The sequence below is a fragment of the Odocoileus virginianus genome, chromosome 5, assembly GCF_023699985.2.
Source record: "Odocoileus virginianus isolate 20LAN1187 ecotype Illinois chromosome 5, Ovbor_1.2, whole genome shotgun sequence".
In the NCBI taxonomy this organism is placed as follows: Eukaryota; Metazoa; Chordata; class Mammalia; order Artiodactyla; family Cervidae; genus Odocoileus; species Odocoileus virginianus.
In genome coordinates this window covers 11,180,304-11,247,537 of record NC_069678.1, presented here as the reverse complement: position 1 = coordinate 11,247,537, position 67,234 = coordinate 11,180,304, and the positions used below count along the sequence as shown (strand labels likewise).

Genomic DNA, 67,234 nt, shown 5'->3' with positions numbered 1-67,234 from the left:
ATTTCTATATACTTTGCTGCCACAGTTTTTTGTTGTTTTTTTTCCCCAACTACTGGAGTTGGTATATTTAAATAAATAGGAATAAAAGAAATGTTGATACATGTACCAAAAGGTAAATACGGATATGCCTACTCTGTTCTGGGGATGGAAGTGTCCTTTTCTTAAGTATATATCAAAAGAGCCTTTATTCTTGGCTGCTCAAAGTCTCCCTGTTTGCTGAATAGTTACTCGTTCATTGACCTCTGCCACAGGGTGGGGAGTGTGGACAGATAATTTACAGGGCCAGCCAGATGTTTTTGAGATAGGTGGGAAAATAGTCCATACTTTTTAATTGGGTCATTTTAACTATGTAATTACTCTATTAATGGCCACTGTTAGTAAATCTTAACACTTAATTCAGAAGAACAGCTGAGCATTTGAGACATTCTTCAGTTGCTTTTTAAATGAGAGTATTTTTTCTAGTCTATTAAAATGTCCTTTTTTAGTCAAAGGTTAATGGCTCATTTTTCCTTCAGTCTAGGGGGTATATTTCATTTCCCTTCTCTCCTGATCCTTTTAATACAATATTTAGCAGAGTTTATTTGATACCTTTCTCACAGATGGATGTCTTTTATTCATTAGTTGTCTCTTTCTTATTTCCCATAACCAGCACTATCTTGACCTTGTGATCTATGTAAAATCACTCTTCTTTATTGTCTGCTCCAATTTTTGTACCCGGTTAACTTGGAGAAACTTGGCCGGCAGTGAACCTTAATTTTTCCTACCTTAATTTCTGACCCTATAGGAAGGAAATGATGGTGTGTTACTGCCATCTAATGGAGAGAGGGAAAACTGCAGCGGGAAAACAAAGCGCATTTAGAGCAGGGTTTTCTGAAGGATTTCTGATACGGTCCTTAGCAGGAAAATGATGACACAGCAGTTGCCATCTTGAAATCTGCCCTTTCCACTGGAAAGGTGAGGTGACTTGCAACCTAATACAGCCATCGTCAGGAGGCCCCTGGACTATGGCTGGATCATGTCGTTTAGAATCTGAATGAATATGCTGGCAAAAGATCATGGAGACAGGCATCTCATTTTTGTCACGTTCTTAACCATTCAGTTACTTTTTTGGGGGCCTTAACATTTTAAGCATCAACTAATACATAATGTTAAGTTTTGAAAATATTTGAAGATTGTATGTAATACAGGTGCCTATCTATAGTACTTTAGTAATTTATAGTATATCAGAAGGATTTTATTAAAATTTCTGAATGTATTGCAGTAGCCAACATAAGCTGCATGCCCTCCTGAAGATGGTTTACTCTGAAATGTAACTTTAAATAAACATTATTCCAAGAAAGTCTGTTTCTGCTTGAGTCAATTAGTTTTGAGAATCACCTCCCTTCTTAAAAAAAAAAAAAAAAAAAAAAAAACACTTTTCTGCCATAGCAGGGAGGGTCAGCAGTTTCATTTGCAGTCATTATTGATGAAATGCCTAAACCACAGGTAAACATAACTAGCAGATGTGACCTTAATTTTTTTTCTTCCCCCAGTTCAGCATGAGAGCTCTGTTTTCCTTCCCAAATAAAACAGTAACACTTGTTTTTGAAGCTTTCCTCTTCCATCTCCTCAGTCTTCTTCTTCCTGAGTAGGCAGTTGTTACATTTGTCCTTGTCCCTGATTAGGTATCTGAGTTGTGGCTTTACTTTTGTTTTTTTGTCTTTGTTGTTCACACGCATGCCCCCAGCCCATCTGTGGGACGTGAAGCTATAGTCTGTTGTGAATCTGTTTTTCACCCTCTCCCAGGTGATTTCCATACCCAGCCATGGCTGAGAGCTGCCATTGGAAGCAACTCTTTGAAACACAAATTCATTTGAGATTCTAGAAGAAGGTTATCAAAGTCTGCATTTCCATTGAACATTTCTATAAATTGCCACCAGGTGGTATAAGTGCTCATTGTTTTTTCCCCATCTGTGTTAACAGAAAAGGAAGTTGGCATTGAGAAATATTCACCTCACCAGAGCAATTGAGTACTTGTTTTCAGAAATCAAGTTGAACACATTGTTTCCAACAGCCCAGGGTTTGGTCTGTTGAGTTTGGATGCTGACGGTGTGAAAGGCAAAGGTGTAAGTAATGAGAATAAGCTCGTGCTGTATACCAGGTGTGCTCCTGGACAAATGCTTACCATGCTGTCTTATTCCGCTCCAATCCTCCACAAGGCAGTGGGCCAGGTCGTAGCCTCGTTTTTCAGATAAACACTGGCTCAGTCATGTAGTAAGTGATAGCCTGTACTATCACTTAATATCATGAAGAATTGATGCTTTTGAACTGTGGTGTTGGAGAAGACTCTTTGAGAGTCCCTTGGACTGCAAGGAGATCCAACCTGTCCATCCTAAAGGAAATCAGTCCTGGGTGTTCATTGGAAGGACTGATGTTGAAGCTAAAACTCCAATACTTTGGCCACCTGATGTGAAGAGCTGACTCCTTTGAAAAGACCCTGATGCTGGGAGGGATTGCGGGCAGGAAGAAAAGGGGACGACAGAGGATGAGATGGTTGGATGGTATGACTGACCAATGAAAATGAGTTTAGGTAAACTCCGGGAGTTGGTGATGGAAAGGGAGGCTTGGTGTGCTGCGGTTCATGGGGTCGCAAAGAGTTGGACATGACTGAGCGACTGAACTGATTCTGCAGTCCAGGTCTAATTCTGGAGTGGTTCTTAATTGCTCTACCTAGACAGACATATTACTGTGCTTCTCAAATACTGCGATCTTTACAAGCCAAAGGTTTATGGCAGTCTTGGTGCTATTTTTTCTGACAGCATCCTCTCAATTCCTGTCTCTGTGTCACATTTTGGTGGTTTTCACAGTACTTCAAAGCTGTTCATTATATTTGTTGTGATGACAAGTAGTGTTGGACTTTACAATTGTGATTGTTTGCCAGTGCCATGAGCCATGCCTATATAAGACAGTGAACTTAATAAATATTGGACTTTCCTGGTGAGAAGTTGTTAAGAATCTGCCTGCCAAAGCAGGAGACATGGGTTTGACCCCTGGTCCAGGAAAATTCCACATGCCATAGGTCAACTAAGCCCATGAACCACGATTACTGAAGCCTGAGCACCTGGAGCCTATGCTCCGCAGCAAGGGAAACCACCGCAGTGAGAAGCCTGCTCACCACAACCAGAGAGAAGCCCCCGCTCACGAAACAAGCTAGAGCCTTCATGCAGCAACCAAGACCCAGTGCAGCCAAAGGTTCCTTTTTTACATTTTTTTAAAATAAATATGGTGTATTCTGGGCCTTCTCTGGTGGCTGAGATGGCAAAGAATCTGCCTGCAGTGTGGGAGACCTGGGTTCAATCCCTGGGTTGGGAAGATCCCCTGGAGAAGGGAATGGCTACCCACTCCAGTATTCTTGTCTGGTGAATTCCATGGACAGCATGCTATAGTCCATAGGGTCCCAAAGAGTCAGACATGACTGAGCAACTAACACTGTGACTTCATTGTGTGTTCTGACTGCTCCACTGGCTAGCCATTCCCCCCATCACCCGCTCAGACCTCACAATTCCCCTAAATACAGCAATGTTGAAATTAGGCCTAATAGTAACCTTACAATGAACTCTTAAGAGTTCAAGTGAAAGGAAGAGTCTCTCACTTTAAGTCAAGAGCTAGAAATGATTAAGCTTAGTGAGGAAGGCACACCTAAAGCTGAGACAGGCCAAAAGCTAGGCCTCTTGCACCAGTTAGCCAAGCTGTGAATGCAAAGGAAAAGTTCTTGAAAGAAAGTGTTACTCCAGTGAACAAACAAATGATAAAATTAAACAGGCCTATTGTTGATACAGAGAAAGCTTGAGTGGTCTGGATAAAAGACCACACCAGCCACCACATCCTCTTAAGTGAAAGCCTCATCCAGAGCTGTCTTCAGTTCTCTGAAGGCTGAGAGAAGTGATGAAGCTGCAGAAAGCAGAAGAAAAATTTGAAACTAGCAGATTGGCTTATGGGGTTTAAGAAGAGAAGCTATCTCTAGCACATCAAAGTACAAGATGAAGTAGCGCGTGCTGATGTAGAAGCTACAGAAAGTTTTCCAGAGATCTAGCTAAGGTCCAATGAAGGTGGCTACACTATAAACAACAAGTTTTCAGTGTAGATAAAACAACCTTCCTTTGGAAGAAAATGCCATCTAGAACTTCCATAGCTAGAGAGGAGAAGTCAATGCCTGGATTAAGATCTTTGAAGGACATGCTGACTCTTGTCGGGGTTAATGCAGCTGGTAACTTGAAGCTGACGCTCATTTACCATTCCAAAAACCCTAAGGGCCTTAAAAATTATGCTAAATCCACTCCGCCCGTCCTCTATAAATGGAACAACAAAGCCTGGATGACTTTGAAGTCATCTGTTTACAACATTGTTTACTGAATATTTTAAACACACTGTTGAGATCTGCCCAGGAAAAAAGATACCTTTCAAAAGATTACTGCTCATTGACAATGCACCTGGTCACCCAAGAGCTCTGATCAAGATGTGCAGTGAGATTAGTGTTGTTTTTATGCCTGAGAGCACCACACCCATTCTGCAGCCCATGGTTCAAGGAGTGATCTCAACTTTCAAGGCTTTGTCTTTAAGAAATCCATTTCATAAGATTCTAGCTGTCATAGATAGTGATTCCTCTGATGGATCTGGGCAAAGGAAATTGGAAACCTTTTAAATAGGATTCACCAGTCTTGTTGCCAGTAAGAACATTCATGGTTTGTGGGAAGAGGTCAAAATATCAACACTAACAAGAGTTTGGAAGAAGTGAATTCAGACCCTCATGGATGACTTTGAAGGGCTCAAGACAGGGGAGGAAGTAACTGCAAATGTGGTAGAAATAGCAAGAGAACTAGAATTAGAAGCGGGGTCTGAATGTATGACTGAGTTGCTACAATCTTATGATAAAACTTTGATAAAACTTTTTTTTTAAACTTTGATGGATGAGGAGATGCTTCTTATGAATGAGCAGAGAAGTTAGTTTCTTCAGGTGTAGATGTTTTTTCTACTCCTGGCAAGGAAGCTGCGATGATTGTTGAAATGACAGCAAAGGATTTATGATATTACATAAACTTAGTTGATAAGCCAATAGCAGGATTCGAAAGGACTGACTCCAATTTTGAAAGAAAGGTCTACTGTGGGTAAAAAGCTATCAAACAACATTGCATGCTACAGAGAAATCTTTCATGAAAGGATGAGTCAATGTGGCAAACTTCATTGTTGTCTCATTTTAGGAAACTGCCACAACCACTCCAACCTTCAGCAACCACCACCCTAATCAGGTAGCACCATCAACATCAAGCCAAGACCCTCCACTAGCAAAGACTGTACAACTCACTGAAGGTTCAGATAATGGTTAGCATTTTTCAGCAATAAAGTGTTTTTTAATTAATGTATGTACATTTTTAGGCATAATGCTATTGCACACTTAAAAGACTACAGTATAGTATAAACATAAGTTTTATATGCACTGGTCAACCAAAAATACACATGACTTGCTTTTCTGTGATATTTGCTTTATTTTAATGGTCTAGATCCAAACCTGCAATATCCCCAAGTTATGTATGTACTTCCCTTCCCTTTCAGAGAGTATACCTGGAATTCCTCACCTTTGACTAATGAGGCAAAGAGTAACAAAGTAGCCAACTGGTGTTACTTGGCAAGTGAAAAATAAAGTTTAAAAAAAAAGGCCACAAAAGCCAAGAAGAGGAAGCAACACAAACGTCCACGGGTGGATGAGTGGATAAACAAAATGCAGTGTATATATGTACAATGAAATATTACTGAGCCTGAAAAAGGAAGGAAATTTCAACACATGCTACAATATGAATGAACCTAGAGGACATTATGCTAAGCTAGACACAAGAAGAAAAATACAGTGTGACTCCAATTATATGAGGTACCTAGCACTGAAGAATTGATGCTTTTGAACTGTGGTGTTGGAGAAGACTCTTGAGAGTCCCTTGGACTGCAAGGAGATCCAACCAGTCCATCCTAAAGGAGATCAGTCCTGGGTGTTCATTGGAAGGACTGATGTTGAAGCTGAAACTCTAATACTTTGCCACCTGATGCGAAGAGCTGACTTATTTGAAAAGACACTGATGCTGGGAAAGATTGAAGGCAGGAAGAGAAGGGGATGACAGAGGATGAGATGGTTGGATGGCATCAGCGACTCAATGGACATGAATTTGAGTAAACTCCGGGAGCTGGCGATAGACAGGGAGGCCTGGCGTGCCGCAGTCCATGGGGTCACAAAGAGTCGGACACGACTAAGCGACTGAACTAAACTGAACTGAAAGTAGTCAAATTCATGGAGACAAAAAATAGAATGGTGATTGCCAAGGCCTGAGGGGGAGGGGAGATGTGGAAGCTGTTGTTTAACGTTATGAATTCTCAGTTTTGCAAGATTCTAGAGGTTGTTTACACAACAATATGAATGTACTTAACACAAATTTTATGTCTTTTGCATGCATGCTAAGTTGCCTCGGTGGTGTCTGACTCTTTTCAACCTCATGGACTCTAGCCCACCCAGCTTCTCTGTCCATGGGATTCTCTAAGCAAGAATACTGGAGTGGGTTGCCATGCCCCCCTCTTTATATCTTTTACCTCAGTTTAAAAAAAATTCCAGTCTTTATTATCTTACAGTGAAAACGCTCCTAGCAGACTGGACATCCAGGTTGTCACAGGTGATCAGTGAGTTCTCTCCCCACAGATGAACCACATGGACACAGGTGGGAGAAATGGGGATTAGGTCCACCTCCTGGACCACCCTGTGCTGGGTCTGACGGATCACGTCCTGGGCTTGGGCATTCTTTGCCTGCTTGAGAGAGGCTCTACCTATGGATCTGGTAGCCTGAAGTCCTCCAGGACGATTTAAGCTCTGATAATGAACATGTATTTATAAATTAAGGAGACTCAGTCTGAGCCATGGGGATCATCATCCCCAGAATCCACAAGTAGCACCAGGATGACTTCCCCCATGTCGTGAATCATTCGTTGTGAGTCACTGTTTCCATCTCAATTCAAACTTAAAACACTTCCTACATGACATTTTTTTCAATGATTCCTATTGGCTTCTTTAAGCCATTCTGAGTTTATTTTTGTGTATGGTGTGAAGGTGTGTCCTGACTTCATTGATTTACATTGTTCCCACTGCTTTCTGATTTGTGTGTATAAATAAACAAGATTACCAGTTTGGATGAACTAAGGAAAAGAGATATTACCTGTGCACATAGAAGCCAATGGGGGGAGTAGAGGGGTAAATTAAGAGTTTAGGATGTTAATATCTATCTTACGTATAATAGTCATACACATTGCTATATATAAAAGAGATAAACAATAAGGACCTATATATAGCACAGAGCATTATATTCAATCTTATAATAAATAACCTCTAATGGAAAAGAAAAAATATATATATATATATAAAACTGAGTCACTTTGCTGAATATCTGAAACTAACACAACATTGTAAATCAACTATACTTCAATTAAAAAAAAAAAAACTGAAGCCAAGTAGTTAGTCAAAGTATCAACCAGTATACTGTGAACAAGTGAGAATTGTGGTTTACATTAAAAGATAGTTAAGGAAGATGTGTTTGTATTCTTTTTTTGTTGTTGTATTCATTTTTTATTTATTTATTTTTTTTTTTGGTTGCTCTGGGTCTTTGTTGTTGCATGCACTAGGGTTTTCTCTAATTGCAGTGAGGTGGGGCTTCTCTTACTGCTAAGCACAGGCTCTAGGCATACCAGCTTCAGTAGTTGTGGAGCGTGGGGGCCTCATTAGTTTCGGCTTGCTAGCTCTAGAATGGGTGCTCAGTAGTTGTGGCACACAGGCTTAGTTGCTCTGAGGCATGTGGAATCTTCCCTGACCAGGGATCGAACCCATGTCCCCTCCATTGGCAGGTGGACTCTTATCCACTGCACCAGCAGGGAAGTCCCTATTTGCATTATTTTAAATGGTATGTCTGCAAGTGAAGCATTACCCCTAAAATCCTTGCACATTTAAAATGGAGAATGTCAACGCTTTTAAAAGATTCATATAATGAACCATTCTGTACCTTTACTCAACTTTAACAGTTACTGTCTCATAGTCAGTTTTACTTTATCTATGATCCCCACCTACTTCTTGCACTTTTTAATTAACAATTTTTTATAGGTAGTCCAAACTGGTTGCACTATTCCAAAATAGAGGGATTATAATGGTTTAGTGAAAAGCTTTCTAACTGTAAAAACATACAGGCTCAAGAAAAAAGTTTTAATATGCATAAAAGAAAAAGAAGGAGCAAACCTTCCTAATGCTTCCTAATGCTCTTAGAATGTCGAAAAATTGCTCTCCACATTGCATGTCCAAGGCAGGTCTCACCCCAGGCCCTGCACTGTCAGCCTCCCTGGGCCACCCCTTCCACCTGGAACCCTCCTCTGTTTTCACTTTCCCTGTCCCTTACTTTCCCGATTGCCTAGACCAGATTAGTCACTTGGCTCCCGAAGACGGCAAGAGCATTTGCTCCCTAATTGCCTGGCTCAGTGAGTGAACTGACAGCATCTTTGGGAAGGGATTGGCTCCTCTCGCACCCTGGCATGGTGATGGAGTAAGCATCCCCTGAAGAACTCAGCCCAGAGAGAACCACCTCCTCCAGTGTGGTGATCGCTCACCCTTTCTCAGAGGACATAGTAAAGTTCCCATGCCATAAACAAAGCACAGTTTGGGGGTTTCAAGGAAGTTCATTCAAGTATTGGTGGCACAGCAGTAAAGAATCTGCCAGCCAATGCAGGAGATGCAAGAGAAGAGGGTTTGATCCCTGGATCCGGAAGATCCCTGGAGAAGCAAATGGCAACCCATTCCAGTATTCTTGCCTGGGAAATCCCATGGACAGAGGAGCCTGGTGGGCTAGAGTCCAGGGGATCTTAAAGAGTTAGTCATGACTTAGCGACGAAACAACAAACAACATTAAAATATACACCAAGGAAGCAACAGAACACCAGATCAATCACTCAGAGTTCAGAGGAATAGATACGGGACTGATACAGAAGGAGGGGAAGTGGTTTGGTTTCTGATGAAGGATCACTAAGCGTAAGGAGCTATTTGCTGCCCCCGCCTCTTCGGCCCACCTTCTCTGTGAATCCTATTTTGCGAGCATCGCTGAGGTCTCGTGGCCTCAGGACACACCTTCATAGCTCAGACTCCCAGGGTCTCGGCTTCCGCACTGATACGTGTGATAAACCAAATGAAGACTCCAGGTCCATCTCCCCATGAGGGTGAGTGGGCCAGGCCCCCACCGAGCACGGGGGCAGAGCACCTAGCCTGGGAAAAGGGGTGGAAATGTAGGCCCATCCTGGTTGTCACCAGGGGCTAAGGGACCACACAGCAAGGGGAAAAAGCACTGGCTTGGGGTCAAGCAGACCCAGGTTTAGGGTCTAGTTCAGCCTCTTACCCAGCTCAGGGGTCTTAGACCACTATGCTCACTGATAGGAGCCTCTGTAGTTGCATCTGTAAACAGGTGGAAACATTAACCTCTCATTAGGATGAGAAAGAATATCCTATTTGTGAAGCACATGGGGAGGGTCCATAAACGGCTGTCATTATTAGCTAATCTTAATATGCCATCTCGACCAAAAAGGGACGGTGACCTTCTGGATAACCAGCAGGGCCAGTGGTGTAGCTCTTTGCTGTCCACAGGTTTTGTTGCCTGCTTCGGCCCCCAGTAACGTGAGGCCATAGAACCTCACCTCCCACGCTGCAGTCTCCCTCACAGAGACCCTCGGAGCTGGCGGCATGGCAGGAGAAACTGAGCACCTTACACTCATGAAAACAGATACCCACTTTTGTGATCTGGAGGGTCCGGGGTTGAAGCCTGGGCTTCTTGTAATTCCTGGACCCATCCACAGACATGATCGACTGAAATCTGAGGCCCCAGGGCACCCGCCTCCTCATAGAAACAATCAGGGCCCACCGTCACCCTCGGGGTCCATCACCGCCTTCCTCAGGCTGATCTGGAATCCCTGCTGGTTGTGGTGACTCCAGGATACACCTTGTGGACACGTGCTCTGAAGGGCAGTGAACACGCTGTCCACGCGGGCAGGTGCTGCTGACACAGTCCTCCTCTACCTGTCCCCTCCCCCATCAATCACTGGGGACAGACCCTAGAATGTCCCAGTTACACTGAGTGGGGCATTTCATCATTTCAGAACCCTCATTGTTCAGCACATGCATTTAAAAACCAAAATAGGGGACTCCCCTGTTACCCCTGTGGTTAAGACTGTGTGCTGCTGCCCATGTAGGGTTCAATCCCTGTCGGGGCCCTAAGATCTTACATGTCGCACAGCATGGCCCCCAAAATTAATTAAATAAAAAACAAAATAGAATTCAACTGTCCTCCCGATAAATTTCATTCTTTAAAAAAATCATAATGAAATATTAAAATGGACTTGTGGTTGCCAAAGGGGAAGGTTGTGGGGGAAGTTGGAATAAGCATCTTAGTTCCCCAACCTGGGTCTTCCACAGTGGAATCAGAGTCCTAACCACGGGACCATCAGGGAATTCCCAGAAGCAAACTATTATTAATATATATATAGAATGGATAAACAACAAGGTCCTACTGTACAGCACAGGGAACTATATTCAATATTCTGTCATAAACCGTAATGGGAAAGAAAATGAAAAAGAATGTGTATATATATAACTGAACCACTTTGCTGTACAGTAAAAATTAATACATAGTTGCAAATCAACTATACTTCAAAAAACCAAATTTTTCAAAAAAACATAAAATGCAGCTTCTCATCACACGATAAGTTATTTTCTTTGTGGACATTCGGTAGCCTTACTGAGCATTTTGAAGTTACCTGAGAAAAAGCAGCAGCCTAATTGAATATTGCATATTCCCATAGTGCAAGTGTTCGGATCTTACTGAAAAATCTCATTGTATTCATGTTTTGGATAGTCACTGAAAATTGCTGGTGTGAAATAAGATGTGGCTAAGGTTGTTCTAAGGTTGTTTTAAGTAACACACCAGCAAGAAGATCAGAAGTTTTGCAGAGACCAGGGGGCGGTCAGTATTTCAAGGATCGTGTAGCGCTGGCTCCCCTGCTCAGGACCACTTACATCACGGCCACTCAGTCAGCTCACCCAGCCAGTCCACCTGGCCACCACTCTGCCTGAGAGGCTGCCAGGCCCAGCCCAGCCCTTGGACACTGCTCGGACCAGTTTAAGGCCTTTCAACAGCACACTTCTGCTATGCAGGAAGGCACCACGTTTCCTGCCTCTGGCCTGTGCTTCTCACAGACATGGGGGAAGGTTTGGTGTCCGTCTGCATCAAAAAATAAGGAACGCGCTTTCCTTAGTGGTCGTTCCAGTAACTGAATGTTCCTTGCCATCCTCTACAGGATCCCCCATCTGCTCTCTCATTCCTCTCTTCCAGAAAGAGCATCGTAGCCTTACCATCCTAACAGTGATGCGGTGAAGGGGGGGGGGGGGGGGGCACCTCTTCCATTTCCTGCTCCTTACACTCACTCCCACACCCCTCTATGGGGCCCAAACAGCCAAGCCACTATGGGACATCTGTTTCCTGTGTCACTTTCTGCAAGACAGGGACCAACCTCGCAAGAAACTGTGGCATCCTTAAGGAGCCGATGGGCCCCATAGGTGTGGTCGGTCGTGTGGCTTTCTTCTAATTCCCTGGGGGCGGAGGGGGGGTGGGGTGGGGGGGCACCGCGCAGCGGGGCCTGGCACTTCAGCTTTCAGTCTGAGTTACACAATTTCCAGGTTTCCATGCAGTTTCCTCCTCCCCAGCCCTGAACTGTTTACACAGCAACTCTTATCCACAGAGCATCCATGTGAAGGCTTTCCTCTGTTTGGAAGATGTGGGATGGCAGTGTCCCAAGGTTTCCTATGGAGGATCCTTTTCAACAGGGGACAGATGCAGCCTGATGATGGAGAGGTTCAGGGTTGACTTGTGATTCCGTTAACAACCCCTGTTCAATAAACACTCTTCTGATGAATAATGGCCCTCCCTTTTCCTTCCCCCCAGGTCCATCACCTGATAATGATGTAAAAAAGGCCGAAGCACGTACGCCCTTTCCAGAAACCCCAGGGTTCATTTGGGGAAATAACTTTCAAAATGAAAGTCTTTGAGAAATTGCAACTTATTTCTTAAACCCACCTGATTTTTTTCCAGAGGTAATTTAATCCTGCATTAAGGAAAAGCTCACCCCCAAATGGTTCTCCTTGACTTTAAATCCAAGTTTTCTCACCCCTTTCCCAGAGTAACCATGTAAGTCTTTCCTTGAAAGGACCCAGGCGTCAAAGCATCATTATCTCCCAGGCATATTTTTTAGAACTTATTTATTTCAAACATTTACAATTTTCATTTTAAATGCAAAATAGCTGGTAAAAAGAAAAAACACTGAAAAAAATTATACTGACCCTTTGCCCCATATACAGACATCACCAGCCTTTGGTATTTGATTTCAGATAATTAGGTAAAAAAAAAAACCAAAACTTAAAACTATTATTTCTCTCCAGAAAAAAATAAAGTTGAGGTATTCTATTTAACAGATGTGTGCTCTCCATCCAAATACGGTTTCTCTATTAATTAACAGCCTCGCTACACGCTGTTCCAGTCCTTTGCTTCTGAAGTAGATCTGCATTTGAGCATATGTTCATACATCTGACAATGTTCCTTAATCATCATTAAGGTTGCCATAGAAACTTGCTAGTGCTAGAGCCAGGCTACACGGAGGACGTGATGCTAGAAGGACCTTTAGGGGATGCTCGGGAGTGTCTGGCACAGAAGTGGAGCCAGCTTGGCAAAAGCCCCGCTGCCAACTGCTGCATGGGAGGCTGGGATCCAGGCTCATGCTCCCAGGGACCACCAGTTGCCACTGCTTCTCCAAATTAAGGTAAATTTCTTACCAACTCAATCTGGAGCTGGGTGTCAGACTCCTCCCCAGCTGGGGCAATCTTAAGTGTCTTTGATGAAGCGATATAGCCCAGGACCAAAGCAGCCAGGCAAGACATTCCTGAACATTCTACAGAAAATCCACAAACCATGACCACCCCCAGTCTGCCCCCACTGAGCTCTGCTGAGCCAAGCTCTGCACCCCACCAGGTAGGCTCCCAATCCATTCCAGGAGCAGATTCCACCCCTTGTGATAGTGTTTCCTTCCCTCAGGGACAGCAGACAAATGACAGAGACTGGGGTGAGCCCAGAGCCTGGCAAACAAACTGCCAAGGGCAACGCTCCATCAGGGCAAAGAGCTTTCAGAGTTACCGAAGGCTTTGCAGAAACAGTCAATGCTACTTCCTCGACACTTACAAACAAATTTTTTTTTTCATTAATGCTACAAGAATTAATGACCACTTTAACTGAAACCCTGAACTAGCATATTTTCCATGTTTCCCACCCAGCAGGATAAGCTGTCCATCTGTAATAAAAAATTGTCGCTGGACTAATATTTCCTTCTGGCTGTGTAGCAGATTGCTACAGGTATTAGGTGAATAGCATCACACGTGTGCTGCAGAAACACAGGTAAGAATGACCTGTGAATTGAAACACACATTCACTGACCATAGATTCAAAGACAAAGAGAGCTTAGGGTGTATACCTATGTACACCAAGCAAGAGAAGACAAACATTTTTCCTTCATCTATACTAGCTTATAAAAAAATAAAGGGAAAGGAAAAAAACCTCTTACATTAAAAAAAAAAAAAGGCAGTTCCGTTCAAATAATAATGAAAGCAATAACAATTTGGAGATCAAAGCTGCCTAGCTCTCAGCAGTCATGAGCTATCTGGATTTCACATCTTCCACCAGCACCGCTGCCTGGCTCTGCTAATATTACACGTGGGTAAAACTTTGTCAAGAGTTAACTGTGGGCAGAGAATCATCCTATCTCATGCAGATTCTCATTTTCTATATTTCCCTTTAACAGCATTTTTGCTGGTCTCAGTCAAGAAAACTTGAGAGAAAAACAAAACAAAACCACCTGCCTCACTTTTGTCAACTTCAGATTAGTTGCCAAAGGCAGCAACAGAGTCTGAAATTTACAGCCAAAGCCAGCAATGAAAGTCACCATGTAGCCCAATGTCATAACAGTTTGAGCCTGGCAAACAGTAAAAAAACATGATCATTTCTGTCCTTTTTCCACCTGTCGGGTGCTGGTGGCTGGTCTTCTAAAATGGGAGACTGCTAGAAAAGTGTTGTGGTCTGGTAAATTTTTAGTGGTGGGTTATACAACTGATTTTAATCACAGCTTCTTTCTGGGACTTCCCAGGATACTTGAGGGCGCTTGTCTGGGTAACCACTAACTTCACTGAATTTTTCAAAGCCTAGACAGAAAAGCGCACTGCGGCGGTTGGTGCAGTGTCACGGCTAGACAGTCGGTGCTTCAATACTAGCTGAACTGAATCACATTCAGGGAACTAACTCAAAGAGGAAGGCATCAAGGTTAGGTTGTTTTTTTTTTTTTTTTTTTTTAATGAACCTTGTCTGATACGGGAGGATGCGTGGCTTTCAGTGGTGGGGATTTTCAGCTGACCTGCTGAGTAATGGTGGGAGGCTGGCTTCCCAGCACTGCGACCTGGGAGCTGGACACCATTTCCTTCTCGACCGCCTGGGGGAGTAGTAACAAGCTGCCTTTTCCGCTAAATTAGAAAAGGGGCAGAGTTGTTTTTTCTCCTTTTTTTTTTTTTCACTTTTTAAGGCAAAAACAAAATTTAGAATGAAAACAGAATCTCTTCTCTTATAGGGGAAAACCTTTTCTCCTCCTTTGTCACTTGATTGAGTTTTGCGCTAAACAAAATCATTGTGCCTTTCCCCTGTCATTTATCTGCTGACTCTCGACTAATACTGGATGCTCTACCTTCTGAAGATAAAAGAGTCAGCAGTTGTTTAAAAACCAAATTAAAACCCATTCTTGCCAGGTTCTTTTGTCTTTTTGCATAAATATTATCTTCCCTGGTTACGCAGGCTCAGTTGAAAACAAAATAAACAAAGCTGGAGCAAGGCAATGTTGATTTCACAACTGGCAGAAGCCTCCCTGATGCCAGTTCTCCTTCTGGGGAGCCAGGGAAGTGGGGGGGACGGTGTGCAGAGGCCTCTGTCCCCCTCAGCAATGCTACTACAGATAAGCTTAGAGACCCTGCCCCACTCCCCTCCTTCCTCTCGGCTTCTCTCCTGAAGTCCTGGGATCCAAAAAGGGAGATCGAGCCAGTGCACTCGTTTCTGGATTCAGCAAGTGCCTAGGACGACCATTCACATTCAGAAAATGCTGATGAGGAACTAATTACAATTCCATTTCAAACCATCAGGCCCTGAGATACTATCTGCCCCCACCTCAGCTGCGGGGAAAGTAAAGCAGAAGAGAGCTTCCCCCCATACTCAGGCCTAGAAAAAACAGAATTTCGAAGGCACTTGGGTTTCAGGAGTTTGAGCTAGAAGAGAAAACCGTGCGGTGGGTCAAGACATAAGCGACTCGGGGAGTCTTTGGCTGGAAATCCATCCCACCCGTCTGAGGTCGCAGCTCCTGGTGGTGGGCGGGGGTGCGCGGGTGGCCAGCGGCTCGTCCACACCAAGCCTGGGCGGCAGTCCCAAGCCTCCCCAGTCACCCAGCTCTGCCCACCTGAGTGGCCAGGAGAGTCTTGACACCCGTATCTTGTATCTTCACGGGGGCCTGAGTTCACTCTCACCACGTAATCAGCGCACTGGGGTCAGGGTGATTCAAAACTCAACCAACACAGCAAATCTTTTTTTTCACCCAGCGTAGAATTTTCTGTGAGGCGCTTCTGAAAAGGTGAAGCCAGAAGCCCCAAGTACCTGAGATAAGCTGGCATGGCAGTGATGAGCGATTTGTGCTAAGCCAGTCTGTTTCAGCATCCACACGGACTAGGGGCCTGACACCCCAGGCTGCTAGGCCTACCCATTATCTGGGGAAGAAGTAGTCTCTGTTACTGACGTCATAAGGGCTCCCAGGGCCCTTTGCATCCGGCTGGCTGTTCCTCGACGTGTGGTCAGATTCAAGGCTGCTGGGGGACACCGGTGGGGAGATGAGAGGGACCAGCGCTGGGGTGGGCTTGGGCCTCTCAGGGACCAGCTGGCCCAAAGAATACGGTGGGTGTGCACTCGTCTTGCCTTCTTTCAGAGCCTGCAGTTTCCCCGTCTTCTTGAACCTTCACACAGACACACAAAGACAAACCACGCAAATGTTGAGTTCCTGCTGTGATAAACCCAAGAGAAAAACACCAACAGCTGGCTGCCCTGGTGGGCCGGCACTCTTGGGTCTCAGCTCCAAGGACTGATAACTATTTATTCATTGGCTGCTTCTTGTCACCAGGAACTACATAATCCTCTGAAGAGCTATCAAAAATACCCCAAGGGAATAGGTATGCATGGTGGATCCAATTTACCAATGGGGAAACTGAGGTTCTGAGTGCCTCTTTATAGCACCTGAGAACCTAATTTGTTCTTTGTTCTGCCCCACTCAGATGGTAAAGAATCCATCTACAATGCAGGAGACCTGGATTCGATTCCTGGGTAGGTAAGACTCCCCTGAAGAAGGGAATGGCAACCCACACCAGTATTATTGCCTGGAGAATCCCATGGACAGAGGAGCCTGGCAGACTACAGCCCATGGGGTCGCAAAGAGTTAGACATGGACATGACTGAAAGACTAACAACCATAAAGGCAGCCCAGCGAGACACCTTCTCAGTCCCAAATCCACCTACTTAAAAAAAAGGAGAGACAGTATTCTTTCAGTAGGGAAGGAAAAGGACTGTCCTGCTCCCTCAACAGCCCTCCTTCGCTTCTGGCTTCCAATATGCTCGCAGTCCCCAATTTTCCCTACACCTCTGGGTCCCCTCCCACCACACTGGCACATTCACACAGACTCGGCCATGGGCACCACTCGGGCACGAGTGACTCATTTGACAGGAAAGTCGGTGTTAAACAGGAAGGAGATAGACATCTCTCTGATCACAGCTCCGCTCACCCTGCTCCACTCTGGGCCCAAAGCCAGCGCTCAGTGACTGAGAAGAGTCACTTGACAGCCCAAAGGAAGATGAGATGGTGATAGCTGTCTTCAAAGGTACAGTCAGGTCTCCTCCCTGAGAGGCCCTCAGGCGAGCGGGGCAGCCCATCTTCCCCCCGCTTCCCACTTTGACACGGGCTAACTTACTGCCCACTGACCCCAAAGTGGGAGCAAGGTGGTCTCTCTCAATTCGACCAGACGTCAGCTACTTCAGGAAGGGCTGGGAGGGGAGAGGGGAAACCAACATCAAAAACAAGGTTTGGGGATTTTCCTTAGGTTTCTTTTTATATCGACAGACTATTCCTGTCCTTGTTATGATAAATAATTGATAGTTGGCTCCAAATATGCCATTGGCTCTTAGCCTGTTATCCAAATGGAATAAACAATCTGCAGAATGTGGCTTAGGCTTTGCCATTCAGGCACTGCCCAGGAGGAGAACACAGCAGGGGCGCTTACTGGAGCTATGCTGGGTTCTTGGCTGGAATCCTCCACTGTCATGACAGAACTGAAGACAGAGTCATTACACTCTGGATTTCAAAATATTCAGACCCTCTGATCCAAGAATTCCACTTCTGGGAATATACCCTCAGGAAAGCACACAGCTATGGAAAAAATTGTATGCACAAAGATGTTCAACACAGTCTTGTTTATAAAAGCAAAACAACAGTCCAAATGCCCAATAATAGGAGGTTGGTTAAGTGATCTTGAGTATATACAAGAAAGTGATGAAAGTGAGGTTTACCAAAACTTTTAATAATAAGAAGTGCTTATGTTATATAACTAATGCTACATTTAAAAGGCAGGATTCAGAGTTATGGATATAGAATAATCATGGCTCTGAAAAACAAACCCTGGTGGTCCAGTGGTTAAGACTCCCTGCTTCTTATGCAGGGGGTACAGGTTCAACCCCTGATTGGGGAACCATCATGCCACACAGCCAAAACAAACAAACAAACAAACAAGAAACTATGCAGAGGAAAAAGACTTGGAGAAAATTCATCTAAATATAAAGTGCTTTTGATCTGGGTGTCAACTGCATGGGTGTCTTTGTGGAAATGCATGGCACTGTACACTTATGACATCTGCACTTTCCTGTATGTTTGTCAGACTTTTACATTTTAAAAATTAACAGTAGCTGTCTTTGCTTAAAGGCGTGATTTTTCTCCCTTCTTGCTTTATTGTTGTTCAGTCCCCAGGTCGTGTCCGACTCTTCACAACCCCATGGACTGCAGTACACCAGGCTTCCCTGTCCCTCACCATCTCCTGGAATTTGCTCTAGTTCATGTCCATTGAATCAGGGATGCCATCCAACCATCTCATCCTCTGTCACTCTCTTCTCCTGCCCTCAATCTTTCCCAGCATCAGGGTCTTTTTGAATGAGTCAGCTCTTTGCATCAGGTGGACAAAGTACTGGATCTTCAGCATCAGTCCTTCTTTGCTATTTGTCAGTATTCAGCAAACTCCCGATATTTAGGAAATAATCATGTGTCACAAGTTTTTTTTAAGTTTCTATTGATGTTACTTAACCCATATGGAAAGCAGTCTCTGTCCTCAGATTTTTTCAAAACAACTGGATGGGTAACTGAGAAAGGTGAGCTTTTCTTCTTTTGAAATATTTTGGGGAGTGAATGAGACTTTTTCAGCAAATCACTAAGCTCAAAGGGGACTTTGAAACCTCTAGGCCTGTGATCCGTCCAAACCTGGCACTGTCCTGCCCTCAGCAGGGCTCTGAGCACAGCTTGGAGGCTGGAGAGGGTGCAGGGCAGGTAGAAGAAACCAAAAGATGAGCTGCCAGACTTCACCTGCACCTCACCTCCACCTTTTACCTGTTTTACATATTTGGACTTCATATCATTTAGTTTGGGGCTTCCCAGGTGACTCAGTGGGTAAAGACCCGCCTGCCAATGCAGGACACATAAGAGATGTGGGTTTGATCCCTGGATTGGGAAGATACCCTGGAGGACGGCATGGCAACTCACTCCAGTATTCTTGCCTGGAAAATGTCATGGACAGAGGAACCTGGTGGGCTACAGTCCATGGCGTCACAAAGAGTCGAACACGACTGAAACAACTGAACACGTATACGTGCAATAGTTTAAGAAAAGGTTCTGTAACTAAAAGAAATTTTTAAAAAAATTTTAAAAACACTTATAATTAACCATGAAGATGGGAGAGTGTGATTTTAAAATACTGAAATGAGACAATACATTCAATACAAAATGATTTAAATCATAAGCATATGCATAGGAAGTCCTCAACTAATAGTGTTAGCCATTCTAAATAAATGTGCAGAAAAGTAACTCTCTGCTCTGAAAATCCTATTTTCCCAGTGCCTGATGGCATAAAATAGATATAAATGGGGACACACTGGGGCACAGGAAGTACAGTGGGGAGAATGGCCCTTTGAAGTTACAACATCCATCTAAAAAGATAGTATACCTTTTTCAACAGCACACTTAAATTTTTAAAAATTGTCACTGATATTGATGGAAAAATACTTAGAAAAATACTGTGCTTTGCTTGAGACACAAAATAAATGTACTAAAAATAAAAAGATGGTGACCGGTTGGTGGGCTTTACTGCCTCCATCTGCCTCTCATTCTATCCACTGTAATAATCTGGTCACCTCAATGGTCATGGCGGCCCAACCACTTTGGCACCCCAGGCTCCCACAGCATCTCTTGATGCTCATTTTTTCTTCAGCCGCACTGGGTCTTCGTTGCTGCGCGTGGGCTTTTCTCTAGTTGCAGGGAGCAGGGGCTACTCTTCATTGCAGTACACAGGCTTCTTACTGCGTGCTTCTCTTGTTGCAGAACACAGATCTAGGGTTCGTAGGCTTCAGTAGTTGTGGCACCTGGGCTCAATAGTTGCGGTTCCCGGGCTCTAGAGCACGGGCTCAACAGTCGTGGTACACAGGCTTAGTTGCTCTGTGGCATGTAGGATCTTCCTGGACCAGGGATCGAACCCGTATCTCCTGCATTGGCAGGGGGATTCTTTACCACTGAACCACCAAGGAAACACCTACTGATACTCTTCTCTTGACATGGGGGACTTTTGGAAATAGTGTGATTTTTCATTGTTTGAAATTAACTGGCCTCTTTCCAAATAAATTAGCCTTATATGGGAGGATGGAAACTCATCAGGCTAGGAAATAAATAACTGCTATGTTCTCTGCACAGAGCACTGTGCCTTCAGGGACTCTGGTTGTGTAGCAACCAGCCAGTGTACAAGCACCATGAGCACATTAGCAAATTAGGTCTGTGATGAGCACTGTGGCCGATTCCCAGCCTAACACTTCTCTCCTAGTAGTTAACAGCACAGCAAGATGGCACCGCTTGCTGGGGGGCCACCGGCCAACAGTGGACTTATAGGACGGGGCCCACCTCTTAGCTGACCTCAGGCTGGCACAGTGGGCAGGCACTCTCGGGACACCAGTCCTTGTCCTGTCTCTGCTATTAACGAAGTATGCGTTCCTGGGCAAGTCAGCTTACCTCTCATTGCTGTTGTTCAGAGTTTGACTAAATGACCCCTAAGGCCCTATCCAAGAAGCATAAGCTGTGGGTTTGAACCTTAGCCTCACCCTTATTAGCTGCAATCACTCTACTTTCTTTCAGCTTTAATTTCCTCATCTGTCAAGTGGAAATCATGATGACATTTACTCTACAGGACCTGCAGTGAGTTATGAGAAAGACCTTTTGAAGCCCTAATGATATAGAAATAAAAAGAGAACACAGAAGTACATGTCTGAGGTAAGGCAAGGAATCCCTTAGAACAGGGGTCTCCAACCTCTGTGATCTAATGCCTGATGATCTGAGGTCCAGTTGATGTAATAGTAATAGAAATAGAGTGCACATAAATGTAATGCACTTGAGTCATCCTGAAACCACCCCCTATCCTCTGGTCCATGACTGTCTTCCACAAAACTGGTCCCTGGTGCCAAAAAGGTAGAGGATCACTGCTCTATAGGGTCTCTGGTGGATCATAAGAAAGTCCATCTGAAACCCAGGTGATATAGATACAGAAAGAAGAGGTGTCTGAGGTGAGGCAAAGAATCCCTTAGAAGGGAGTAGGAAGACCTCTGAAAGCTGGCAGGGCCCCTCTCTGGCCCAAAGGTATAAAAGACAGTGAGTTCTCGGCTCCTCTAGGGAGTTGCTCTTTAAGAACCTTATCTTCTGCACACCCTTAGAACAGCTTACTTGCTATGTCATTGAAAAATCAAAGCAAAAACAACCTCGAACACAGTTTGAGTTGTTATCTTCCTCATCTTCCAACCCAGACCACTTTGGTGGCTGAGCTATTCCGGGGTCACTGTGAGACTGTGAGTCTCCAATCCACTGTGAGACTCCAAAGCTGTCTGCCAAAGTCTTACCCCTCCTTCCCAAACACCTCAAAGACCACCTCTCACAATCACCGGGTAGAATCCTTGCAAGTTACAAACAAGGAAAAAGACAGGAAAAATAGAAAAAAGTAGGATGGAATTTCTCCTCTCCTTATATTATCATTGGAATTAACCACCATCCAAAGCCAGATCCCAGCCTCATCTCCTTTAGGGCGTCAGCATATGCAAAATTGCCAGTTCCTGCAGTAAAATCGTGAACACTGGAAGTTTTCTTTGTTGCCCAGTCATTGGGAGCACTGTTAGGTGACTTCTCTGCAAGCTTGGGAATGAATGGCAATACCAATGACTGCGTGGAAAGAGACTGGGATGATTTCGCATGGCACTACAGTGATCAGAGCACCAACAAAGCCCTCACGATGACTGAAGAAGGGCGCTAGGATAGGACATTTAAAGGTGACCCACTAGGTCTGCTTATTTTCAAATATAGAATATCCCCAAGGAGGTAGTCTAGCCAGGCACTTCGGAGTTACCATGCACTTCTGTTGTGGTGCTTCTCAAGTGGTACTTTACTCATTTTAGTCTGTGGCTCTTAGGAGAGGAAGGGTATGTTCATATTCCAATCCCAAAGCCTAAGGTGTTTCTTCACTGTCTAACACACACTTTCACAACCAGGCTTTCCTGCCTCTTCTTCTCCCTCTCAGGCCACTCCTTCTCAGTCCCTTTCTCAGCTCCTCCTCTTCACAATATTCCGGTTGTACTCCACAGATGACATTCTTGGCCCCATCTTCTCCCATGGCCCCAACTACCATCTGCCTGGTGGCAGTGATCTGAATGGCCTCCCAAACTTGCCCACTTGGGGTTTCCCCAGTGGTACCAACATGTAAGCATTGTTTTTCTACTTGGTTGTCCTGCTGAAGCCAGAAACTTGAGAGTCAGACTTGATTCCTTCCTCTCCTTCATCCTTCCCATCTAAGCTGTCATCAGATCTTGTCCATTCTATCTCTAAAATATATCTGGAATCAACCCATGGCCACCATCCTAGTGCTGGTAAAGCTAGATTTGAAACCTGATAATGCTGCAGGGCCACCCCAGGTCCCTTCTTACCTCAGGATGATGCCAATGCAAAGGAGGGTCCCGAAGGCCAGGCTTCCTCCAGCCACCAGGAACGTGGGCAGCGGTACCACGGTAGAATCTTGCACTAGAAAAAAAAAAAAAGTAAGAGGGAGAGAAAGAAGAGGAGGAAGAGGAGCAGAGGAAAGAAGGGGAAAAAAAAACAAACCACTCAGCAGGTGCTGTCAAAACCTCAAAAGAACCTCACCCCTGGAGGAGGAAACAGCTCTGCCTGACAAACTTGCCAGTGTTCTGGCCAAAGCCAACTCTAGAAGGTCTCCCCCAGCACAGTCTGACAGACCCCAGGATGCCACCACGTAGCAAGAGACACACCTCCAGCTCAGAGCTTCTGAGCCTGCGGCCAGCCACAGACTCCCACTCACTTTCAGAGCGGCTTTTCTAGCGGCACTCAGCCGGCCCCACAAGGCACAGGGGCATGCAAGAGGCAGAGCCTTAGGGGACCTCATTGAAGCAGCTCCTGGAGGCTCAGATGCTTTAAATCAAGTGTTTGGGTGCAGCTGTCCCCACTGGATCATCACTTCTCACCTGTCTCCCCAGTTGGTACGCAAGCCCCAGCCACCTGAATTTCAGTCCATCTTTCTCACGCATGTTCCCTCTCCTGTGCATGCGTTCTCTTCTCCCCGAGAATGCGCGTCCACCTGCGCTGTATCCCTTTCCCTTTGCTGGCCAGTCCCCCTCCTTGGCCTTTGAATCTCACATGAGATGATGGCACTCGCTTTGAGAAGTGATCCTGCTCACTGGCCCACCTTACACTCCCCCAGCTCCACCTCCAGCCTAAACTCCCTGAAAGCAGGGACCATGTGTGTCTTTTTCACTTTTAACATTCCAGCTCCTCACGTGGTGCCTTGCACAAAGCAGGCCCACCAAAATATTTCATTGAATGAATGCAAAACAAACTAGCTTCACAAACAACCATGTCCTTCCAGAGAAAGCTCCTTCCCATGGCTGCCAGAGACAGCGCCAGGACTAGACAGAGTAATCTGAACAAAATCAGCATTCCCTTCCACTGAAAATGCAGATACTGGCAGTCTCATGGACTTGGGAGTCAGGCTCCTCCACCCTAAATGGTACCCACTGCTGATAAAGATGTAATGCCAGACATCACTCAAGGTGTCTAGCAGATGCAGGCTTTGCCTTGAGCCCAAACTGTAGTAGGCACTGACCAGGACAGGCATCTCCCAGCGTGTCCTAGGTCTCTTGGCAGAGACAGCCATTTCGTGTATGCTTGGCTTACTCTTTCACTAATACTTCATCATCTTTTGTATTTGTTCCTTCCTTCATTCAACAAATATTTATTGAGTGTCTGTCATGTGCCAGGCTTTGTGCTAAGCCTCAGGGATACAGGTAATTGGATGACAGAAAGACTCCTGGCTTCCTGGATCTTACATTCTAATCAAGGGAGACAGATAAACAAATACCTACCTAATAAGATGTCAGCACTGACAAAGGCAATGATGGAAAACAAAGCATAGGAAGCAGAGCGTGCCAGTAGCGGGTTCTGTCAAATTGGGTGATCGGGAAGGGCCTCCCCAGGCGGGGAGCATTTGAGCAGAGGCCTGGATGTATGAAAGGGCTGTCCCAGGGGAGGTCGGGAGAAGAGCATCCAAGCAGAGCAAGCAGTGGGTGCCAAGGCCATGAGGTGAGCACGTGTGGACATGAGGAAGGCAGAGCGGATGAGAGAGAGAAAGGAGGAGGTGAGACCTAAAGATCAGGGCCTGACTTCATGGAGACTGGGGCCTTTGTTAGGTCCTCGGCTTTTACTCTGGGAGACAAGATGATGTTGAGCCAAGAAGAGCTTAAATTTGTGTTTTAAGAGTCATTCTGGCTTTTTGCTGGAAAAGAGTCAGTTGGGGCTTAAGACAAAAGCCAGGACAGACACCCAGTGGGTTAGTGGCTGACTCCATGCTCCCAGTACAGGGAGTCCGAGTTCAAGCCCTGGGCAGGGAACTAAATTCCACATGCCACAACTAAAAAGAACCCAGGTGCCACAGCTAAGACCTAGCATAGCCAGATAAATAAATAAATAAATAAATAAAAATAAATATTAAAACAAAAGACTAAAAGCCAAGAGACCAGCAGGCAGACCCTAAAGTCCTACTGGAGAAAAGATAGCAATGGCTGGGCCAGGTGTTGGCAGTGGAGGGGGTGAGAAGTGGTCAGCTCCTGGACAAACTTCAGGATACAACTGACAGGACCTGCTGAAGGACTGGACATGGGATGAGGCTTAGAAGAGGAAGCCTGTCTTTCCTCCCAGCCCCAGCAACCCAGAGGATGTGCTGTCTTTACTGAAATGAGGAAGAAGGATGAGAACAGATTTGGGTTGAAGAGGCGGGGAGGCATCAAGCATTCTCTTTCAGACACATTAAGTCAGAGTTTTAGTAGGTATCAGGTGGACACGTCACCTAGGTAGTTGGATACACCAGTCTGGCTGAATCTTCTTGGGAAGGTCAGAGACAGGGCTATACATCTGGGAGCCATCAGCCCACAGACGGTCTTTAAAGACACAGGGCTGGATTAGACAGATCATCGGTGAGCATCGGTAGAGAAGACTCAAGGGTTCTTCTTCACAGTATGCCCTGAACTGCTTGCTGCCCCAGCCGCCTGCTGTCCCACCCACATCATTCAAGGGTCATTCAGATGGCGCCTCCTCTGTGAACGTTCTGTGATTCCCACTTTGCTTTCCCTCTGGCTCCCTTTTGGCCACATTCCACTCTCTGCAGCTTACTGCTTTACTCTTTGCCAGAGCCTGCCTGCTGGACGGTAGACTCCGGGAGAGCAGGGATGGGTTCGACTCCAAGCTCCCAGCTGTGCAAGCAGAGCTTAGCCCCAGGTGTCTGGCAGGTCCCCCTAAGTGCACTGCACTAGGTAGGGCTTTGCAATAGGATGACAGGGCACGGGCAGCCAGGTGCGGCAGGAATCTGCCCAGTTAAAGGTATGGAGGCCAAGGACGCCCTCAGAAAGCCCAAGAGCTACCAGGTGAATGTGTTCAGCTACTGAGCCTCCAGAGCCTGGACTCCATGAGTCCCATCCATATATTAATAGTAAAGCAAACACAGGACCTGGGATCTTTTCCTTTTCTTTTTTTTTTGGCTGTGCTAGGTCTTGGTTGCTGTGTGAGCTTCTCTCCAGTGTGGCAAGTGGGGGCTACTCTCTAGTGCGGTGCGCCGGCTTCTCGTGGCAGCAGCTTCTCTGGCTGTGGAGCGCGGGCTCTAGGGCACTTGGGCTTCAGGAGTTGCAGCTCCCAGACACTCAAGCACAGACTCAATAGTTGTGGTGTACAGGTTCAGTTGCTCTGCGGCACGTGGGTTCCTCTAGGATCAGGGATCAAACTCGTGTCTCCCCAGTGGATCATGCATTGGCAGGGGGACGCTTTACCACTGAGCCACCAGGGAAGCCCTGGTTGGGATCTTTCTTGATGCAAATGTTACTAAGTTTCCCTAGTCTTACAGGTACAAGGAATCAGAAGCATTGGAATGAAGGGCTTCCCAAAGATTTATTTCATTCCTCAAAGTGTATTCTGGGCCAAAAGTGACACAGTTTACTGATCTTACTCTTCTTATGGTCCCTTTACTATATCTTAGCTAATGATATCAAACTTGGAAGTATAAAGTAATCAAAGACTATTTCTGCCATCGATCCTTTTCATTAAGCAGACCAGCCCTCTGCCAACACTTCCAAAAAGAAAGGACTTTCTGCAGAGACAAGTTCTTCTGTGCCCCATAAGCAATAGAAACACAAAAATATCCAGTCCTTACCTGGGAGACTGGTTGTTTTTGAAGAGTCTTTGGAGAAAATACTTGAATTATCTTCAGTAGTAGTAGATGCCTAAAAGAAACATTCCTCACTGTGAGCCTCTTTCTGCAGATTCCACCATCGTTCAGGACCCAGCTTGGGCACTATCTCCTCCTTCACCTCCTGCCTGATCCACCCATGGCATTCCTTTCTCTAGCTCATGGATCTCTCCTTGTCTGACCTGTCACTCTCAACTTACTTATATCTATAGCTTGCCTACTCGGGATGGGGATTTCTTTCCACATGGCTCTCCACCAGGAGCTTAAGGGCACACCCCTTCCACAGAGGAGATACTCAATAAATAACCTGAAACAGCAGATGTATTATGGGTCTGGTGCCAGGGCGTGGGTACTACCACTTACTGGGAAAAGCTCAAGCTAGAATCTTGGATCCACCTCTTACTAGTTATGGAATGCAGGGAAAATTTCTTAATCCACGTGGGCATCACTTTTCCTCCCTTGTAGGCATGACCATGGGCTTCCCAGGTGGTGCCAGTGATAAAGAACCCGCCTGCCAATGCAGGATACATAAGAGATGTGGGTTAAACCCCTGGATTGGGAAGATCCCCTGGAGGAGGGCATGGCAACCCACTCCAGTATTCTTGCCTGGAAAATCCCATGGACAGAGGAGCCCAGTGGGCTATAGTCCTTGGGGTCGCAAAGAGTCAGACATGACTGATCAGCACAGGCATGATCACTCGGGCACCCAAATCTTGGTGATGATAAGGATCAAATGAGGAAGGAGATGCCAGGCTTAGAGCCTAGTGAGGCGTGGCAAGTTCTCAGCATCAGTTCCCTCCACCCTCCAGCCCCGTGAGTGTGGGCTTCACCCTGGAACTGTTTTCGCTGGTGCCTGGACAGTCCTACATCCAATATGGCCAAGATGCAAGACCCTGGCTCCTTCCCCATGCTGCCCAGCTCCAGGGGTGGCTGAGCCTCCCCGCTTAGCATTGAGGGAATTAAGGACCAGGAGAGGAGATGTAGTTGAATGGGAAATTGGATTACACAAGGATTTGTTAAGCAGCTTCAGAGGTAATCCTCTTTTCAGAAAATTATGACACCAGGAGTCCATAGGGGAAGAGCACAGATACACAAGCTAAGCTACTGGTGATGCCCAGAGGTACAGAGATGAAACAGCAGCCACCAGACACACAGAACTCAGTGAGCCTGGCCAGAACCGATCCACATGTTACGCAGCCCACGTCTCTGGGACGAGAGAACCGCACATCCCCTGCTTTACATAGGTGTGCGTTTAGGCTAGTTGCTCACAGCCATGTTTCTGGTAAGTGGTAGAGGTGCAATTGGGGTCAACTTCTGCCTGATGCCAGCCCACAGCCCTTAACTCTAGGTGCTGTTGCCATGACCCTTTTCTAAGAACATGAGCTCACCTGCATGGAGGTGGGCAGCTTGGTCGTAGCAGAACTCCTGGACTCTGTGGATAGAAAAGTCATTATTAATGAGTCATGAAACCTGAAGTCCTGACTGATGGGATAAAATTAATCACAATGAATCTTACGCTGAAAACAAGCAAGTATCCACCCCAAAGGACTAGCCATATAAATTCTGATATAATCATACATTGCAATAGTCTTTAAAAATATTTTAGAAAATATAAGTTATATGAAAAATGTAAGACAAGAAAAAGCCTGTATAGTGTGATCCAAAGTTTTGCATTCGGTGTCCTAAGTTGCTTCAGTCATGTCCAACTCTTTGCGACCTCATGGACTGTAGCCTGCCAGGTTCCTCTGACCATGGGATTATCCAGGCAAGAATACTGGAGTGAGTTGCCATTTCCTTCTCCACAGGGATCTTCCTGACCCAAGGATCGAACCCAAGTCTCCTGCGACTCCTGCATTGCAGGCAGACTCTTCACCACAGAGGCACCTGGGAAGCCCATGTTATATGATATACTATAATATATATTCTGAATACTCATTCTTCACTAAGGGTGAAGCTGAAGCTCCAATAATTTGGACACCTGATGCAAACAGCGAACTCATTGGAAAAGACTGTGATGCTGGGAAAGACTGAAGGCAGAAGGAGAAGAGGGTGACAGAGAATGAGATGGTTGAATGGCATCACCAATTCAATGGGCATGATCTTGGGCAAACTCTGAGAGATAGTGAGGGACAGCAAAGTCTGTCATGCTGCAGTCCATGGGGTTGCAAAGAGTCAGACTTGACTTGGCAACAGAACAACAACAACAAATATATATTCATACACAGAAAGAAAAAAAAAAGGAAGGGTATACAGCGCCAGATATAAGCACCATTAACATTTTAATCTCCTTTATGCTCCTTTTTGCAATAAAAATATTTATCTAAACAACAGATTCTCTAGGACTTTGCTGGTGGTCCAGTAGCTAAAACTCCACACTTCCAATGCAGGGGGCTCAGGTTCGATCCCTGGTCAGGGAACTGGATCTCCTATGCTGCAACTAAGACCGGGCTCAGCCAAATAAATAAATACATTTTTTAAAATTATGTAACAACAGACTCTCACTGCCTGGCTAGATTTAATATACTGTGCCCAAGAGAGTGGACTGGGCACCCTCCCGGGCCCCTCCCCTTCCATGGGAACCACATTGCTGCAGAAACCCCCAAGGCTACAGAAGGGCAAGTATCAAAGCGAGAACGCTGACACGAGGCCTGACTCAGCCGCAAACATGGGCCCGAGGGACCAGGCACTGAATGCTCTGGAGTTTAAAATATTTTCTTTTCAGTTCATCATTTTTCCATCAAGAAATTAAAAATACCACAGAACCAGTTTATACAAAGATGTCGAGCCTCCCTGAGTCGGGAGTAGAAAGACTAGCAAGGGGCTGGAGGAGAGGGTGACCCTTCTTCTGCTCAGGACAGAAATTTCCAGAAGGGGCGTGCCTTCCCCAGGAGGGGAAAAACACCACACACTAGCAGCACTGGAAGGGACACAGGAACATGTTCACCCTCCGCGTTGTACAGAGCCCATAGAGGGAAAGCAACTTCTCCAAGGTCACAAAGCAACTTAGCCCCAGATCAACCTTGGATAAATGGGAGGGACACAGTCTCTTATTCTTTTGTGTTCTTCCCAGCCCAACCAAACAGGGAACAATTAGACTCATAGCAGGGGATGACTGAAGGATTAAAGGAGGGTATGGGGATGCTAGAATGAAAGCTAAAACCAGAAGACAGGGACAACTCTACAAGGAAATATGGTTGACCGCGGATGGTCATTCAGTCCAGTTCTTAAACCCAGACATGTTCAGATTCATCAGTGGTCTTTTAGGTCCAATCCTTGACCTATAGCCTCAGAATCACCATGGTGAGTTTCAGCCATCAGGGCCTTTAAAAGATCCCTCAAACCCAGAAAGATATTTCAGGAAGAAAAGGAGACCAGTATACTTTTGACCCTCAGCTCTGATCCCCAACATGATATGAGGTCCAGAAAAGGATGTGTAACCTTTGGTGGCTCAGATTTCCAGAGATAAAGTAGGAATTTTCTCTCAAATAACCCAGGATGTTACCAGACTGAACAAAATTTTTCCAACACATAGTTAAGATTGTTTTATATAACAAGACTTTTTAAAAACCTCCCTAGATGACAACAGTGTTAGTCTCTCAGTTGTGTCTGACTCTATGCGGCCCTATGGACTGTAACCTGCCAGCCTCCTCTCTTCATGGGATTCTCAGGTAAGAATGCTGGAATGGGTTGCCTTTCCTACTTCAGGATAGATGACAACGGGAACTCCTGCCTCAGACCATTTGTCCCCTGAGATGGAAGGTATATTGCTATTACTAATAAACATTTCCATTTTACAGAAGAAACTAGGGCTCAGGGGAAAATAAGTTTAATAATAATATTACTAATGCTAACTGCATACTAATAAAATATCACTAGTACTTCTACCATTGACCTTGGTGGACGCTCACTCTACTCCAGTTCCAAGTAGTTCTTTGCCTACGTGATGTTCATAGTATCTTACAAGGCAGGTACTATTATCACAGGTTTACAGACACAGAGGCTCAGGAAGGCTATAAAACGTTAGCAACATCAGAGAACACATTTTTTCCGTTTAGACAAGAGTATTTTATATTTCCTAGTGTTTCACTGCAGCGAGCATGTGGAATGAAAGAGGGGAAGGAACTGGCATTCCCTGGCTTCCATATGCCCCTGTGTGCCAGGAAGTAACTGGCATAGGACAGTGGTGGTGGTAATGAGACCATAATGTCAAATGTTTGACATTTACTGAAGGTTTACTATGTGCCAGGCACCATCTTACCTATAATACTTTACACAAACTAACTAATTTAATTCTCACAACAGTACTCTGAGTATTCTGAGATCGGTATTAGCATCACTCTCACTTTACAGATGGGGAAAATGAGGCACAGGGAGGTTAGAAAGCTTGCCTGAAGTTTTGTAAGAAATAAGTGTTAAAGCTTTCTGACTCCGAGAATAAACTTTTTTCCACTTTATTTAAAAAAAATCATCTCTAGATTGCACATTTCTCAAATTCAAGGGCTGTATCTTACTCATCTTTGTAAACACTACTTAACACGAGCCTGCATCTTGCTGAAAAACTGTGTAATTAGTAAAATTTCAATTATGGAAAATCACCTGGGAAAAAAAAAGACTGATATCTTAACATCCAACACTGAGTGCGTCCCCATATTAATATTTCCAGATTGGACGATGTACTTTCAAATTCATAACAAAGTGAGTGAATGGATGACTATATCCAGTAAGTGAGACTGAGAGAAACTACCTGTGAGTTTTTTCCACATGAGTTTTTAAAACAAAAGACTTATTTCTGTTCATTTGAAAATGGGTTTGGGTTTGCTTACTTGGGTTTTGGAATAGAGAAATGCGATACAAAAGATGGCAGAGGCCCTCATACCAGATTTGTAGCTTTGGTCAAGGCACTCAACTTCTTTTAGACCTTGTTTCTTTGTTTCTAAGGAAGGGGGTGGCTTCCTTCTACACAGGTCACCTCAGATCACAGGCTAAAGGACCTAGCACATGCCCAGCACACAAAAACATCTGTTTAAAAACTGACTCTAAATTCAGAACACAGAACATAAAACATTTTCTAACACAATACTTTTAAATTGTATATCATGACCAGTTAAAATACGGGCTACTAGGCTCCAGGCTTGGAGTACAGAGGGGGAACACAGGAGGGGGCAGGGATAAGAAGAGGCCGAAGAAAGAAAAAGGAAGATGAAGGAATGAGGGGAGAGGGACAAACCACAAAGCCATTCATTCATAGAGGGGCGTGGGGTGGAGACACAGGGACCCACAAGCTGAGCGGCGCGCCAGGCAGCGCCTCCACTCTGAACTACACACCTTCCCTCACAACCTGTAAACCACCAACCAGAAAGCTCATCATGGTTCCTCCACTCAGACGGTAAAGTGTCTGCCTACAATGTGGGATATCTGGGTTCAATCCCTGGGTCGGGAAGATCTCCTGGAGAAGGAAATGGCAATCCACTCCAGTATTCTTGCCTGGAAAATCCCATGCACGGAGGAACCTGGTAGGCTACAGTCCATGAGGTCGAAAAGAGTCGGATATTACTGAGCAACTTCACTTTCACTTTTTTCCATTTGTGCAGAAAAACAAATAAGCCAAAAACCTCACACTGAGGAGCTGACAACCTCCTGAGGAGAAATAAATCACCTCTACCCGGGCCCCAGCACCACCCAGGACAGTCTGTGGAGAAGTCTACTAGTCTGAGGCCAAATGAGAAAAAGCAAAGTGGATAGCTACATAGCTTAAGTGTCTTCCTTCTGAGATTAAGCCCTTCTTTTTTTTTTTTTTTTTTTTTTGGCCAAGCCCTTGTTTGATCCTCTTACGAAATGAGTGACGGTCAGTGGGAATAGCTACTTTTTACTTGGGCTTCCTTGATGCTTAGATGGTAAAGAATCTGCCTGCAATGCAGGAGACCTGGGTTGGATCCCTGGGTCGGGAAGAGTCCCCTGGAGAAGGGAACCACAACCCACTCCAGTATTCTTGCCTGGAGAATTCCATGGACAGAGGAGCCTGGCAGTCGAACATGACTGAGCGAATAAGCACAGCAGAGCACTTTTTACTTAACCATTTAATTTTAGGTCCTTACTTAGCAAACTGAAAAGCTGGTGACCTTCTTGTGTACCCAAAATTCTCTTTGAAATTTTACAGAAATCCCAGGTAACTTTCAGCTATGCACAGAAATGGAGCAGGTAGGGAGGGTGTGGAAGGAAGTGATGCAGTGGTGGGCCCGGAAAGAAGGTGGATGAAGAGGCAGACATGAGTGCCACAGTGCTGGTCCCACCGGAGGGGAAGAGGCGAGTGAGGGCCAGGCACGAGCGGTGGTGGGCAGGCAGCCGGAGAAGGCCCTCTGCTCCAAGCTCAGGAGTTTGAGCTTCACCTGGAAGTTAAGGGGCGTCATGGCTGTAGACCAGGGAGCAGCATTCAGGCTTGTGATTTAGAAAGATGCCCATAGCAGTGGCGTGGAGGACACCTGGTGCTCTCTCACCAGAGACAGAATTCAGTTTCAGGGATCCTTGTAGGAATTCTGTTGAGGGACATCCCTGGGTCCAGCGGCTAAGACTCTGCACTCCCAATGCAAGGGGCCCACATGCTGCAACTAAGACCCAGGCACAGCTAAATAAATAACAAAGAGAATCCTGCCAACATGGGATAAGAACCTGAGCCAACGGGCCTGGTGCACTGGGAAGACCCAGAGGGATCGGGTGGAGAGGGAGGTGGGAGGGGGGACTGGGATGGGGAGTACATGTAAATCCATGGCTAATTCATATCAATGTATAACAAAAACTACTGTAATGATGTAAAGTAATTAGCCTCCAACTAATAAAAAATTAAAAAAAAAAAAAAAAGAACCTGAGCCAAGGGAGAGGGTGGTCTGGCCTGCCATCCTGGGCATGTCCTGGCTCAGAGAGCGGGCTGGATGGTAGCGTCCATCGCCAGACAAAGAACACAAGGAGGTCTGTGGTCCAAGCTCTGGGCAGAGTAGAGACAAGAATCCAGAGCTCAAGGGACAGATGTAGCCTGAAACACAGGCGAATTGCTAGCATCTGGAATATACTTAACATGTGCCAGGCTGGGTGTGAACGGCTATCCAGCGGGTTAGTCCTCTCAACCCAGTGAGGCAGGGGTTTGGTTTGGAAGTTTTGAAGCAGGCATATCATTCCCATCTGAAAACTGAGCAAACCTGGGCACTTCTCTAAGGTCCTACCGGGAAGGGGGCAGTGCCAGCAACCAGAGCCCAGCCCACCCAGCGATGACCCCTGCACGCAGTGGACACGACAAGGCCGCGCTATGGAAGGGGCACGTGGAGGCGCCGTGGAAAACGGCACAACAGCAGAGCCAGGGGATGCCCAGGGAGGGGTGAAGGGGCACGATCTCTTCAGAAACATGTCCCCAAGTACTCTTTAACCTGCACAACTTCCGCTCGGGGCGTGCCGAGGGGAGGAACGCAGTGAAGTCCCCCAGTATGGGACGACTGGAGGGTCTGAGGTGATCGTATGTGGCTGAAGGGATCGGGCCAGGGAGGCCCATGTGCAGCCCAGCCTCCGGGTCGCCCAAAGGCCATGTGGACGCAAACCTCTAGCACCTCCTCAGCAGTGTGACTCCCAAGAATGGGTCCACACTGCTCACTACCTGTCACAGGTGGTTCTTAATATTTTCCAGGTGTCGGTGAGCAGGGTGTGAGAGAGAGTTAAAGGGATTCATGAAAGCAAGAAACAACCCTCTTATGCCTAACGGGCTTTTCCCTAGCATTTTGCCCCAGCTTGCTGTGCAAAGGGTCCGCAGGCTTGCTGGATGCCAGCCCTGCCAGTGCTGTCAGAGAAGACAAATGTGAGGAACTCCCAGCCTGCAAAGAGCAGCTGACCACGTCAATGTGTAACCTCTCCTTCCTGGCCGGACATCAGAGTGACATCAGCCCTGACAGGCAGGGACTCCACGATCACTGTGGCAGGTGCTGTTGGCCATCACCTGGCCTTCCTAGCCAGAGCAGGGGCCCCAGAACTGTGTGACTCACTGCCCGGCCCTCAGGCTGGGACCCCCGCTGCCTCGGCAAGACTGTGCAGCCAGGTCTCGGCCTCAAGGGGGCAGCACTCGCTGAAGCCCAGGCTCTTTACTCCCCTCCCCACACCTCTCCCCCTCACCCCCCCTCTCTTCAGGCCTTCCCACCGGCCCCACTCGGACACCCCACCCACGCACCTGTGCTCCTGCCGGGCCAATCCGCCCTGCGTTTGCGCACAGTCCATGTCCTTGCGCGTGCTGTTCCCGCTGCCTATAATCCCCATTCTCCACTTGGGAAACCCCTACAACACCCTCCCAGGCATAACGCAAATGTCACTTCCTCCACGAAGCTCTTCTTGCTCTTTCTAAACTGCCCGGACTGTGGTCTGCGCCACAGCCTTATCAATTTCAGTGGGATGCTACGCCAGCCCCTCCCCCAGCCCACCCCCGCACATTCTATCACTGGGAAAGCCTTTTCAAACACCCATTTCACATTCCCCTCTACATTCCGATTCAATGAGTCCAGGACTGTATCCAGGGCGGCAGTTCTAGGATGTCCACAGCCCCGCTCTTTATCCCAAGAGCCTTGGCCTCAACAGTTGTGGCCCACAGGCTTAATCGCTCCGCAGCACATGGGATACTTCCGGGGCCAAGAACCAATCAACACTGCACTCAAATTACTAATCCTCCTACATTTGCAGTACTAGTTATTATCTCTTAAGAAATGTTCTACTCTCTAAATTCATAAAAACTCTCCAAAGGGGACAAGACAGGTCACGTCATCTCCATTTTACAGAAGACTGAGGCTCTGAGAGGTAAACTAACCTTACCAAGGTCATACAACCCGATTTCCTGGTCCACTGTACTTCTCTTGGCCTCTGTGTCAGGACCTCCACACCTAGTCAGGGGCATCCTACCTGTCTGTGCTTTAGGGATGGAGGCAGGTCTTTGGGGCTAGAAAGCCCATCAATGTAGTATCTAGTGTACTGATATGTCCCAAACAGTCAAATAACTCTAAAACATATGTAACCTCAGTAAAACATACATAACCTCCCTCTCATTTTCCAGAAGCGCTCCCCAATTTCCAACCTAAACCCCTCTTGCCTGGGAATAATCCAGGTTCCTCTTGCTCTGCCCTCAGTGGAAAGGGGAGCAGCTGGTTTCCTCCCTTGGCTATATTCACCACTGGGGTTTTGAAGACCTTCCCCTCAAAACCCACACAGATACAGAATAGGAGCTCAAACCCTTCAGCTGCTTATGTGAGAAGTGGTCAAGAGAGTTCTGTCTGAGCTTACGTGATCACTGTAGCAAGTCACAGAAACACAGGACCTGAGGTTGAACAGTCAAAGACATGTGCCTACCGCACCGTCCTCCACTGGCCGGAGAATACAACAATTAAAAGAGGAACAACCACAGATGAGACCAGCTTTGAGGGAAGGTCACCAGACAGGTAAGGAATCCACAAGCCATCCCATTTTAACAGCCTGGGAACAGAAGCACAAGCAGATGCCAGTCCCCTGGAAATTCCAGAAGCATTCAGAGAGAGCAGACTAGCAGACTTACCAGGGATTACCCTGGAGACCAAGGCCCAGTGAGACCAGAGTTGGGTTCACATGAGAAAGAATTTTCTACTTGAATAGATAGTTCTCCCAAAAAGATATACAAATAGCCAGTAAACACATGAAAAGATCCTCAACACCACTACTTATTATGGAAATGCAAATCTAAACCACAATACCATTGTGGACACAGTGGGGGAAGGAGGGTGTGGGACAAACGGACAGTAGCATTGACGTATATAGACTACCATTGTGAAATAGAGAGCCAGCGGAAGCGGCTGTGGAGCAAAGGAACCCAGCTCAATGCTCTGTGATGACCTAAAGGGATGAGACAGGGGTGGGGCTGGGAAGGAGGCTCAAGAGGGAGGGAATATATGTATACTTAGAGCTGATTCACGTTGTTGTTGTACAGCAAAAGCTAACACAACTTTGTAAAGCAATTATCCTCCAATTAAAAGAAAACTCCACAATACCACACCCATAAGGAGAGGTATTAGGGAAGAAGAAAGGAAGAAAATACTAAGTGTTGACAAGGATATGAAAAAAATAAAAGCCTGCACATTGCTGATAGGAATGTAGGAATGTACAAAGGTGCAGTCCTTCAAAAAATTACAATAGAATTACCATATGGTATAGCAACTATGCATCTGGGTATATATTCCAAAGAACCGAAAGCAGACATCAAAACATATTTGTACAGCCATGTTCATAGCAGCATTATTCACGACAGTCAAAAAGTGGAAGCAAGCCATGTCCATCTACGGATGAATGGATAAACAAATTATGGTATATACATACAGTGGAATATTATTCAGCCTTAAAAGGGAAGGAAATTCTGACACAGGTTACAACAAGGATGAATCTTGAGAAAGTTATTCTAAGTAATACAAACTAGTCAAAAAAGACAAATACAGTATGATTCCACTTACATGAAGTACTTAAGAGCAGTCACACTCATAGAGACAGAAAGTAAAGCAGTGGTTGCCAGGCACTGGAGGTAGGGATAAATGGGAAGTTACTATTTAACAAGTATAGAGTTTCAGTTCTGCAAGATGGAAAGCGTTCTGGAGCTGGATGGTGGTCAAGGTGGCACAACAATGTGAAATGTTTAATGCCACTGAACCACATGCTTTAAAATAGTAAGTTGTAAGTTATTTGTGTTTTACCACAACTTTTAAAAAACGAAGAAAGAAAGAACTTTCTAACAAAACAAGATTTTCTAAAGCTATCTGTGACCATCCAAATTAAGTGCTTGGGATAAAAGGTAAACAGGTGCAGCCTGTATCCAGAACATTTCCACCACACAATGTTATAAATGATTCACTCCCCTCGCAAAGGCTCCTAAGGCCATATTAGTGTTTGGTATTCAGCATGTTTTGGCTCAAAGTATATACAAACCAAAGACAACTATGGACAGGTCAACACAATCTAGCCTGAAGGATGTTCTGATTTATTTAAATGACCTTTCTAAGTAGGATAGAGTAGTTAGACTTCCTTTCTTGTCCAGGTCTTATCAGGGAATAAACTTTTGAGGATAGGGTCCAATAGAAAGCTGCTTCCTGCTCTTGATGGGCAGAAGAGGGGACAGCAGCACCTGACTCTGCTTGAGCCTGCGCTTGACACTGCCTGCATCCAACTCAGAAGACACCCTAAGCCCCAAGCCCACTCCTCTGGCTCTCCCAGGACAGGAAGGACAAAGACTACATACTGCAAAGCCAGGGCAGAGGAAAGGCCATCTCATCACAGCATCCATTCTGGGGAAAGAAGGCCAGCCTATATATTGGTCTCCTGCAAGCCAGAGACAGAAGAAAGTGGCAGAAGACAGAAGAAAGGGCTGGGTCTGGACAACTTATATCATTTCTCTCCTCTCTTTTTTATCCATACATACTCAATAAAAAAATTTTTTTTCTTCTTTGCTGTGTCATGTGACAAGTGGGATCTTAGTTCCCTGACCAGGGATCAAATCCTAGTCTCCTGTACTCAAAAGTGTGGTGTCTTAACCACTGGACCGCCAGGGAAGTCCCTATTATTTTTTAACTGCCTAGTATTTAAGAACAACTAATTTGGTCCAGTTATACTGCAGGGCTAAAGAGATCTGACACAGAAGCAAACCTGGAAACCATTCTACAATAACACTGGGAACAGTGGAATGGGCTGCTAATGAGCTCTCCATCTCTGGAAGCATTTAAGCAGAGGCTGGGCTACCACTGTTTGGTTTGTAATCAGGGAGATTCCTGCACTGAATGTAGGTCTATTAAATCCTAATATTTCATAGGAAGGAGTGAAAAGATAATGTCTCCTATTATTTTCTTGGGGAAAAAAAAACACAGCCATGTTAGTTTGTTGTTCGGAGAGGAGGGGACAGAAGAACTAAAAACAGCTTCCTCTAGCGAGCAGGGCTGAAAATGGGAAGGGGTGGGTCAAGAGACACTGGTTATTATTATAAGCCCTTTTCTGCTTCTTTGCCGTGAGCATGTATTAATTTGATAAAAGTTTTAAAAGTTAAAAAAATAATTCCCATGGTTTAAAAAAAAACATTAGTCATGCAGTTGCTAAACAATACATTTTCCAAAAATATTTAATTACATGGGAATACTCATGAAATTTGATATATAAATACATAAATACATATAAATATACCTAGAAAAGGAAAGAAGTATAGTAAAATGTTCTCACTGGTTTTCTCTAGGTGATCAGAATACCGGGAATAATTATTCTTTGTATTTTCCTGGAATTTTTCACTAATCACAGTAATTACTCACAAATGATCATTATTACCTTTAACAATTTTTTTCAAGTAAAAAGCATTAGTAACTATGGTAAATTAGATATAGCTACAAGTTCTTCACCATTCTTCCCATCAAGTTGTGGAGTGGATCTCCCCTCTTGAGTCTAGGCCAGTCTGCTGGAAGATGACAGACCTCAAGGAGACCCGAGGGCCCCTCCACCAGCCAGCGTCGACCATCAGACGTGGTGAACTGAGGCCATCTTGGACAGTGCAGGCCTGATGCAGCTACTTTCTCATTCAGGCCAGACAGGCACAAGAGCTGCCCAGCTGACCATTTTTCAAAATCTTGAGCAGATAAATGGTTGTTGTTGTTTAGCTGCTAAGTCATGTCCAAATCTTTTGCAACCCCATGGCCTGTCCTCTCTCCATGGGATTATCCAGGCAAGAACACTGGAGTGGGTTGCCATTTCCTTCTCCAGGGGATCTTCTCAACCTAGGGATCAAACCTGCATCTCCTGCATTGTAGGTGGATTCTTTACCACTGTGCCACGAGGGAAGTTGGACTTGTTACATCCATCCTAAGTTGCTTCAGTCATGTCTAACTTATTTGCAACCCTATGAACTATAGCCCACCAGGCTCTTCTGTCCATGGGATTCTCCAGGCAAGAATATAGGAGTGGGTGCCATGCCCTCTTCCAGGGAATCTTTCTAACCCAGGGATCGAACTTGTGTCTCTTACATCTCCTGCACTGACAGGCAGGTTCTTTACCACTAGCACCACTTGGGAAGACTTTACACAGCAACAGACAATTGATATAATAACAAAGCTGACACGCTCAATTATCACATACCTGTCCAAGGGATGCCGGTGACCTCGGGGCTCCACTCGCTCCACAAGCCATTCCTAAATTCCTCCTGGGCCCGAAGCTGCACCACATGCCTCATGCCACTCAAGGCATCATGGATGATGCAGTGATACTGGAGATCCTTGATCTGTGGGTGAGAGGCACAATGGCCTCTGGGGTGGAACCTAAGCGGCACCTGTTAGCTCCACAGGGGCCTTGGAGTTCTCAGACACCCCCAGTCCTTCAGGTACTCCCTCTTTCAGGCCCAGTGGACAACTCAGCTGGGCAGGAGGCTCACAACAGGTGAAGTTGCCCTCGGGGCCAGCAGGAGCAGAAGCTAAGTCACTACCCCTGCCCCCAGGCACCACAGAAACCTGCAAGCACACCCTTGACTTGCAGGCAGCCCATTTCTCCCCCCAGGTCACACTCTCGCCCTCAGAAATTGGCCCATAAAGAGGAAATTGGCTTAAGTGAGGCAGCCAAGGCTCAGAAAGGTTCCGGGACTTTGGAAAGGCCATGCAGGTAGTGAGCAGCTGACCAGGACCCAAAACTCACTTTTTTCTTTCTAGGACCCATTCTACCACCCCCTGAGTATCTATGGACTCTTTACTGTCCAAGAGGAAAAGAAAAATTTACCATCAGTGATGTGAATGTCTTCGACTGTTCAGTCCGGTATCGGAGCTCAAAGTGTAGCCTGTAGAAATATGAGTTCCAGGAGGGGGGGTCTTGCCAGGTGACACTGAGCCAGCGGGGGCTTCTGTCCACGGCGCGGACCGTGATGTTGACGGGTGGGTCGGGCTGCACTGTGGGAAAAGGGAGCGCGGCTCCTGTGCGGCGGCAAGCGCGGTGCAAAGGAGGGACCCGGGAAGACGGCAGGCCCCCAGCAGGCAGGACCCCACCTCCAACCCCCGACCACGTCCCCCCCACATGCCTGCCACAGTCAGACCCCAGGCGGGTACAGCACGAAAGGCTTTACCAGCTCTCCAAACCCTTCACCAGGCCACTCCAAAAAGTGCATGAGGAACATTAAATTAAAAACAAAGAAACAGCTGAAGGGCAGAGGGAGGCCTAAAGAGCTCACTTACAGAGTTCGTAACCCTCAAATGATACGGGGCTGCTGGACTCGCTCCCGGCACTGTTGGCGACACACAGGGACACTACGTAGAGAGAGCTGTCTCCCTCAGGGACAGCCAGCTGGCAGGAGAAGCGCTGAGCCTCGGGGGAATACTGGCACGGCTCCTGAAAGTTTTGCACCCGACTGCAGAGACAAAGCAAGGGCGGCTCGCTGTCAGCTGCGGCACTTACCCGGGGCCGGGCTGAGGAGGGGCCCGGGGTGAGACGCCGAGGCTCTGGGGTCTCAGCCCTGGGGGTGGCAATCTCCGCTCCACACACTGAGTAGCCCTTGGGGTCTTGTGTAAATCCTCCAGCCTCTCCAAGCCTCTGTTTTCTCCCTCGAAAACGGTAATGTTAACAGTACCCGCCTCACAGGGCCTTCTTAGGATTAGCTGAAAAATGAGTGTAAGGCATCTAGCTTAGCCCCTGGCACCGCCGCCAAAGGGGCTGAACTAGAGGGCGAACTCAATCGCCGTGGCATCACGGAGGCCGTGCATTCAGGCTCTCTGCCAGGCCCTGTGCTCGGGCCACTGCGGGGGATGCAGAAAGGAACCAAGAGGCCCCACCCCGGCCCCAAGACACTAACAAAAAAGACCTGCCCTCAGGGGACTAGGACAGCCAGTGGAATGCCATTCCAGAAGCTCGAAGTGCTGGAGGGGTTTGCAAGATGATGGGAGTGTTTCTGGCAGGTGAGCCCAGAAAGGATTTCTGGGTGATAGAGATATCGGAGTTGAGTCAGACACTGTCCCACCTAGTCTGGAAGCCTGAGACTTCACCCACGTATGACAGGTATGGGCCTGTGAGGCCAGGGCAGCCAACCACCTCACTGCCACAGGACAAATCAACCATCAACCTCTGATTTGAGTCTGAACCCTAGGCCCAGGACAAACTCTTTTCTTCTTAGAAGCCTGCCCCCACCTTCCCAGTCTGAGTTAGGGCCTCCCTCTCCTCCCTCCGCCGTCACCCAGGCATCCATCCCACAGGACTGGGTGTGTCTCCTACAATCTGTGGGGCCTAAGAGCAGTGTGTGTTAATCACTCAGTCATGTCTGACTCTGCGACCCCATGGACTGTAGCCCTCCAGACTCCTCTCTTTGTGGAATTCGCCAAGCAAGCATATTGCAGAGGGTTGCCACTCCCTTCTCCAGGGGATCTTCCCAACCCAGGGATGGAACCTGATCTCCAGCACTGCAGGCGGATTCTTTATTGTCTCAGCCACCAGGGAAGCCCTAAGAACAAGGGCCAGTCTTTTTTTTTTTTGGCTCACGCAGCACATCATGTGGGATCTCAGTTCCCCAACCAGGGATCTAACCTGCACCCCCTGCACTGGAACCGCAGATTCTTAACCACTGGGCTGCCAGGGAAGTCCAGGGGCCCAGTCTTGTTTGCCTCCTGTCTCTCCTTCAGCCTAGTAGAGCACCCAACCCGCGGCAGATGCTGAGCTTGACACACACTTACGGAGAGAGTGAGCAAGCACCTGCAGTGGGGCAACGGTGTGACCACAGGCACACACACGAGGAAAAAGAGCAGAATACACAAAACCTCTTTGTGTTTCACCCTCACAGTCCCAGGATGGGCCTGAGTGGGTTCTGGGGGGGACCTGAGGGTCTCGCAAGGGCTCCCCATTCCCCCTTCCTCACTCCAGTGTAGACAGCCCAGGAGAGGCGGGTACATGTGCCTGAGGCTGCTGTCAGGAGGAGGCTGTGAACCAAAGTGCCCTGTCCTCTTGCACTCTGTCAACACACCACAAGTCTTCTAGTCCAAGTGTCAATTGAATAAGCTTTCCCTGGGCTGGTCTAGGCAGCTGCTGGCCACTACGGAACGTCTCATCTAAGCAGAAATGCCTTCCAGGTCCCAGAAAATTTATATCCTAACTCAGCTTCAGGTTGTGGAGATTCCTGACCCTCCCCGACTAGGAGCGTGAGCCATCAGTCCTAATGGCAGCTGCGTCATGTGCAGACGGGCAATCTATACATATCTGTGCAGAGACCAAAACACAAATGTCAACGCCAGGTGACTCTCTGGAGACGGGCACAAGTGCAGACCAAAACACCCTGATGACATCACTGCTTAAATTTTTCGGTACTCTGATGATTGCCAGCTCAAACTCAGTGATAAACATCTAGACAAAGGGGACCTTTGGACTTCCCAGGTGTCACAGTGGCAAAGAATCTGCCTGCCAATGCTGGAGATGTGGGTTCAATCCCTGGGTGAGGAAGATCCCTTGGAGGAGGGCATGGCAACCCACTCCAGTATTCTTGCCTGGAGAATCCCATGGACAGGGGAACCTGGTGGGCTACCTTCCAAAGGGTCGCACAGAGTCAGACACGATGGAGTGAGCACTCAATGGGACCTTGGCTCTGGGATAGAAACAGAGAAAACTGCAGAGGTGTGATCGTCCACCTGCTCCACATCCATGCCTGAACTCATTCTACTTCATGCTGTTAGAGCTGAGTAATATTCCACTGTAAATGTGTACCACAATTTCTGTATCCATTCATCTGTCAATGTGCTGTTAGGTAAAGTGTCCAAAGTGGCAGTTAAAAAGCAGCAGTTAAAAGGCAAACAAAGAAATTTAAAAGCCCATGAAAAACAGAACGAAGGGAAAACCTCAGCCAGGAGCTTTGGCAAGAAAAAAACATGCCCAACATGCCCGCTTCTCTAGTTGATCTTGGATACAAGCCCTGTTTGACACGGGCAAAACAAATCAGACACGGAGGACGGTTTTGGGGAGGGAACAAGGACATAAAAGAAAAACTTAAAATAGGGCAGCACCACTCCTATGGGGTCCGTCCACTCTCACATCTTGGGAGTGCATTTTGTCATGTCCCTTGTTTAATAAGTCCTGCCTGAGTGAGCTTTCTAGTCTGTCATTTTAACTCTTTTACTATGACAAGACAAAGGACCGAGCAAGGAACCGCATCTGACAGGACCATCTTCTGGTGCCACAGGGACCACGAACCAAGTGTGACTTCCTGCCCCACTGCCCCCAGATCCCTCTCCCCATCTATCACCACTTCCTCTCACCCACCATTATGATGGAAAAACCTGATAAGCTCACTGTCAGGACTGATCAGGAGTTGCCCTTCCCCACCCAAGGACATCTGTGTCTTCTTAAGAGCAACACCCAAAACCTTTGTATTTTGAATGAAATGAGATAGACTGCGGTTTGATTCCTGGCAGCTACTTACTAGCTGGATGACCTTAAGCAAACGAATCAGTTTCTGTGGTCCACAGTTCCTCCATCCGTTGAGGAGAAAAATATCTCCCACCCCTCCACCCTGGCTATTGTGTGGACAGGACAAACAGTGCAGCGCCGTGACCAGCACAAGACGTGCTCTCCTGGTGAAGTCACCCTCATTCCCTTCTCCTCAGTTTAAAGTCCTTGTTGTTCAATCGCTCAGTCGTGTCTGACTCTTTGGGACCCCATGGACTGCAGCACACCAGGGTTCCCTGTCCTTTACATCTCCTGGAGTTTGCTGAAACTCATGTCCATTGAGTCAGTGATGCCATCCAACCATCTCATCCTCTGTCGTCCCCTTCTCCTCCTGCCTTCAATCTTTCCCAGCATCAGCGGCTTTTCCATTGAGTCAGCTCTTCCCATCAGGTGGCCAAAGTATTACTTTCCAGTAACATGTGGGAATCACTGGTCAGCCAGTCCCACCGGGGTCCTCTGAGAGCTCCCCCCATCCCCATCACTCCTGGAGCTTCAGGAAGGATGGAGGAGACAGACACACTGCCCAGCCAAGATACTTACATCTTTCTCACCAGCAACACAGCCTTGGTGGTCAGGGATGGAGGGCTCCGAGGACTCCACTCACAGTTCACCCTACTGAGGGGGCTCTTCTGGAAGCAGGAGAGCTGGGGCTTCTCTGGGGGAACTGGAAGGAAAGAACAGAGGCTGAGAAGGTAGCACATTTCACCTCCTTTCTGGGCTCACCTCCCTTCTGAGGGGGCTCTCAGCTCAGCCCTGCCACCCCACCCTGCCCTGGTGCCAGCCTTCACTACAGCCAACAGCCACGCACAGATCTTACTGGGCTGGGAAATGAAAGGACACCAAAGTCCTCCTGTTGGACTAGGAGGTGGGCAGTGAGGGGAGACACCTGGAGGGCTAACTTGCCTAAAGGGGAGCATGACTGACAGAAAAAATAATCGGGGCTTTGGAGTTACACTGGTTGTGTGGGCAAGTCCCAATCTCCCTTCAGTTTTCTACTACAAAATTAAATGATTGAAAAATGATCATAATAATACTGTTTTCTCTCACTAGGACATTGCGGGGGTGATGCAAGACACCAACAAAGAAAGGCCCTCAGCACAGGGCCTGGCACACGGGGCATCTGACTCTAGGGTGTCTTATGAGATATGAGGGAGCTAGGAACCTGCTAATTCTCACAATAAGAATAATTTGTTTGAGAGCTTACTATGTGCCAGAGTTTTTAACACCATATGTGTGCATGCACACACACTCATTTAATCTTTACAATAAACCTGAACTAGGTTAAAAAAAATGAACCTTATTTTACCAACAAGGGAACTGAGGAGCAGAGAAGTTAAGCTGTGAAGGAGGAGGATTCAAACCCAGACCCCTTGTCCCCGGACCCTCAACCCCTAAGCACCCAGCAAGACCGGAGAGACGGCATCTCCTTCAGCCAGCCACCCCCATCCAGCTGGAAGCTCGGCCAGCCTCACTGGCAGGCGTCACTGGGCCTTTCCCCGAAATGCTTGGGCCAAGGAAATGACAGGAATTTAAAGGGTCAAGTGGGGCATCTCTCCCTGGAACACGTGAAGCCATGCTGGGAGCTCTGAGGACGCCACTCACCATCCACCACCACGCGCACGCTCCCGGCTGGGTGGCCTTCCCGGTAGCATGAATAGTTTCCGGAGTCGCTGAGCTGCACGGACTGCAGAAGCAGCCGCCTTCCCACGCCAGCCGGTGTGCCGTGGTGCGAGCCTGTCATTTGATTCCTGAGCACCCAGTGAACTGTGGCATTGTCCTCTGGTCCCCCACCTGGGCAGGTCAGGGTGACATTGGCCCCTGGCACGCTGGTCAGCACGTCGCTCGCCACCTCTGCCAGGGGAGAAGACACCGGGTAAGACTGCAGCAACCTGAGCAAGGGACCTCATTTCCAATTTGGGAAGCCACAGAAGGTTCTGGTGCTAAACATCTGGACCAGGCCACCATCACCCCTTCCTGGGTTATAGGAATGGCCTCCCAGCCCCGACCTGGGCCATCTCCACCCAGCTGCTCCAGTGAGCCTCCCAAAGAGGTTATCTGGTCACCCCGCTCCTTTGATTGGCAGCCCCTGCAAGGGCCTGCCACTGTCCGCAGCAGGAAGTCCAAGTTTAGAGGCCGGCCCACAGGGCTTTCCACCACCTGCCCCCTGCTGCCCTCTGAACCCTCACCCAGCCCACTCAGCCTTAGCAGGGATGGAGCCCCTCACCCACAGGCTCCCGCTCACACCCACCACCCTCCCACCCTAACCCCCACGCAACCTCCTCCTGTTGCCCATCTCAGCCTATATGTCGCTGCCCCACAGGCCTTCCCTCAGCTGCTTTAGGCCCCCATTCTACCTCCCTCACCACATGGCCTCTCACATGCTGCCTTTTAATTACCAGTTTCATATCCATCTTCACTTCAGGACTCCAAGTGCCACGAGAGTAGGTACTCTGTTTCGTTCTCTGCTGTATTTTGGTGACTAGATCGTTGCCTGGCACCCAGCAGTGGCCCACTGAGCACTTGATGCACGTGTAGATGAACGTAAGGATGAAGGCCAGGAGCCCAGTGGGATGCCTGAGTACCTATGAAGTCTCAGAATCCCGGGGTCTCCGTGGTAAGTGGACCATTTTACAGACAGTAACCAAGGCACCAAGGAATCAGGAGACTAGTCCAAGATCACCAGTAACTTATCAACACAGCCGAGATGCAAACCAGGTCTTCCAGCTCTGTTCAGTGCTCCCTCCACCTCCACCTATCTATCAGACCATTTAAGGCCATGTTATTTTTATTCTAGGGACAACATTGGAAAGTAAAAGAAAAGAAATGCACTCCCTTGAAAAATATCATTAATGCTATTCAAGGCAAGGATATTAAAGATTAAAGGAACAAACAAACATTTTTTTTTTAAGTATAGATTAAGGGGTTTCTCTGTGGCTCAGAGAGTAAAGAATCCACTTGCAATGCAGGAGACCCTGGTTCGATCCCTGGGTTGGGAAGATCCCCTGGCAACCCAAGGGCATGGCAACCCACTCCAGTATTCTTGCCTGGGGAATCCCATGGACAGAGGAGCCTGGTGGGTTACAGTCCATGGGATCACAAAGAGTCAGACACAACTGAGCGACTAACACTTTCATAGGTTAAACAGATTCACAGCATCTAAGATTTAAATTAGTCTAACCAGCTAAGGAAACTGAAGCTAGGGAAAACAGCAAGTTTTCATGTTAAGCACACTTGGTCCTTCTAACCAAATGTGTGGTCATTTATTAGCAAACAGAAGCAATTTCTGGTCAAAGATTTCAAAAAGGCTCAGCAACAGTGTTCCCCCCAACCTGCAAAGCTTTCTTGCTTAGGAGGCACTCTTAATCTCACTCTTGGCCGATGTCCTTCCTCCCGCCAAGGCAGCTGTCAGAGAGGAGGGACTAAGGATAACTGACTTCCAAGAAGACGACACTCCCAAAGCCAGCTGGGCTGGCTGTCTAGACAGACCCCGGCCAGGGTCCAGGAGACAGGGACATGGCCACAAAAGGGACAGTGACTGGGGATTTCCCTGGTGGTCTAGTGGCTAAGACTGCACACCCAATGGAGGGAAGCCAAGTTTAATCCCTGGTCAAGGAACTAGATCCTACAAGAATTTGCAAGCCACAACTGAAGATCCTGTGTGCCACAACTAATACCTGGCACAGTCAAATAAATAAATAAATGTGGGGGGGGGGGGTGGAAGGTACAGCAATAGCTTCTCCGCCTATACAGACTCCCTTCAAGCTTCCTTCTCACCTGATCACTTGGAGCCTGAGATCCCAACCGTGGCACCCTCTGCCCCAACACCGGCAGATAAGGGACACATACAAGGACAGGATAGCAGCCTATCACCTAAGGTTTCTTTCTCTTCACTACCAGAGCCTTGGGCTTTGGGTGAGAAAAATGGTTACATCTCAGCATGCAGCCGAGCAAGTGTGGGCAGGTTCCTTACACCCTCTGCCTCACATTCCCCCACTATGGGCCAAATGACCTACATCCAACGAACATTTGAAGAGGCCCCAGAGCCAGGCACCAGTGAAGAGGATGTAGTTAGGCAGTAGAGAGACCCTGCCCTCAAGGATAAGACACGTAAGATGAATTCACTCCTGGAGAACTGGAACAGAGAATCCAGGGCTCCCCTGAACATCACAGTCCCTAGAAGACCAAGTCCAGTGACTGAGGTTACCTCCATGCCCACAGGGCTTAAAAAAGGTATAAGAAGCCCTAAGTACACCTTTCACACATAATCTTTATTTTTTTTCACACATAATCTTTAGTAGTGTATTTTTAGCATTTCAAATATCATTTTTAAATGTGGTCTAGGATACTGAACACATGCAAATTTATATGTGTAATGTACAAGAAAGTTACGAAGCACGAAACACCCCTGAGCTCCTGCCAACCAAACCACTGGCATCACTGGCTCTGACGTTCCTTCCGTGCTTCTGAATTCCCCAGTCTCCCTGCTCGTCCAGTGTTGCATTTGGGGCATATCACTCTCTCACTTTTACTTTTTAAAATGTATTTTTATATGTTTTTGGCTACACTGGGTCTTCGTTGCTTTGTGCGGGCTTTCTCTAGTTGCAGTGAGTGGGGGCTCCTCTTCATTTCGGGGCACTGGCTTCTCATCGCAGTGACTTCTCTTGTTGCAGAGCACAGGCTCTAGAGGGGTGGCACACGGGCTTAGCTGCTCCTCAGCAGGTGGAATCTTCCCAGACCAACGATCAGACCTCCATCCCCTGCATTGGCAGGTGGATTCTTATCCACTTCCCACCACCAGGGAAGTCCACTCCCGCTCTTTAAAAAATAGGTTCAGATTCGCTATTCATGGATCCCTAAATTGTTCTCAACTTTGTGTGATATTTGAAATTTATATAGATTGTAGATAGTCTTCTGTGACATGCTTCTGTCCTTCATTATGTTTCTATGATTCGTGCAGCTAGTTATTTGTTTTCACTGCTGTGTAATATTCCACTGGCCAATGATATCATTCTCCTGCGGAGGGAGGTTTTAGGTCATTTCCAGTGTTCTGCTATACTAAAGAGTGTGCTATCAAATTTCTCCAATGTGGCTCTTGGCGCATTTGCCCAAGAATTTCCCTGAGTAAAACTGCTGGTTCCAGTGTGTGTGTGTATATCACACATGTCCTTTTCCTTCATAACTGACACACAGTCCAAACCATTAGAATCTGGCATGCACCTGATGGAAGTTATGGCCAGCCACGTCCAGTCCACATACTGAATTCCATCTGTGCCTGAATGAGGTTTAAAAGACCCATCAACACTTTGAACCACTATATCAATACTTTCACTTCTCCATTTTCTACTTGATAAAGCAGCTAAAGAACATAACTGAACATGGATGTCAAGTTCATGAAAAAATTACCAACGCTGTAGAAACAACAATGGAAACACTGTCAGGAATTCCCTGCTGGTTCAGTGGTTAGGACTCTGCACTTCCACTGCACGGGGTACCAGGGATTGAACCAAGCTTCTCGGTGCAGCCAAAAACAAACAAACAAAAAAAGATGGAGACACTGTCAAAGTAGAACAGTCTTCTGGTGGGTGGCCCCGCTGTGCAGTGCTTACAGCATCCCTCCATCAGTTGATGAGCGGAAATTGAAATTCACAAGGAACCAACACACAATAGACTTTCAAAAGTGCTGGGAAGTCCAAGCAAGGGTCAAGGACCATGGCAGGATGAGCTTGCCTTGGTGCTTTCCACACGGCACTGTCTTTAACTATATATAGGTCTCCATCCCCAATCATGAATACGAGACTGTGAACTCTAGGTAACACTCATCAGAGAACTCAGTACATGCTTAATAAGTGTTCGATATAGGGCGCCAAAGAGGTCCCCACAGGGTCAGGTTGTCCACAGTGAAAACTTCCAAGAGCCCCTGTCAACACAGGACACAGTGGTCTATGTCGTATTCCTCACGTTGTGCAGCGGGCAGGCCCTATACTACAGACCAGAAGAGCCAGCTTGTCACAACCAGGAGATGCTGAGGAAGAAAACTAGGAGCCTAGAACCAGAAGGGACTCTTTTCTGCTTCTGCCTTTGTCAGTTCCAAGAAAGACGTTTCTCTGGTCACTTCCCTTACTCCCAGTTCAGATGGAAGCTCTTAACACCAGCTTGAATAATAGCAGGGGCTGTTCTGTCCCTGAATTCACGAACAATGGCCAGAGTATCTGGGCAGCTCAGAGAAATCGCAAATAAAAAGACTTTTTTTTCTCTTCTGCTAAAGCAGAGCTTGAGGAGCGACATAATGGTCACTTCCTTTGCCAAGGAACTTGAGTAATGGTTTTCTGAATCTTTAAAACTGAGTCACTATTCTTTTTTAATGGGGAATGATTAATTATAAACACCCATTGGCAAGCATTGCCTGTCCCTGCCCTTCTTCAAAAAAAATATATTTCTTCTCGAACCTGTGAACAACACTGCGTTAACTATGCTTTTGAAAGCATTCTGTGCTCGATCATCACAATCAAATACTCAGAGAGCAAAGACCACAAGAAAATATACTTGCTACTGTCAGAGTGGGCAGGGCCGCCCCTCTCCACCCTCCCACCCCTCTGCCTCCTGACCCAAATCTCTGAGTCAGTGCCTCTGACACTTGCAGGGCTGCGTGGGAGCCCCTGGGCATCTCTCTCTCTCTCTCTCTCTCTTTTTGGCCACACTTCAAGGCTTGTAGGATCTCAGTTCCTCAACCAGGGATTGAACCTGGGCCAAGGCAGTCCCCGGAATCCTAACCACTAGGCCACCAGGAAACCCCCTCCTAAGCATCTCTTTGAAAAGGAAGAGGTGATATTCACAGAATGCCCTCCTGGTAATTTCACTCACCTCCCCAAAGGATGGGACGAGAGGCAATTTCTTCCTCTTTCTTTCATCTGTCTGCATTTTTTTCAATTTTCTGTAAGTTGTTTGTATTACTCTTATAATGAACATACACATATATATATATTTAAAACAAAGAAGCTACATAGCCTGGATCTGTCCAACATATTATACCTAAGGAGGGTGGAGGTGGAGCAGAGTGCAGGGAACAGGGGTGGGGTGAGAATGCATTTTTCAGGACAAGCAGCTTCTGAGAGCACGATCCAGGCCAGAGAGCGTACACACCCCACCCTTGCGGCTCTGTGCTTTGTCACTTTTGCCGCATGCTACATGCTTAGCCCTCAGCTGTGCTGGCCTCATCCCCTAATGGATACAAGGTCACCATCCCTCCCCACGTGCCCTGTTTGTTTGCTCCCTGGAGTCTGAGGGGAAAGAGCCAGAGGAAGAGACACAGCGGGAACAGTGAGGAGGGAGGCCCAGGTAAGGTAGCGCTCCCAAGAGCATCCCTTCCTGCTCCCCAGAGACGTGTCCCAGACATCCTCACGCTCTCACCCTGGGCAGTGAGGACAGAGTTGGGAGAGTAGGGAGGGAGGGGTTGGCCCTGCACACTCTGACATTCAGCACAGCACGCAATTTAACATCTGCCCTTGAGCAACTGCTCAGACATCTGAGCCAGGGTTGCAAGACGATGCCTGTCTCCTCCTTAAGAATTCAAGAATTTTTTTTTTCTGTGCCCCATCAAGTGAAAGGCCAGAAATCCTAATCCCAGAGAGAGAAATGACAGTTAGTGAACACTTACTATGCACTGACATTCTTCTCCACAAAACCCCATGGAGAACTCAAAACTGCCTATAACGCAGGCCACCCTAAGATAAATGTCCCCAACATATTGAGGGAGCCAAGGTGGGGTTGGGGGTAAAACATTCTTAAAGGGAGGGACCAAAGGAAGAGAGATTTGAGACACAAGTGGGAGTTTGATAAATGGAGCTAAGGGGAAGTTATTGTTGTTATTCAGTCACTAAGTCACATCTGACTCTTTGCCACACCATGGACTGCAGCATGCCAGGCTCCTCTGTCCTCCACTAGCTCCTAGAGTTCACTCAAATTCATGTCCATTGGTCAGTGATGCTGTCTAACCATCTCATCCTCTGTCACCCCCTTCTCCTGTCCTCAATCTTTCCCAGCATCAGGGTCTTTGTCTAATGAGTTGACTCCAAAGTACTGGAGCTTCAGCATCAGTCCTTCCAAGGAATATTCAGCGTTGATGTCCTTTAGGATTGACTGGCTACAGGGAATGGCATTCTATACAGAGGGAACAGCATGAAAATGTGTTGAGAAGTAAGACCTTAGGGAGAGCAGGTATCTGATGTCCTCCAAGGGGATCAGAGCTGACTCTGCAGACAGAACTATGTGCAGGCTCAGTGCCCACCAGCTCCAACCCCAGCCTCCAGGACTGAAGCCAACAGCATCGCCTGGCACAGGGGAAGCAGCCCTATGTTATCAGATGACCAAGTGCTATTCCTGGTCTTGCCACCTGGACTTTCAATGAGCCTGGGGCCTGTCACAGCCCCTGGTGGGGCCCTACTCACCTTCTCTGTAAGATGAGGATTCAGACCACAATCCGGAGCTCCTTGCTGTCCCGCCCTCCCTGTTCCTGCCATCTAACATCTTATCACTCTGAATCACTGGCTCACAAAGGGCAGGAAGCATGTCTGTGTCTGTTTATCTCAGACAATAGCCCAGCTTGAAAATACAATTAATCTGTGGATTTATGACTCTAATTGTCGATGACATTTGGAGAAGGATGATGGCCAGAGCATCCCAATGCTGTCAGACAAACGTACCTCCCTTATCCCTCAAGAGCCCTGGGGAGGAAAATTCCCTCAACCTCCTTCACCTCTCATTCCCTAAGGGGAAGAGAATTTAGGTCCTAGCAACCTCTGACAACCAAACCCACACCTCCCCTGGCCCAGTGCTCATGCAATCCCACTCCCTGGGGTCCCCCACCATGGCTGACACCCCTCAAGCCTGGGAACTTTGCAGTAGAGCCCTGGGAAGTGGGGCTCTTCCCTGTCCAGGACCTGAGGTCGGATGCCAGAAACCCAGACAGCTTTGTTGTTTCTCTACTTCTACCCTTCTTCAAGTAAACTTGCAAATGTCAATAACCAGAGAAAAACACGCACACGGAGACACATATTTCTCAACTCCTTTGCAGCTTGTTGTTGTTCCTGCCAGCAAAAACAAGTTCAGCTTCCTGGCCCCGTTTATGTAAGCTGTGGAGCCGCTGCCAGTGCCACTGCCACCGACACGACTTAGCTCACGCCTGCTAATCCCACCGCCCCAGTTTCTGAGCAGGGACAGTCCTCCCAGCTGTCGTCCGGCCGGCTGGCAGCATAGGACAGCCTCCAGCCTCTGGGGCTGCAGGGACACGGGATCTCAGAAGGGGTCACAGGAACCATGGGGACCCCATTAGCAGGAAAGACCCTGATCTGGAAGGAGCTGCCTGCTGAGAAGTCTCCAGGAGGAAAAAAACATGAGCACCTTATGTCCAAAGAGAAACAGAAGCAGGATCTGGTCCCATGGGGCCTAGGACAAGTCCCCGATGTGCTCTATCCCTGTCCCTGCATCCCCCCCAGCTAAGGACTGAAACCCATGTCCTGACTTCCTGAATAATAATAACTGTAACACTCAGCACCACCTACAGCGCTTAGCACGTGCCAAGCTGCCAGGTGCTTTACCTAAGAGCCCTACCCTCCTAACACACCTTGCTGAGCAGGAGGCTGGCCCCCACTTCCGTGGAAGTTCAGAGACGTAGAGGAACTGACCCGAATTCACACAACTAGTGAGGGAGGGAGTCTGCAATGGGCTCCAGGTGGGTCTGACCAGAGCCTCCCCCCACCCCGACTCCCTGGGGGTCCAGGTGCCCCCTGTGCTCCAGCCCCGCCCCCCTTCTCTGGGCTGCCCACCACCCTGCATCTCCCCCTCTCCCACTTTCCTCTCCTCCTCTCTGCCTTCCTCAGGGGTTTCTGCCCATCACAGACGTTCCAGGAAGACAGCCCTGGGGTTGAGCGGTCCTGGGGGGGCGGTTGGGAGGGGAGTGAGCCTGCCCCCAAACAGCCCCACCGCATTAGTAGCCCCTCGGGGTCTCCCACCGGAAGCCAGGGTCCAAGCAGCCGCATGCCTGTGACGATGGACAGTTTAAAAGTGTCCCCCCAGACCCCTAATCTCACGCTCTTGCCAGATCCACTGCTCACCTTCTAAAACCCCCCAGAATGCCCTCCCCTGCCATTAGGGTCATGTGGTCCCAGCCGCCCCTTTCCCACAGACCCCTCCTCAGACTGCTGACTCCTGCCCTCCTCCCCCTCTAATGTGTTTGTACTTCTGTACCTGCTTGTATTTGTCTTGTATTTGGCAGAGTCAGTATTTACCTTGGCGCGGTCTTGCCTTCTCTCCGCACCAGGGACCCTACACCTGCTGACTGGAGAGAGGGCCTGGGAGGCTCCTCTGGACCCTAAGAAGGTAACCATGGCTGCTGACCCAGAGACCAGCGCATGTGACCAGCTCCTCAGGAGAAAAACATTTAATTCTCCCCTGGCAGCATCACAAATAACCAGCTGGCCCCAGGCCCAGGAGGCCTGACCTGGGTCACTTCTCAGAGATTATAAGCTAATTAGAGGAAAAGATATCAAAGGAGGGCAAACAATCTAACTTCCCTCCCCCACCAAACCCCAAGAAGCAGATTGAAAAAAGAGTAAAGGCAAGACTCAGTAAGCCATGAAGAAGGGCAAGTGGCTGCAGGTGGACTTGGGTCCAGAAAGGGGCTGGGCTGGGGCTACGGCCACAGAGGGGCTGCTGAGCGGAGGGTCACTCTTCTAGGGCTGTAAAGAGCATTAAAGATGATTTAGTCAACCTGACCATTTTTATAGATGAGGGCAACCAGGGCCCAGAAGTCACACAGCCAGTGTGTGGTGTAGCCAGAACTGGAAGCCTGGGTCATTACTGCCCCGCGTCCTTCCCGGGAGGACAGCACCAAGGGTCCTGCCATCTTGCCTCTGAACTTGGCCTGGGAGTCTAACCAGGAGCCTGGCCCCCTTCAGGGTCTTTTATTATGTGTTTGTTGAAGCAGAGGGTGGGTGGGGTGCAGCACACACCTGATACCTATTCCCCCACCTCCATCCCAAGCCACATCCACCACCAACACCCCCCACTTGCCCCAGCTTCCACTCCTCTACCCCTTTAGATATGAGGAAGCAAAGCTAAAGATTTGAGAAGCCACCAAGTGGAGGTGTGGTAGAGAGTGACGAGAAGGGACACAGGAGGGCCTGCTGGGGCTGGTCATACGGCTGGCTGGTGATTATGTGGCTATGCTCAATTTGTGACAATTCACTGGGCTGTTAAACTTATGCTGAGTACACTTTTCTGCATGCATGCTCTGCATGCATGCTACACTGCAGTCCTCATTTTATAAAGCCCCAAAGACCTCCTGCCATTCTTCTCCTCACCCCCACTGCCATGAGCAGACACACACACAAGCATACTCTGGTCTAGCTTCATGTCACCATGAAGGAAGCAGGTCAGAAGAGAAGAACAGGCACGTCTGCCCTTAGTGAAACTGTGAAATCCATATTTCCAGCTCTTCTGCCCCCAGCCTATTCCTCTCATAAATAAACCTCACCAGGCCTACCGTGTTTTGAGCTAGGGAGACTCAGCATTGTAAATATGTCAGTGCTCCCTAAGTTATCTCTAAATTTTACTTGATCCTAATAAAAACACCAACAGGACTTTTTTTTTCTTGGAACTAGGGAAGCTGATTCTAAAGTTCAAACTGAAAAGTAAACAAACAAAGATAGCCTGGAAAATTTTGAAAAACCAGAGAACTAAGAGCAGGATTAGCCCTACAAAACTCTAAAGCATATTATAAAGCTATTGTGATAAAAACAGTGTGGTACTGGCACATGAGCAGATGGACAAAATACAGAGGAGACTAAAAGTTCAGAAAGAATAGTAACCACAAAGAGCTTAGTCTGCACTATTGAACTGTACCCTTAAAATGGCTAAGATGACAAACGTTATGCAATGTGTATCTTACCACAATTATTTTAAAATAGCTTAATTTGAGTGTTGGCTGTATACAGGTGCTATTCTAGGTATGCACATGGATGACCTAACTTGATCTTCTCAACAGCCTATCTTACAGGAGGCTGGTTACATAACTAATTAGGAGTCAGCCTGGACACAAACCCAGGCGATTAGGCCTCAGAATTTTTTAACTACTCAGTCTCCATCAGGTGGTATAAACCCAAGAATATACAGTAATTTGGTAGATTTTAAAGGTGACTTTTTAAAATCAATGAAGGAAAGATGGATTATTCAACAAACTACAAAAAAGGACATCAGCTAACAACCAGGAGTCAAAAAGTTAGAGCCATACTTCCCTCCATGATAAATTTAAATGGATTAAACATTTAAATATTAAAAATTATTAAAAGTACCAGAAAAAAAATCTTTTTTTTTACACACCCCCCAAAAGAATCTTTTAAAACAGTTTTGGCATAGGGAAGATCTTATTAAGCATGATACAACATTTAAAAGTCATAAAATAAATTGATAAACTCAACTACAATTTTTTTTAAATATGCATGGCAAAAACTAACCCCCACCAGAAAGTCAAAAGACAAATGACAAACTAGAGAAAATTCTTCAAAACTCATATCATAGAGGACTAAATTCTTTACTGTATTAAGAGCTCCTGGAAACAAGAAAAAGACCAACAACCCAATTCTTTTTTTTAATGAGCAATGAATATGAACAGGAAGCTCATAGAAACAGGCTATGCAAATATCTCTTAAATAAGCAAAACCCTATATAATCGCACTCAGATAAGATAAATGAAAATTAATTCCACATAGACACCATCTCAGGTTGATTACACGTTTTCATCAGAGGTGTGGAGACAGGCATTCTCTCATTGCTACTGGGAGTATGAATTGGTGAAGTTTTCACTCTCACTCAAAAGCACAAACACACATGGCCTTTGACCCACAGATTCACTTTGAGGAATTTACGCTGCCCATGCTCTTGCACTTAGGCAACATGATGGATGTGCAAACTTACTCCCCGAAGCACTATCAGTAATGGCTAAGCCAGGAACCAAGCCCAAAGACGATGTCCATCAAAAGGAAAATGGGTAAAGAAATTTGGTGTGTCCATATAATGAAATACAAAAAAAAAAAAAAAAAATTAAAGAGGAAGTTCTTTAGGGACTTCCCTGGTAGTCCAATGGCTAAGACTCCATGCTCCCAACACAGGGGGCCTGGGTTTGATCCCTGGTGAGGTAACTACATCCCATATGCGGCAGATCCTCCATTCTGCAACTAGAGATTCCTCATGCCACAAGGAAGATCGAAGATCCTGTGTGCTGTAACTAAGGATCTGGTGCAGCCAAATAAAGAAATAAAAATAAATTTTTAAAAAACATTAAAAAAATAATAATAATAAACATTAAAATAAAGAGGAAGTTCTTTATTTATAAAAATAAATTAACTTTTTCCTAGTCCATTGGGTAAAGTAGTTAAGAGGATTCAGACACACCCAAGTTCCAACCCTTGGACAGTCACTTACTACTTGTGTGACCTTGGGCTAGTTTCTCAATCTCCTTAGGCCTCACTTTTCCCATCCCTGAAATGGAAATAATAATAATGTGTGTGTATGTGTGTGTTTCTGTTGGTCACTTAGTGGAATCTGAATCTTTGCAACCCCATGGACTGTAGCCTGCCAGGCTCCTCTGTTCATCGAATTCTCAGGCAAGATACTGGAGAGGGTAGCCATTCCCTTCTCCAGGGGATCTTCCCTACCCAGAGACCCAACCCGGGTCTCCTACATTGCAGGCAGATTCCTTATTGTCTGATCCACTAGGGAAGCCCAATAATAACTATTTCTAAAGGTTGTTGTGAGAGTTGTATTAGAAAACTAATGTGAAAAACTTAGCACCATTCTCAGAACATACCTAATCTCTCAAAAAACGAGCAATTATAATTATTATTCCCACTGCAATCATGGGTCTTTCGCCTTTTCTATGAGAAAGTCTTCATACTATAGCCTCTCCCTTCTTGCATCAAAATAGGCTCTTCAGATCAAAAATCAGCAATCAAGCACCTGATTTTGTTTGTTTCAGCCTCAAGAAGTGTTCCTCTGTCTCTCTGAGCTTGAAGTGACTTGGCTCAAGGTTGGCTGATTAGGTGAGGGGGCAGTTTAGAGACAGGCCTGAACTGTCTGCCCCCTGAGATGTTTTCTCTCTCTGCTCTCCCAGCTGCCTTGGTTAGAGATACAGAAAGCTCATTTACAAGGACATGTGGTTATAAAACATTTCCCTGACCCAAAGTGATATCAATGTATACCAGGGAGGAGGGGGTTACAGTGCAACGGCTTAAACGTACACAGGGCCTTAAGTGTTCTTCTTAAAAGTACTGAAGAAGGACACTTCCTGGGGCGAAATCAGAGCTGTCTCCGCCACATCAATGTGTATGGAGTTGGTAAGTCTCTGAGAATACTGAGAAGAGAAATGATGATCTTGATGTTTCTGAGCTTTGGGAAGGGTGGGAGTTGTGGGCGACACATGTGATACAGTGGAAAGAGCAAGGTTCAGAGCGAGGTCTGTCATTTCCTCGCTGTGCCATCTTGAGTGAGTTTCTTAACCTCTCTGAGCCTTGGTTTCCTTTCGCCTACTCAAGGACACTACTTCAGCAATTTTCTGTCAATTGTCGGTCTCTACTAGATTATTTTCATCAGCATTCAAACAGGCTGAGATTTCAGTCATCTTTTTAAAAATTCTTTTCATGACCCCACGCCTTCAGCCAACAAACACTCCATTTCTTTACTCCTCTTTACAGCTAAAATCCTCGGAAGAGTGGCCTCCACTTGCTGGCTCCTGTTTCTCTCCTCCTGTTCTCTTTCTAGTCCACTCCTGTCAGCCTTAGGCCTCCACCATTTTGCCAAAACTCCTCACATCAAGTCAAGGTCACCAATGGCCTGAGTGTAGCTAAGTCCACTGGTCAGGCTGTCTTCTTGCTCTGTTAGTGTTTGACACCACTAAACTGTTCCCATCTCTTGACGCACTGTCCTCACTGAGCTTTCAGGACAACTCTCCTGGTTTTCCAGGTCGGAGTGCCCCAGGGCTCAGCCCAGGACCTCTTCACTTCTCCGTCTACATTCTCACCCTCTGTGATCTCAGCCATGCTCAAGACTTGACATAACCTCTGTCATCAGCCAACTCCCAAATTCATACCTCAAACTCAGTCTGTATCCCCAAACTCTGGACTCCTATACCCAGCTCCTCAGCATTTTCTCTCCATTGTCTAAAAGACAGTTCAGTTTCAACATGTCTAAAACCAACTCCTGATCTCCTCCGCCCACCCCCACCACAAAACCGGCGGTCTGACAGCCCACCCTCTCTATGCCAGGCACCAAGACCCCTCTCACACACAGCTGCTGTGAAGAGTGAGTGAGATCATAGATGCAAAGAGCTTAGCACAGTTCTGTGAACAATCATCATTCAGGATGGTGACAGTTGTTGTAACCATAGGGTAGAAAGGGACGACTAGAGGATGCCGGGAAGTTGGGAGGTGGAGGGAAACTGAACAAAGGCATTAGGAGATAGCCTGGCTGGAAGTCAGGCCAAACTCAGGACCGTGCCAGAAAAGTCCCCGACTGTACCAGAGATTTTGGACCTTTTTGGGTATCAAGTGCAGAAGAGCATAAAGCACACAGATGACCCCAAAGAAACTCCCCAGGGCTTCACCAAACAGTCTGAGAGTTAAAAGTCTCTTTTTTGCTATCTCACAACTCTGGTCCTCAAAGATTCTCTTCCAAAGACTTAACACCTCAGTGACAACTAAGGAGAGGACATCTAGAACCTCCCCGTCCACCTGGAGTCTAAAGAGCTGATGACCAAAAATAAAAAATAAAGGGCTGATGACCGAGGCTTGGTCTCCCCGGAGACAAATCCAAATTTCACCAGGGCATGAGGCATCCAAGGGTCCCGACAGAGCCCTCTGCTCCAGAACTTGACAGGCCCTCAGGTCGGACCAGATTGTTAAAGAGGAGGCAGGAATTTGCTTGCACAAGATGGAAGTGTAAAGGAATCCCTCAATATTTTTAGATTTCCTCAGACTTTCATTCCAACATCATCTTCTTGGTGAGAACTTCCCCAGCTTCCCCTCAAAAAGATCAGTTCCACATCCTTCTTGATTTGTACACGTTGTTCCTATCTCCCTCCCCTGATTTGTTTTTCCTCGGGGTGTGTGTGTGTATGTGTGTGTGTGCACTCACGCGCTTAGTTGCTCAGTCGTGTCTGACTCTTTGCAACCTGTGGACTGTGTGTAGCCCGCCAGGCTCCTCAGCCCATGGGATCTCCAGGCAGCAATACTGGAGTGGGTTGGCATGTCCTTCTCCAGGGGATCTTTCTGACCAAGGAATCAAACCCGTGTCTCTTGCATTGCAGGCATATTCTTTACCATCTGAGCCACCAGGGAAGCCGTTTCTTCCTTAGCATTAGTCATTATCATACTATATATTTAATTTACATCCCTAATAGAAAGAAGTCCCAATGAGCCTGGGAATTTTGTCTGTTTGGCTCACTGCTGTATCCACAGCTCTTAGAATAGTGCCTGGACACCATGGAATATTACTCAGCCATTAAAAAGAATTCATTTGAATCAGTTCTAATGAGATGGATGAAACTGGAGCCCATTATACAGAGCGAAGTAAGCCAGAAAGATAAAGACCATTACAGTATACTAACACATATATATGGACTTTAGAAAGATGGTAACGATAACCCTATATGCAAAACAGAAAAAGAGACTCAGATGTATAGAACAGACTTGTGGACTCTGGGAGAAGGCGAGGGTGGGATGTTTCAAGAGAACAGCATTGAAACATGTATATTATCTAGGGTGAAACAGATCACCAGCCCAGGTTGGGTACATGAGACAAGTGCTCGGGCCTGGTGCACTGGGAAGACCCAGAGGGATCGGGTGGAGAGGGAGGTGGGAGGGGGGACTGGGATGGGGAATACATGTAAATCCATGGCTAATTCATTTCAATGTATAACAAAAACTACTGTAATGATGTAAAGTAATTAGCCTCCAACTAATAAAAATAAATGGAAAAAAAAAAAAAGGAATAGTGCCTGGAACATCAGAGGAGCTCAAAATGTTTTTTTCAGAAGAATACATTATTGGCTACATGTATTTAGGCATTCGCTCTGTGTTAGAGATCTTGCTATGTGCTCTGAGTAGTGCCTTACTTAGCACATTTCATCTTCATAACCACCCTGTGAGATAGTATATTATTTCTATTTTCCAGATGAGGATGGCAAGTGTCTGAGACGGTAAAAATCCCCTGCTGAAGCTCACATTATTCTCCATGGCAGGGCTGGGCAGAGATCAGTCTGGCTCCAAAACCTTAACCATTAACTGTGCAAGATGAGCTGTGTTCAGGTGGAAAGAAGGTCCAGAGAGCAATAAAAAGCAACAGAAAATCTCTGGAAGAAACTGTTTAGCACTCAAGACCAAGCGCTGTCCAGTAGAACTTTCTACGATGATCAAAATGCTCTATACATTTGCTGTCCGATATGGTAGCCAAGTGTGACTAGTGCAACAAAAGAACTACATTTTAAATTTGATTTCATTTTAATTAATTCAAATTCAAGCAGCCCCACTTAGTAAGTGGCTACCATATTACAGAGAACAAATCTAGATCTTTAAGCCTCATCTGGAAAAGCCCAGATTCAGCGATAGGAATGCTCTGGCTCACTGGGTGGGCTGGTGGCAGGCAAGGCTGGTGGGACAGGAGAGCCACAGGGGAAGTGAAAGAAAGTGACCGACTGGACCAGCTTTGTGTAATCCTTCCAAACACCCTGGAAGGGGAGGATGTGTTAACCTAGTCCACAGGCCAAGACCAGAGGGTCAGAGATGTGATGTGCAGTGAGGCTCCACAGGCCTGCTGCCTCAGGATCTTGGTCTACCCCTCTCCCCCAACAACTTGGTCCTTGAGTAGCAGGTACCAAGCAGGACAGGACAGAGGGTTTCCTCAGTCCCTCCTAGGGATTTACCCTTGACCATTTTTAAGCTCCTTTTAGGGCAGACTTTAGGTGGTGACTATATAGTCCATGGGGTTGCAAAGAGTGAGACATGACTGAGCGACTTTTCACTTCACTTCACTGAGTGGCTGATTCCAGGGCTTCACAGGATTCATAACTGTTTGCGGCAGTGAGTAAACAAGTGGAAACAAGTGAAAGTGTTCGTTGCTCAGTTGTGTCCGACTTTTTGAGATCCCATGGGCTGTAGTCTGCCAGACTCCTCTGTCCATGGGACTCTCCAGGCAAGAATACAGGATTGGAGAGCCATTCCCTTCTCCGGGGGATCTTCCTGACCCAGGAATCAAACCTGGCTCTCCTGCATTGCAGGAGATTCTTTACCATCTGAGCCAGAGTCAACAAGAGGCAGGTTTCCCTGGTGGCTCTGTCAGTAAAGAATCTGCCTGCAATGTGGGAGACACAGGTTTGATTCCTGGGTTGGAAAGATCCCCGGGAGGAGGGCATGGCAACCCACTCCAGTATTCTTGTCTGGAGAATCCCCGTGGACCAGAGGAGTCTGTCAGGCTGCAGTCCATGGCATCGCAAAGAGCCAGGCACAACTGAGCAACTAAGTATACACAGCACAAGAGGCAGAGCTAAAGCAGGAGGGATTTCTGGCAACTAGAAGCTAGAAGTGGGGAAGGCCTTCCTTCAGTTCTTCATCACATCGTTTAGCCAGTCATCCTCAAATTTGTGAATCACAAGTGGTATTTGTTGAAAAGGACATTTCCTGAGCCTTACTTCCAAATATTTATCTTCAGTAAATCTGGGGCAGGGGCCAAGGATCAGCATTCTTGTCAGGTACCCACCCCCCACTCCCGGGACACCCAGGCAGGTACACACGTACACACACACACACACACACACACACACACACACACCAATTTTTATTCAAATAGACCCAGAATGATCCTTTTGAGAAATATTGGTTTAGGGTGAGACTAAGAACTAAAAAGACTCTTGATGAAAGTGAAAAAAGAGAGTGAAAAAGTTGGCTTAAAACTCAACATTCAGAAAACTAAGATCATGGCATCCGGTCCCATCACTTCATGGCAAATAGATGGGGAAACAATGGAAACAGTGACAGACTTTATTTTGGGGGGCTCCAAAATCACTGCAGATGGTGACTGCAGCCATGAAATTAAAAGACACTTGCTCCTTGGAAGAAAAGCTATGACTAACCTAGATAGCATATTAAAAAGCAGAGACATTACTTTGCCAACAAAGGTCTGTCTCGTCAAAGCTATGGTTTTTCCAGTCGTTGTGTATGGATATGAAAGTTGGACTAGAAAGAAAGCTGAGGATTGAAGAACTGATGCTTTTGAACTGTGGTGTTGGAGGAGACTCTTGAGAGTCCCTTGAACTGCAAGGAGATCCAACCAGTCCATCCTAAAGGAGATCAGTCCTGAATATTCATTGGAAGGACTGATGCTGAAGCTGAAACTCCAATACTTTGGCCACCTGATGTGAAGAACTGACTCACTGGAAAAGACCCTGATGCTGGGAAAGATTGAAGGCAGGAGGAGAAGGGTTGCATGGCATCACCAACTCAATGGACATGAGTTTGAGTAAGCTCTGGGAGTTGGTGATGGACAGGGAAGCCTGGCAAGCTGCAGTCCAAGGAGTCACAAAGAGTCGGACACGACTGAGTGATTGAACTGAACTGACTGAAGAATGCAGGTAAGCACTGGAACTGAAAGAGGTGGCCCTGAAGGGAAGTTTAGAGGTTGAGATAGGACTGTGAGATTTAAAGGTATAGGTGTTTGTTTTGGGCACCGTCTTGTAATAGAGAAGGCGAGAGGAACCTCAGTCACAGATGTCCAGGCCTTCCACACCTGACACCTATGTCCCAGCTAGTCCAGGCCCTGAGACAGCAGTTCACTTGCGTAGCCCTGCCAGCCAGCTCTCGGATGTGTGGGCAGCGGCTGATCCCAAGGAAAACACGCCTCCTGGCTATAAGGGCCCACAGCCAGGAGAGCCAGCGGATTTCCCCTCTAAACCAACTCCAGCCTCTGCTACTCAGCTCGGCCCCTCACTTCTCCAAAGCGAGATATCTCACAGTCATTTGCTCCATGTTTCCTGTACAATGTCTTTATTTTTGCTCTCAAGTTTGTGGGTTGAGTTCTGTGTGGGTGTGGGAGGGGAGCTGGGTATTTTCTACTTCTCTGCATGTTCCTCCTGAACTGGGAGGGCTTTCACTTCCTCCCCACACTCTCAGTTCTGCCTTTCATGAGGCTATCCAGGCCTTGAGACCACTTCGCCCGACCCACCTGAGCACCAGGAAAACGGAGAACTGACTGCAATCGCCTGCCCTTGCAGTGCTTCATAGCCACTTAGGAGAAAAAGGAAGCAGCAGCTACAGCAGTAACCTCCCTGGGGCAGGTGCCCTGGGGTGTGGTGTGAGTAGCAACCGAGGCAGGCAGGGCAGGCTTGCTCCCTCCTGGGTGCCCCAGGCCTCAACCCTGCCTTGGCTCTCTCTGAGAGAACAGTGGGCAAAGCCAGCCTCCCCTTCCCTTGGCCTCTTCTGGCCAGCACTTGGTCAGCCGGGGGTGATGCCCAGATTGTCCTCCAGACAGCCCCAGCTCTGCTTGCCGGGCTAGTTCTCCATCTGGAAGTCTTGGGGATCTACCACATCAGAGCACAGCGCACTGGAGGGGTGGGCCTCCACCAAGCCGGCCTGACAACTTCCCATCCCAACCTCTCTAAAGGCTGGCCTCCTCTCTGAAACAAAGTATTATTCAGATCCAGCAGAGAACCTGTGTAAAGCACAGGAGTCCTCCTTCCACAGCTGCTGTTACCAGCTGGGGTTATAAACATGTGCTGAGAAAAGGAATCCCTTTTCTTTCCTCCTTGAAGCACAAAGACCACAGCCATTCAGAAGGTGAAGGCAGCTGCAGGCACACCAGCCCCTGGTTCTCTCCAACAGGGAGGCATGACTGAAGGTGTTCACCCAGGGCAGGGGTGCAGTGCGATCTAGCAGTGAAAGCCAGAGTCACCGGCCCCCAGCCATCTGTTCCCAGAAGCCTGCCGGCTGCCCCGTTGGTTTTCCACTGTGGCCTCAAAGAAGCCTTCAGACCCTAAAATAAACCTCCGGAGAAACAGTTGCCCGGGCCCTCCAGAGGAGAGCCTTACACAGGCTGCAGGGCATGCCGCCAGAGCCCAGAGCGAGGGCTCAGCCAGCGGCACATTACAGCCCACAGGAGCAACAAGTGCCCAGTGCCCTCTGCCTCACCCCTCCTTCTCTCGTCTGAAAGCGGAGTCCAGTGTGCGCCAATCTCAAGACGTCTCAATCCCCTGGCCAAACCCCCTTACTGGTCTTAAATTCCCAGATCTGAGGCACACGGCTTGCTAGCGCTGGTGTCTGCCTAAGCGAGTGCGGGCAGCGAACAGCCGGAAGGTCCGTGATTCAGCGCCCATGATGTCACTCCCTTCACAGTCAGGGCACTGTCATCCACACATCAGCCCGGGGTCCGAGGGGACGGCCAGGCGGGATGCCTTCCCCAAAAGCTGAGGGGCAAAGGCAGCGCTGGTATAAAGGACGCCCGGGGCAGGAATTCCACTCCGCTAGGGGATCTCCTTTTAAAGTAACCCAGGACGCAGTTGTGTAAGGACTCCTGGGGGGCACTGGGAAGGAGACCCGAGGATCGGGTTTCTGAGAATACACCACGTCCTGTACGCGGATCGCAGAGAGCTTCCCGGAGGCAGAGAAGTCACGGGGAGAGCGCGCCCGGCCGAAGCGGCAGGACGCAGCAAGGGGGCGCGCGAGCGAGCGCCCGCGGGGGGACAGCTGGGGGAGCCCGGGGCCGCACCTTGTGCCGCGGGAACCCCAGCGAGCCCGGGACGGGGGGAGCCGTCACCGCCCCCTGCCTCCCTCCGCCGCGCAGCGGCTACCGCAGCCACCTCGGTTCCCCCAGCCGCCAGCCGCCCCAGCCCTCCGGCAGCGCCCGAAGCCCTTACCCAGCGCGGGGCAGCCCTGCAAGGCCAGCGCCGTCCCGCACGCGGCGAGTAGGGCGGTCAGGAGCGCGCAGCGTACGGCCAGCATGCTTCCTCTTCGGCTAATGCCCCATGTTCCCAGAGAGGCAGGCGGGCGGGCCGGGAGCCGACGGCTGGGGCGGGGCAGCGGGCGGGCTCACGCCCGGAGGGCAGCCCCCATCCCCGGGGGGCCCGCGCTCCGCCTGCACTGCGAGTCCCCGAGCCCCGCGCCGCTCTCGGCTCGGCTCCCTCTGGCCGAGCTCAGGGTCAGTGCGACTTCCCACTTGCACATGACTCAGAGACGCGGACGGTGCCGGCAACGCAGGAAAACATTTGAGGAACTCGCCCTGGAGCTGTCTCTCGGCTGTCCCAGGGTGCTGTTACGAAAGTCGAGGAGGATGGCGCAACAGCCCCGCGCACCGGCCGAGCGGAGGGGGTGGCTTCCTGCCGCCGCGCCGCACCTGAACCTCCAGGGCAGGAGCTCCGAACCCCGCGGGGGCGAGCTCGGCCGGGGACCCTCCCTCTACTTCTGTCGATCAGAGCAGGGGAATTAGACACCACTGGCTCGGTTTTGATTTTTGGTTTCGTGACCAGGATTACTCTGTGAAAGGAGCACCTGGAGAACCCTGGAGGAGGCGATGGGCCTCTTACAGTAAAGCAGGGCTTGGCAGCCCTTTCTGCCCCTCAGAACCACCTGGGAGCCCTTAAAACTATCCATGTCTGGTTCCCACCCCCAGAGATTCTGATTTAATGGATCTGGGCTGAGGCATCGGGAAACTCACTACAGTAAAAGTACAGACAGACCCCGTGCCTGTCTGGCCCCCGCAGTACCGGCAAGAAAAAGGTTTGGGCTTTGGAAGGGGATTGAGACCTGGGTTCCCATCCAGACCTCCACCTACTGTGACTACAGTTCCTTTGAATTGTCTTCATCTGTCAGATAAAAGAAAGTCTGTATTGTCAGAATCGTTATGAAGACACTGTGGTTGTGAAGATCTATACACCTGACACAGGGTCCAGGCCGTGTCAAAACGCGGGTGTCCGCCCTCCCGATTTTACTGACAGAAACTGGTACTCGGCTTTTCAGAAGCAACCACAAACACCTCTTGAAAGAGCCCACCAAGGTTCCCCAAGGAGCCTGAAGCTGACAGGGTGTCTTCACATCCGAGTTTGGAGGGAACGAAAAGTGCTGAAATAAGGTCTAGGCTGAGGAGTTTCTGGCTGCGCAACTGCTAATTAGAATGTGCTTTTCCATTTGGGCTTTCAGTTCAGTTCAGTTCAGTCGCTCAGTCGTATCGGACTCTTTGCCACCCCATGAATCGCAGCACGCCAGGCCTCCCAACCAGGATCCAGGTTCCTGGGATAACATAATGGGTGTGGCCCGATGGAAGCCCCCTGGAAGGGACCTGGACTGAAGAAGCACAGCTTCTGAAATGCAGCCCTCAGACCCAGGGGCCTCTGTTTCTCTTTGGAAACCGCCCATCAGCAGTGCCTGGAAGGACCAGACACTTGGCCTG

The 67,234-nt window shown here is 47.5% G+C and overlaps 1 protein-coding gene across 1 annotated transcript; it reads right to left on the bottom strand.

Moving 5' to 3' along the window:
- Positions 1–12,329: 12,329 nt before the first annotated feature.
- On the bottom strand, positions 12,330–66,149 carry IL6R (interleukin 6 receptor). Its single transcript, XM_020887383.2, has 10 exons — positions 65,706–66,149; positions 45,359–45,607; positions 44,297–44,420; positions 40,513–40,685; positions 40,064–40,230; positions 39,434–39,575; positions 27,679–27,722; positions 26,255–26,324; positions 22,473–22,566; positions 12,330–16,171 (listed from the first exon to the last, which is right to left on the bottom strand). The coding sequence occupies exons 1-10, from the start codon at positions 65,788–65,790 to the stop codon at positions 15,925–15,927; spliced, it is 1,395 nt and encodes a 464-aa protein (XP_020743042.2). The 5' UTR covers positions 65,791–66,149; the 3' UTR covers positions 12,330–15,924.
- Between the last annotated feature and the right edge of the window lie 1,085 nt (positions 66,150–67,234).

Bases quoted from the DNA above. Each gene is read 5' to 3' on its own strand.
- IL6R (XM_020887383.2), bottom strand. From the start codon at position 65,790: ATGCTGGCCGTACGCTGCGCGCTCCTGACCGCCCTACTCGCCGCGTGC. The intron at 39,576-40,063 runs GTAAATTTTTCT...TCTCACCCACAG, and splicing joins AGACATTCACATCACTGATG to ATCAAGGATCTCCAGTATCA. The intron at 22,567-26,254 runs GTAAGGACTGGA...TTTTTTTTCTAG, and splicing joins AAAAACAACCAGTCTCCCAG to TGCAAGATTCTACCGTGGTA.